Source organism: Macrobrachium rosenbergii, chromosome 47 (assembly GCF_040412425.1).
Source record: "Macrobrachium rosenbergii isolate ZJJX-2024 chromosome 47, ASM4041242v1, whole genome shotgun sequence".
Classification (NCBI taxonomy): Eukaryota; Metazoa; Arthropoda; class Malacostraca; order Decapoda; family Palaemonidae; genus Macrobrachium; species Macrobrachium rosenbergii.
In genome coordinates, this window is record NC_089787.1 from 37,947,272 (window position 1) to 38,019,360 (window position 72,089).

Below are 72,089 nucleotides of genomic sequence, written 5' to 3' on the forward strand. Positions count from 1 at the left end.
TTTAATTAGCCTTCTAATAAATATCCAAGTGTTTCGATAAAAATTTCACCGCAACGGGTGAAAATTCGACCAGCATGTTTTGAGGTGGTCTGGTCATGTGGAAAGAATGGGGGACGATGGGCTGATGGGTTTATAATAATTCAAATGTGTTACGATGAAGACCTAGTAAGTGCTAGACTGATGAAGTACAAAGAGGTACTAGATGGGAAGAGCCTCCTATATACTAGTAGCGAGTCTGTTTTTGCATGGGGAAAAAATTGCGCAGTGCAAAGGGTTTCTGTTCACTGACGTTGGGACCTTGCGTAAGAGCATGAAGCAGCTAATGCTGTAGAAGTTTCTGCATCGTAGTTCATCGTCGTTCCTGCAATGAGGATAAGAATGGGGCAGTGTCGACCGTTTTGTTTGTTTTTTTACCATCCTTTATTAAAAACACGTAAAAAATGCGCCGAAGCTTCTTCGGTGCAATCGAGTTTTCTGTACAGTGTATAATGCTGTTTGAGCCGCGGCCCATCAAACTTTCATCCACGGACCGCTGGGGCCTGTCCTATAGCGTTGCCAGATGCACTATCATGGTAACTTTAACCTTAAATAAAATAAAAAGAGGCTAGAGGGCTGCAATTTGTTCATTTTGATGATTGGAAGGTGGATGATCAACATACCAATTTGCAGCCCTCTAGCCTTAGTAGTTTTTAAGATCTGAGGGCTGACAGAAAAGGTGCAGAAGGAAAGACAAAGCCATCTCAATAGTTGTCTTTCACAGAAAACTTAAAAAAAGGGCGTATGTATCCAGAAAGCAAATTTATCTTCATTATTCACACTCACTGTAATAGAAATGTTTTTCATCCCACAAGAAGCTGTGAATTTGGTAAGTTCACCTTAAAGAAAACAAATAGAATTTTTCATCCCACAACAAGCTGTGAATTTGGTAAGTTTACCTCAAAGAAAACAAATAGAATTAAGTGAAACTTTTCTCTTATGAAAGAAACTACCCAATTCCTCTAGGGGGTCAGTCAGAGACATACATAACTTCCACCACTCCAGTAGAAAAGCAACAAAATGCTTTCACATGCACTTGAAAACTTAACTCTGCAAGGTCAAGTTTTTGAAAGGATGGGCATAAGGGTTACATTCGCAACCCTAGCACGTGATACTCGGAGCTCAGTCAGTACAGTAAGAATCATGTCTACGAAACTTGTCTACGATAATAAAACACTTCTGCGCCCTGAGGAAACATTCAAAACATTAACTGATTTTTGAACCTGGAGCAAAATGTCAACAGTCGAGAATAATGAACCAAGGCTCCTTTAAAAAAAAAATTAAATTACTGAACTCACGTGTGAACTCTTGTGTTTTGTCTTTTCAGACGAAATACCTAAAATAAACAGCAAAGCTTCGTACTGATTTTTGTGATTTTCTTTCCCTTCACCTAAATAAATGTCATTCTCCTTCGGCTTTAGCCTGCTCCAATTTTCAACTTTCTAGATACTAGGCACAAATCCCTTAAGTCATTCCAACGGGTCTTGAAATACCCGAGGCCGCTGATTAAACTACTTCCAAGTTACATAAGTATGTGCCCCGTAGAAAGGTAGTGCCGTCCATGTACTTCACGTGGTACACTGTACAGTAGGCATTACTTAATGTTCTCTGCAGCGTCCCTTCGGCCCCTAGCTGCAATCTCTTTCATTACTTTTACTGTACCTCAGCTATCTTTCTTCCATCTGACTTTCCACCAACTTCTAACAATTGTTTCATAGTGCAACTGCGAGGTTTTCCTCCCGTTGCACCTTTAAAACCTTTTTACTCTTAATTTCCCTTTCAGTGCTGAATGACCTCATAGGTCACAGTGCTTGGCCTTTTGGCCAAAATTTTATATTCCATCTTATTCCATACGTGTGTCGCTTCATAACAACGAGTAAAATGAGTAGTTACTGGTAAGGTTTTGCAATAGCGAACATCGCAGAAAGAATAACTTTCTAAGGACAGTCATGAAATTTCCAAACTTGAAGGTCAAGGCCACGTAGAGCACCGTCCCCAACCATGTTAGTCTTTGAGCTATTCTTGGAATTCTTGTCATTATAGAAAATAATTTCGTTGCTTGCAAGCTGACACTGCTCCCAGCTTTAATCACAATTCGTGTTTACAATCACCTTCTGTAAATAACTGGAAAATATCGGTGGGGTCTTAATTCTGTTGTCGCTACGCAATAACACATCCAAGCTGTGATTTTCCAAACTCTTTTTATTTATTGTGATAAGAGTTTCATTAAGTAAATAAAGAAACCAGGAATAAGGGATCAAGCACTTTAAAGTTGTCTTCGTATATCATTCCTACTTGAAATCTGATACTTAGTAAATTATTATTTGATTCAGCGATGAATGAACTGTGAATGCCCTTATACCGTCAAGAACCATATTCCAAGGTTCAAATTTCTCAGTGCATTTGAAAATTGTTTCAGCAAACACAACGAGAAGACAGTGGTAACTTTCTTTTAAAAGAAAGAAACATAGTTTTAATGTACCCAGCTTTATTTCACTAACTCGTGTTTACGTGACATACTACACACAAATATTGTACTTACACGGGGCCAAGTTGGATGGCGGGAAGTCCCAACCCTGAAGGGGTGTTACGTATCGTCTCGAAACTCGGACCTAGGGAAGTGGTTCAATCGATGTTAAACATGAATATATATATATATTCTTAAATAATTTGCTAACTTGGACGTTTGTGAAAATAATTTTTTTCAAAGAAACAGGAGCACTCTAAATTGAATAAACTTGACTAGAAAATTACAGAATAAGCGTGCAGTGTTTGCTGAATTATCAAGTGGTGTTGAAATAATTGTTAAATAATTAGAGAGAAATGAAACAATACAATTCTCTACGATAACTGGGTATATGAGAAATATAAAACGAGTTAAAACACGATGTTTATAGGTATAACATGCACATAAATGAATTATGTATGACGACAAGCGGTGCATTAATTACTCATAAGTAATTAAACACGTAATTGTTTTAAGATGCTTAATAATTTCCATTCTCATGTAAAGATTGAAGTAGACGAAGGGCTGTAGATTTACGTTTTTTGACACTGTTGTCTAAGTGTATTGGTTCTTTTCTCTACTTAAGCTAAGTAATCAGATTTTGAGTTTGTTGACGGATTAAGGAAATATTAAGTGAAAAATTTGATGCTATGTAAACAAACATTTATCTTATAACAACAAAACGCAATACTGTATACAGTATGTATGTATGTATGTATGTATGTATATATAGATTACTTTGTGTTAACATCAATTAACCACTTCCCTTAGTCCGAGCTATCTTAAACACACACGTGTGTATGTATGTATGTATGTATGTATGTATGTATATGTATGTATGTATGTATATATATATATATATATATATATATATATATATATATATATATAAATATATATATATATATATATATATATATATATATATATATATATATTATTGTTTTATGTTATTATAAGATAAAGTTATTCTCAAGGTATAGTGAATTGGATATAAAACTATATGGCCTTTCATATATATATACGTGTATATATATATATATATATATATATATATATATATATATATATATATATATATATGTATATATATACACATATATAAACACAATATAATATATATATATATATATATATATATATATATATATATATATATATATATATATATATATAGAACACTTTCATACTAGTGTACTGGCTTAGCCATGTATGTTATTGAACCCAGGAACATGCAGGGCAATGATGACGGAGAAGGAATACTGTATTCTTGCTGTTCATGACTCCTGAAGTTTTCATGACAGAGGTGATGCTCTCTGATGTTGCTTCAAAACATCAAGGATAATGCCAATGCATAATGGAACATATTCCACACACCTGAAGCGACCGGAGAAGAAAAACAGGTTGAATAAGTGTTTTGGCATCCACTGTATGTTTTCCCTGAACTCGGGTGTTCTATTTACGTCTCGTCTCTCTCTCTCTCTCTCTCTCTCTCTCTCTCTCTGTATATTATCTTGTTGTCATGAGTACTTTTTTCTTCAGGCAAAGCTCTATCTTTGTAGTTATTGTACTACGACGTTCCTTTCTTATGCATTATGTCAGGTTGGACATCCACGTATATTCAAAGTATCGTTGTACGCACCCAAAAGTATATCCATAAACCCATACTTACGCATAATTTTTCACATTTCAATATATATGACGCATTATTGACCCCCACCGATCGTTCTTGAGTAATAAAATTTTGATATTTTTGTTATAAATGAGCTGCAAGGGCCAATCATTTCTATATCCTTTAGTGTGATTTCTAATTCCTTTTCTTTTCAGCCTTTGAATAGTTCGTAATTCTCATTGCTTCCGTAAAAAATAAGTGGTCACTATTTTTCATCTAAAAAATAAGTAACAATCGCAAATGTTGAATAAAACGCTTATCTTCCGAACAGTACAGCTATAGCAACTGGTTCTGGTTTCCAAAAGGATGGGTGGTCGAGACATGAATGCCACACCCCTTGACGAAAGCTCCCGTTGGCATGTTGGGGCTAAGAAACTTGGCTACTGGCTATGGATCACAACAAGGCTTGAACAGTGGCTTCTTGATCGTGCTTTAACAACATCCTTACTGTTTTTTTTTTTTTATTTACTTATGTCAGAGAAGCCTTCTACCGTCCTTTCACTTAGTTATCTCAAGGTTCGTTCATTCAAAGAAGCTTACAAGAGTACTACAGTTATTCTTTTGTTCTTTTTCATGCATTTTTCTGCATGCGTTTAATCTTGGCAACTTATGTTTTTATTATTATCATTTTAAAGTTTTTTTATTATTATTTTGAATACTGCTTTAGATGTTATTATATTAGTGATTCTTCCCCACTGTTTCTAATATATTTACCCCCACCAAATAAAGATCATTATCTCGTTACCTTAATTTTAGCAGGATTGCAAGAAAAAAATTACTAAAAGTCAGGCTTCTTCACGGGCATAAGTAAATAAATTTTGGGGCAACATTTACTTACATGCAGAACCATTTATTCTCCCTAAAGTTTCTGGTTACCTTCCCCCTCTATTGTTATTACTTGCTTTCTTTCTCTTTCGCTCATTTTTCGCAACTCTTTCCATCTTCCAGTGCAGCTGACTACTCAATCTATCCTTCTGTGCACCAGCACTTGATCTTTTCTCCTCTCCATTCCGTCAAGAATTAGGGCACCCGTCCGTAAAACATCAGCCAAAACAAATTATGAAACAAGCTGTTCAGTGGGTGCTAGAAACATCTGGAAAAGGTTCATCAAAAGTAGCGACACCGACTAAGGATTAAGCTGAGAAGAAGAATAAATTAATAAGTTCCTTTTTCCTTCACTAAACCTTTCCAGTTCATCATCTCATTTCTTACGATTTTTATTCCCTCTTCCGGCCCTTTTATACACAAACTCGTCCCATTATCCTCATATCTATCTATTTTTTCCAACATACTGCCAGATTCCCTACGAATAATGTTAGAGGCCCCACACCCTTTTTCTTGACTCAGCAGATGGATGGACTTCAGAGTAGTCTGGGAACAAACTCAGTCCCAACAATCATGAGCCCGAGTGCAGTAACACATGCCTTTTCGCCCATGTTCCACTGGAATGTATACATGCATATGGACAGAATTTGTGCGTGAACTGTTAGGTGCTTGTTAGTTAACATCCATTTCACTGAAATGTAATGAATGAGTCGGTGATCAGTTGCAGTTTCCAATTTTTAAAAATTAAGCTCAAACATCTACACGTCTATACTGCAGAACCTAGAAGCTAACATTGGTGAAATATTTGACCAAAACAGGTAACGGAAACCATGAATGATTGAAAAAGCACACGCAAAATTAAGTGGTAACCCCAAACACTTTTCATAACTATAATTAGCTGGAATTCTCATATGCTCAAACCTTTCTTAATGTTATCGCTAGCGGCATATCAGGTAGCAATAAAGACAACTTAAAGCTACCTTAAAAAAACAGGCTGGGTGAGTATATATGCTAAAGTGAATAAATAAAGGCTCTGGAATTACAGCAATCACCCCTCCCATGAACTGGTGGTGGAGAAACGCGTCTTCAAGTTAGAAAAAAACAAAATATTTCTAAAGCTTTATTTCCTCTAATCTCTGAACTCTAAAGCTTTCCTGCTATCATGCTTTTAGACCGAGAAAACAAAAGAAATATTTTACAGTAAAAATTAGAACATATAAATATGCCAACTGACAGCAATAAAAGGAATCTCAAGTAGTGACCATATTTTAGGACAAATGCAACTGGAATGGCAACCATGATTTATTGGTTTTTGTAGACTGGAGAACCAGAGAGAGAGAAAGGTGAGGTTAAACACAGAAAGAGCTGGCAAACCAGGCTCTTGAGGGAGGGAGTTTATAAGTCACGTCAAATAAAAGCAAGAGGAGAATCTTAAACGCTGACAATAGATCAGTGATTCTTAAACTGGGGGGCGCGCCCCCTAAGGGATAGCCAGAAGCTAACAGGGGGGGGCGCAAGCAGGGTTGCCAGATGGTGCCTATTTTTTTTTATTTGTGATATTAATTGCAAAATTGCCAAAAACATTACCACTGCTTCCATCTGTTTTCTAATTATTATCTCAAAACATGCCAAAAATTCAAAATATAAGTCAATTTTCATTTCAAGTCTTATTTATGAGTTGAAATATAGAACAGTGCATACTTATAAAAAATTTAACACCAATAGAACAAAAATCTATCATTCATCCATATACTGCATTCATATAAGCAAATAGGCAACATATTGTTTACAGTTGGCAAAAATTTCAGGGGTGGGGGGGCCCGTGGGATCTATACATAATGCAGAGGGGGGCGCAAGGCAAAAAAGTTTAGGAACCACTGCAATAGATGGAGAGAAATAGTAGGTGAACCCTGATCTCCGAAGATTAAATATGCGAAGAGGTGGCCTGACACTGTTACAAGGCTCGTGTATATTTGTCTTTTGCACAAGAATTCTTCTATAAGGGTCATTTATTAAAGAAAACAGTTATACAGGAGAAAAGAGGGAACCTAGCGGAATACATTCCATTACTGCTGCATGCAGGATGTTGCAATACGTTATTTTATTTACCTACTAATGATGGCCTGAGGATAATTTTTTATTTCTTCGACCATGGAAAATGCCACGGGAAAGTTGGTGTGAGATAATTGCCAGTCTTTAATTTGGTAAGGATTCAATTCCAAAATCAATAAAACAGAACCTTATGCCACTGGACTTAGCCAAGTGACCACTTCGCTCATAGGTTTCATGAAAATTAACAACAAAATAAAGGTCAATTAGTTCATTCTAGTAGAAAATCAGTATCTTATGCAGCTACCCCAGTGTAAAAATGGACCCATGACCGCTTGGAATGACTAAATGTAATAACTCTGGTGCCATAGCACCAAAAGTCTTCTGATTTTGCTGCGAGAATTTCCACAGCAGAAAACAGACTGCTCAGTTCTGCAGTACTGATACATATTTGAGGGTAGAATTCTTTCACTTTGTTTCTAATCAGTTTCCCGGTTCTACTAACCTACACAGTGCAGTGTAGATTCATTCATAGCTAGTGTTTTATTTGCCCCTTCAATACTCCAGTCTTGAATTCAAGAGAAAGCACTGGAAATAGTAGAAGTGTTGGGAGCCTTATCTGCACTAGCACTTGATGAAAATGAAAGAAAACTTGAGACAGAAAGGCATGGACTTCCTGGATGGTCATGGAGAAGCTACTTCACTGAGTAGAGAAGGAAACTACAGCAGCACTTTCTTGCAGAAGAGAGTACTGTTAATTCTTCTATAACCTTAACCTGACAGACGTCCTAGTGATGGATGAATAATATTGCCACCTTTAGAGAATCCAAGGAAGGTGGGCCCAGGAGGGGTAAAAGCCTCTCAATATAAACAATGTTGGGCACGGGTAGCCATCCTTGTAATGTAATGAGAAACCCCTACAACCTCACAGGATCCAAGAATCTGGGACCACTCTAGTTTGCACAATTAAACACAGAGGCAAGTAAGCCTCTCGATATGAACTGCACTGGACTGTCTGGAGCCGGAGAAGCATCCTGGCCTGTGTAATTTATCTTCAGTTCTCAGAGCTGGGAAATTTGTTAAATTTTCATTCTGGATTCTTGTTTTTAGACTACGTTCACACAGGGAGTTTTTAACTGCGCAGTGAGATACGCCCAGTCAATTGTTCGATGTTAGCTTATGGAATCGTTCACTCATAACCACGGTGTATCACAGCAGTTTCCAATACGCCATGGCAGCGAGATTCCCCTCGCCAATGCGCGATAGCCGGGCATGTCGAGACACATACAAGTCAATGACAACGTTCACAACAGGTGCCATCATTGGCTGTGTGTCAGCCAATGAGAAAAGAGATTATGCATTACCATAGCAACCCTGGCCACCACACCTGGTCCCCGTGATCAGAGTCACACACACTATTGCATAGCTGTCACTGTCAACTGTTAACTACGGAGAGGGATCATTTTGATACCGATTTATTCATAAATGAAATTGAAAATCAAAAATTTTTTCTTCATGCTCTCTTAAAGATGGGTACAAATGTTACAAATAAACCAAAGGTATGTCTCTCATGTAAAACTGGGTGTACCCAATGCCGTCTTTGGCACTGTTTGTGCCGATTCAGTCTGTGATTCAACAGCCAAATGCAAGCTATTTCTTCCATGTCCATTCTGACACACACACACACGCACACACACACACACACACACACACACACATATATATATATATATATATATATATATATATATATATATATATATATATATACATACAGGGTGTTTCGAAATTAGAGTCCCCGCCTCTACAGCATAAACTAAAATTGATATGGACAAAAACAAAAGTAATTCAGAACAGGTATTTATTTACGTTTCTCTCTGAGTATTTAATATTTCGTGTGGCCTCCATCTGCCTGTACCAAAGCCTGCATTCTTGAGGGGTATGATTTCAGCAAATTGTCAAAAAGCTGAGAATCAAACTCCATTTCCCTGAGCACTTCGGTCACCTCTCTTCACAGGTCGTCGAGGCTTGGTATACCATCATAGTTCACTGTGCGCGCTTCAACAAGATCCTTTAAGATACTACCAATGTTTTCACACACATTAAGGTCAGGGGAACTACCTGAAAATTCACTTGACAAGAAGAAATCGTTACCAATGTTTCGAAGCAGCTCCTGCGTCTGAAGAACCTCGAAACATGGTGCCTTATCATGCAAAAATGTGACTTCTTCAACAGATAACACATTTTCAGGATCTTTGAGGAAAGGAAATACTCCACCAGTATGCACAGTTTCTCTGAAGTATTCGCCATTCCATGAATGTCCTTTTTCTTTGATGATCCACATTAACCGTTTGGCTGTGAAACAGAAAAATTCCCAACATTCAGGAAATTTCACAACTTGGCGATAGCGCACGTCATCGCTGATATCATCCAACTTTGCAGCCCAAATGATGTCATTTTTATGATTTGGCTTCCTGATTGTGTAAATGAAGAATTCATCTGATGCGGCAACATGGAGAAAGTCAGCTTCATCCCAATCTTAAGAAATGAACCACAAAACCATGCACGGTCTTCTCTCTGTTGCCGAGCGATGTTGGGCTTGCTGATAACATGAAATGGCTTGATACCAGATTTTTTCAACTCACGATATACAGCACTATAACTTCTCTTCTTTCCCTTTTTGTTTCTAGTTCAAGCGCCAATTTACATAAAGACTTTCTTGGTCTACCCACTGCCTCAGCTATGATGTCTTTTGACTCCTGAGAAAGGACTTCAGGCCTTCCAAGATTCTCACTCTTTTTGCGATGAGTCATATGAATTTTTGTTCCAGTTTCTTTTAACAAAGGATTCATCTCTTTTAATGTATTTAGCTATCCAGGAACATGAAATGAAGGATGCGTCAGCATCCCTGGCCTCTCTGAAGGTTATAGCCCGGATTCGGTCAATCCATCTGATTTCCACCGAGTTGTTAGCCATGGCTGTATCTAACCCCGTCACTCAGTCTGAACATACAAGAAATGTAAAATGAAAAATAAATCTGGAAACTGTGGCCTCGCGATTTAGCTTATCAGGATTACTCAGCACCTCGTCAGAAGTTAATGCCAGCCATATCTATAACCCCGCCTTCAATAGGCGTTCATAGAAACTTAAAATAATGTACTTGGAGATAGGCTATAGCAGAAAACTTCATAACTTTCCATTTGTTCTGTGGAGGGGGGCTCTAATTTCGAAACATCCGGTATATATATTAAGAAGCATTACCGCGCGGTGGCTGCCGCGGTCAAAAACGCTTCGTGTGAACGATTACAGCGTTAAACGAGCGGTGGCCGCCGCGGTTAAAAATGCCCTGTGTGAACACAGCCTTAATCAACTTTCTGGCTGTGCTCGCCAACAAAATTGGAATGCAGATCCACTGTAGATCTAGTACAGCCCAAAAAATAGCAAGAGTTAACAGACGAAACCGCTGCCAGCCTAAGGATAAATTTATTGCTTGTCTACCCAAAAATTCAGCCTTGAAAATAAGATGAAGTACCGGTAATTTAAACCGTAGAGATGTTGCCAGAGTTTTGATGCCACATAAGCATAAGCACTTGAAATAAATAAGACTGTGCCAGAAAAACATAAATAAAAGTGGGAAGGCACGGACATACTGGATGGAGGTACAAAACCACTTTACTGCAAACAGGACACCCCAGCTACGAGAGATTACAGCGAAGAAAATCACTGTCTGACACACAAAGTCCAAAAATGTGACCTGCATGGTTTAAAAATCTGGATTCACAACGGGCTTGAAAGCCTCTCGATATGGATTATGTTGGACGCTGCTGGCTGCTGCCACTGTAATGGGAAACATCACCACTCCTAGGGATACAAGGAATCAGGGACCAGCATTGTTTACACATTTAAATTCACAGGAGACGTGCAAGCTTCTTGATAGGAACTGGGCTGGGCATAAAATGGACACAGGGCACTGCGACTCTGGAGTTACGATGATTCATGGAGAAGCATTTGGGCTCTGAAATTTTATTAATATTCGTTATTCTGAACTATAAAATGTATTAGATTTTCACTCTGATTCTTGTTTTTAATTTATTATCTGGCTATGTGTACCTATGTACTGGAGTGTAGTTCCAAGGTAGATCCAGTGTGCGTATGTGTGTATCTTTGCATATATGTGTATTTACAAATATCAAAAGGATAGCATGCTTTCCCAGCCCATAATGAGGTGGAATGATTGAATGAGTTCCTGAAGAATTCACTCCTTTAGTGCACTAGCAATATATTGATAACATATTAATATTTGATCTACTGACACTATGCTCCATTATTTTTAAGAGTACTTGAATTCTAAGCAAAACAAAATTCAATTCACTTCTGAAACCGAGATCGATGAGAAGTGGCCGTTTCTTGATATATTTACTAGCCATATGAGAATAATTCCAATACACACACACACAAATATATATATATATATATATATATATATATATATATATATATATATATATATATATATATATATATATATATATATATATATATATATATATATATATATATATATATATATATATATATATGAGACAAAGATACTCCAACAAATACAGAAACAAAATCTGAAAAGAACAAAAGGGAATACATCTGCAACAATATAAACAACAAATATACCCAGCCTTAAGATTCTTTACGCCGTCCCTAAGGAATAAAATGAGGAGGGCTGAGTGTAATGCTAACCAAAGTCTTCACAGTCCTTAATGTTAAAAACTTACCACGTCATCAAAAAGCATACTGAAACTTCCAACAAACCTTAGCAGTATTGTGCAGTGGCAATACGTCACAATGGAGTCGGGAAACTAAAAAAAAGTGGGAGTAACTGATGTCACATTTAACAAAACGCAACGGTACGTGCGCTGCAATATTTTCCGTGGACTAAGACTGTACCCACGCAGTATGGTCCACGTGCTTGGGAAATTCTTTGGCACATTCTCTATACATCAGGTTCAGGAAGGGCAATGACGTCCATTTTCAAACCTTATTTCCTTGTTTACATAATCCTTTAGTTTAGAAATACTGACTGGTCAGATTATTATTATTCCATGTGAGAGAACCTTCAATGGAACAAGCTTTAAACTCTTAAAAGACCATTAATCTAGCAACAAACACACTATCTCAGTATAAATATATATCTACATATGTGTGTGTGTGTGTGTGTAATATTCCCCTGTAGAAAGCTTCAGATATATAAAATTAAATGCAACTGAAAGCAGAAATTTCAATATTTCAATATTTCAATATGTAATTGGTGGGTGCACAGCAAACTTTCTGGAAACCATCGATTCACTTAATCAGAGCTTAAATACATAAACATTAAACTATGTGAAATATATTAAATAATATAAGCCTTTTCCTTCTCTCCTCGTACATATTTCAAATATTCATGAAAAGTATTTCAAATATGCATGAACCCAAAATCTGGGGTGGCAAGGTGTCCCATCCTTGCCGCTGTTGTGTAATTTCGGCATGGCGTTTGTGGAACAGATCACTTTAAACTCATGCCTGTTTAATTTTCAGCAAATTCGCTTTGTGCTACATTGAAGATGTTTTTATCCTTTTCACTCTTGACGGTGATGGTGCTTTCAAAGAACGGCTAAAAATTTGTCAGCAGTCAAACGCAACATATTCAGTTGATGTACCGTACGAACTTCTATTTTATGCTGTTTCACAATGAAGTTTACATTTTCTGCATATAGAAAGCCGACAGATGCTGAGTTATGTCTGTCTTTACTCTTATCATAGCACTGAGATTAACAGAAATATTATTGTCAACATGGCTGTCAGAGCTCTAAAAGTGTTGTCACCCACATTACCTAAAGGAAGGGAATAACCATTTTCGAAAAGAAACTTTTATTACAATATGTTATAAATCTTATTTTTGAGAAGACTCTGTCTAAAGCTACAAGAAAGTTTTACAACACAACAAATAAGTATAAGCCACAGCAATAAAGGTATAACACTTCCTTATCATGAAAAATTAAGTATAGCACCTTGGTTCATCAACAAGTCAGGCCATGGTGAGGAAATCCACAGAGATGTAAGTGAAATATATATTAGAAATATATATACAAACTTTTTATATATATTTCTAATGTATATTAACACTTACACCACTGTGGATTTCTTCGGCATTTTAGTGACTCACGCTATTATGAGATTTTCATGATGTCAGGCAATGCTAAAGTAGCTTTCACATATGATAATTCAGTCAAATTAATATCTGCTAAATCTATGGATAGTTGTAGCAATGGTAGTGATATTGGCAACAGGGCGGAAATAGTATATGTCATTACACGTAAACTTTGCAATCTATTTTGAGGGGACAGGTAGAGGCATGGACGTGCGATTGCCAAAACATGAAAATCTGTCAGGGAATTTGCTCTAGCCAGTGCCGTCGCGAAACATTATTGGGAGAATTATCACATCAACAACTGAGAGGCAGTAAACACAACATACAAGAGAATAATACGCATAAGAGGGTATTTACTAGCAATACCATAAATGGTAATACAAGAATAATATGCGTAAGAGGGTATTTATTTGCAATACCATAGATGGTAATACAGCTTTTACCCAAGAAAACAGGCATACCAACAAGCTGGTCTGCAATTTCATGAACAAAGATTTGAACCTGTTTCCTATGGGCCTAGTTCCTAATACCGTGTAATCCTCGTCTCTCCCCATAGGTTGCCGAAAGGGCAGTTGTCATAGAAAACAGGAACCAACGGAGGGTCATTTACCAATATCCAAATCACCTAATCCCCAAAAACGAACAAATAGTAAAAAGGCAGCAATTTTGAGGACCTAAACGTCGTTTGGCAAGCAGATACGAGGGAACAGCCATCACAATGCAGGAATTTTCATCCCATTTATTTTTTTTTTTAAACTTGCTCACATTCATCATCAGTTGAGTGAAGAGGACCGTAGGACAAAAAGTCGAAAGCTCCCATTTTACTTTAGGCTTGTGTTCTCTCTAAATACACTACTCAATCATAAACATTATTATGGATAATTTTTTTGTACGGGCAAAATAAAAAAAAAAATTAACATGCCACGCATTATAACAAAGAAACTTTGTTAAGACCAAGAATAAACAAGTATAAAATGCACCGAAATCGAGTTTTCTGTACAGCGTACAATGTTGTATGAAACTCAGCCATGGCCCATGAAACTCAGCCGCGACCCATGAAACTTTCAGCCACGGCCCAGTGGTGGCCTGTGTTGTTGGCACCTATCGCGGTGACAGATGCACGATCATAGCTAACTTTAACCTTAAGTAAAATAATAACTACTGAGGCTAGAGGGCTGCAATATGGAATGTTTGTTGATTGGAGGGTGAATGATCAACATACCAATTTGCAGCCCTCTAGCCTCAGTAGTTTTAAGATCTGAAGGAGAACAGAAAAGGTGCAGGTGGACACACAAATAACCATCTCAATAGTTTTTTTTTTTTCAGAAAACTAAAATGAAATTAGGAAGGAAGCAACGACAGATTTTTCAGGGTGGTTAAAAGGCGAAACAGCGAGACAGGAACTATCTATTAGGTAATACGCGAGAGAAAAGGAAATTGAATGCTTGAGATTGGGGGAATAGTATTTCATTTTCAGCAACCGGCTAAAATGTAAAAAATTGTTATTTCATGAATAAGATAGAATTACAAAATCAGATTATATATATATATATATATATGTGTGTGTGTGTGTGTATATATAAATATATATATACATACACATCCATTTGTGTATTTCATATATATACGTATATATACACACTCATAAATGGATGCATGTGTTTGTATATTCCAGCATAACTCTGAAATGCATGAAGCAATTTCAACCAAACTTGGTATACACATGACTTACTATCTGGGAAAGAATACTGTGGGGCTAAGACACCACTAGCACCAAAGGGCACCAAAGGGGGTGGGGTGGGAAGGGCTTCCCTGAAACAGGGCTGGTTCTGCCCGTAAACTTAGTAACTAAATACACTTTACAGGTTTATCATACCTCAATTCGGTACACATATGACTCACTATCTGGAAAAGAATACTGTTGGGGTAACGCATCACTGGCACCAAAGGGGTGGGGGTGGAAAGGGGGTGACATGTAAAAATAAACGAAAATGACAGATATTGCATCTAATCCATAGTTTTCGAGGTCACTGAGATGAATAGTGACATTCCCGATGCCCTTTAAGTCCAAGTTCAGCCCCAACAGGAAGGGTGGTTAAGAAGGGGTGAAATATAAAATGTCAAAAATGTTGGGCAATGTAACTGAAGCAACTATCTTAACAGGAAAGGGAGGGTGGAACAGCTTTTATCCCACATATACACTCATTCCAACAGATCTCCCTTTTAACTTTAAGAGAGATTGCAATTTTCAGTGACACTTGCATTCTCGATCACGATCAACAAGGCACAGGGACAGTCTTTTAAGTGCTGTGGAGTAGATTTGAGATCATCATGTTTTTCCCCACATATAACTTTTGCTTGCTCAAGGGTGGGTTCACCCAAAAATTTATTTATTCTTGCTCCTGATGGTGAAACTGAAAATGTTGTTTATAATCAAGTTTTGTGTTAAAGTAGTATTATAGTGATTTGTGAGATTTTGCTTTATAATTTGTATACTGTATTTATATTTTTAAAAACCTTTGAATACAAATTCTTTGTTATTACACTATAGATAGATTTGATTCCTTTTCCTGTCTAACAGAAGGGTGGGATAAATAAATATCCAGGTGTGTTCTACGCTTTGGGTGTATTGTACGGTCTGGGTGTGTTCTATACTTTGGGTGTATTCTATGGTCTGGGTGTGCTCTAAGCTTTGAGTTTTTACCATGCAACACAGGGTACGTCAGCTAGTGTATATAAAAATTTTTGTAGGTAAATTCGAGAATCATCTTTTATGGAATTCGTTTGTGGTTTTATTTACACAACTTACAGCAAAAGCAGAGAAAAGTAAATACACGAAGGAATATAATTTTTCAGACTATCAAGAAGGCGAAGTAAAGCAATGAACTGCTATCCTTCTTTGAAGGAGAGCAATTGTTCTCGTAGAACATGAAAATGTGAGAAGGCATCCTAAACTCAAATATTTCTGAGAACTAAAGATCTGTATTCAAACCATGAAAACTTCCACAGCAGCAGAGATAAGTTGTAATTAAATGAAATAATGTGATAAAAAAACATTTAATTATTGAAACATTGTTCATTACCGTATATACCTGAAAAACAACTTCTTTCATTACGCACCCATAATGAAAATACGTTTATTACCATAGGTGGGTTAAATTAAAATTAGTCTAGAGGCTGTTAAAGGTTTTACTCTCAAAATGTGCAGTGACCTGCAATGATCATCTCAATTATGACATCAAAGGAAACTCTGCAAACTAGAACGGACAGACATTGGGGGAACTAGTCCTCCACACAACTGTACTGGACTGAGCCAGATTTGAAGATAAGTGGCGCTTTGACTCAAGCATTTAATTCTATAAATCCACTTCACTCGAATAAATACACATACTCTAAAAGATAATATTAAAATTACGATTAGATATTGATAACTTCGAGCTTTTCCGTAGTGACTATGATGAAAGATCTTCCGAATATGACGTGAAGATTTTTAGTATCGTCAAGCAGTGTTAAACCTGCAAAAGGAAAAATATATATAAAAATCGTACTGATGAGCATCACCAGATCGTCAAAAGCAAAGGCAGATTAAAAACCTTGATAACATCAGGGTTCGCTGGTCACTTTCAATGTAGATAAATCAGCTCTGATGCTGATAACTTCCACTAAGCCATCTCCCTTGAGAGTGGGTGGCTCTAAGAGTCTAGACGGACATTGTAACAGCCAATACCAACCTCAGTAATGAACTGCAGACTAAAGGGCGAATTCCCGTGCAGAAAAACGTCTACATCCGATGATCATTTACCTGCACAAAAGCCTTCCACATGAACACAACGTTATACGACTTCCTCTCATCCTACCTCCCAAGTTTTCTGAATTAATTTTTACTCGATTTACAATCCCAAGTGCGTGAGCGTAGATCACTAATCTTTTCCACTCAGAGGGGATGCCGCCGTATGGGCTCGCCTTCCTGTTCTGAACAAGTCTTTTGGAATGAAGTTTCAAGCCCCAAAGCACTTTCTTGACTCTCAGGTGACGATGGTATCCATTCACAGTTGGGTTTCTTGGCGAGTGCAGGGCAGGATCGAACAAAGGACCTTGTAGTTGCATGGCCGATGCTCTACCACTAAGGTATGCCACACACACACACAATAATTATATATTGATATATATATATATATATATATATACACACACATATATATATATATATATATATATATATATATATATATATATATATATATATATATATATATATATATATATATATATATATATATATATATATAATTACTAACAGCACCTCATTAAAACTGGATGGTATCAAGCGGATATATTTATTCAAGAAAAGTTACAAGCTCTCTAGGACTAACAGTTCTCACTGTCAAGTATCCGTAGAATGGCCAGACGCGTAGTCCAGCCGTATTTATATGTGTGGGGGAGTGGATTAAAGACCTTGTTTGTACCATTCCATATGAGGACTTCTTTGATCTGTTGATTACCCTCCTCCTGTGTGGCCCCACCCTCGTTACCTTGGCCTTTCTCTGCCAGCAGCTTCTTCCAGGTGTGCATGGTCTCTTGTGCTTTTGCATTTCTTTTCTATTATAGAGTGTACGATTTTTCTTGATAGGCTGTCTTCAAATCCATTTCCAGTTTTGCCTGTTATTATATTTGCGCAAGTTATGAAGCCATTCTTCACAATCAGTATGGCCGTTTTGTTAGTGTTCCTTTACAAAAAATTCATATTCTCCCAGTATATTTTGTGGTCTTTTTCCCAACAGTGCTTGGCAACTGTCGACGTCTGATTGCAGTGCCTTATATTTTGTGTATGTTGTTTTCCTCGTTCTTTGCAGGATTTGCCGCTTTCGCCAAAGTAACGTTCTTCACAATCTAGACACACGCCGCCATGTATAACCCCCTATTACCTCTACCCCCTCTACCAACTTTTTGTTTCTATTTTATTCCTAATGGTGTTTTTATAACTCCCTATCAATTTGAAATTATCTAGCTTCCTGTTAGTGGGTGTAATAGTGTTGTTCGGGACTGTGATTATTTTCTTCCCTTTCAAATGTTCCTTTTCTATCCCTTCCCTCTCTCCAAAATAGTTTTTTCTTGCCTTAATGTGTGCCCGTTCCCACCAGTACTTAGGGTATCCTAATCTCCTGAAACTCTACCTCAGGCATTCCAGCTCTTCATCTAAGAATTCGGGACTGCAAACCCTATTAGACTTGTGTAAGTGATAAAATTAATTTATCTGACCTCGAGATGGATTGTTCAGGAGATTTAAAAGAACTTATGGAGGGAGAGCCATGCTGGAACTAAGAACTTATGAGAAAGTGAGAAGAAGGATAGCGGTGACACACAGCATTATACGGTTCCTTAAGAAATGCATACCAGGCAGTGTGGCACCGGAATCGCTGGATAAGATACGAGAGAGAGACACTGATGAACATCCGTTTCCTGTTTTTGTAGAAGAGATTTTGAAGGAAGACATAAGGAATAAAAAGGTCGAACTGGAAGAATTAAGGATGACGAACAGAAAAATCAGAAGAGAACTAACGGAGAAATACCGAGGCACCAGCTTACACAATGTTTTGAAAGGAATTGAAGGTTATGTAAAGGTATTTGCACACCGCACTTCACAGCTACACGAGAATAGACTCGTTGCCATTTTCAACTGGATGGGGTGGGTAAAAAAAAGGGACTCCGATTTAGTCCAAAACATTTCTAAGAGAATTATAAGTAGGGATGAAGTGCTAGTGTTAGGATACGGTCTTAATTTTTGCATGGGGAACAATAATCACGATTTCATTGAAAAGTGTAGAGGCTTAAGGGAATTAGATAAGAATAAAAATGGGGATGAATCAGCTTTCTGTAGGGGGGGCCATGTGGGCGGGGTTTAGGATGAACAGATTCGTCTTTCCGGAGAGGTTAGGTAAGGCCTTTATAGACTAGGCAAATACAAGGACATAAAAATTTGCAAGGCAGACAAAGTAGTGGATGCCATAGATTACGAAAACAAGTTAGAAAAATTGTTAAATGATGAAAACACATATCAGGCTTGCAATAAAAAGCCGAACGTAATGAGGGCACAATGCAATTTTAATAGAAAAGTAAAGGAAGTTTGACTAAAATCCAGGATAAAACGAAAAGAAAAGAATTAGAACATAGAATAAAATCAGGGGAAAGCCCAGAGATCCCATATATTTATGGTAGTCCGAAGATCCATAAGGAAGGGTGCCCATTAAGATCGCGGCATCGACGAGATCAATGCAGAGGAGGCTGGAGAAATTTCTTTCCAACATAATGGGCAAATGGGTGGGTTTAGTATTTGAAGGGCATCTAAAACCATGAACCTTATAGATGAATTATCTAAATTTAACGTAAAAGACTGTAAATTTGCAAGTTCGGATGTAACTTCCCTGTTTACCAACGTACTAGTCAAGAAGACGACGGAAGTAATAAAAAAAAATATGGAAGAAGGTATTTAAACATATAACTTAGATCATGAAGTTTTGATAAAATTGTTGATAGCACCCCTAGGTGTCAATGTGTTTAAGTGGGGCGAAAACCATTACATACAAAAAATGGCGTGGCCATGGGTTCGAGTCTGTCGCCGATCTTAGCTAACATTTTCATGGAATGGTTTGAAATGGAAGAGGTGAGTAAATTAAATAAAGGGAACTTAAAACATCATCAAATGGGTAAGATACGTGGATGACATCCTGATTATTTATAAGGGAGAAAGGGAAGAATTGCACAAGTTCCTACAAAACATAAATAAACTAAATGAACAAATCAAGTTTACAACAGAAGAAGAGAAGGAGGCAGAAACTCTTTTCTTGGATGTACTGGTAAAGAGGGAAGGGGGAAATTTAAAATTCACAAGGTACACAGAAAGAAGATACACATCAACTTATATATACATATGGGAGTAATGACAGGGTTGGCCATCAGGGCTTATAGGATTTGCAGTCCCGAATTCTTAGACGAAGAGCTGCTGGAATACCTGAGGGAGAGTTTTGGGAGATTAGGATACCCTAAGTACTGGTGGGAACGGCCATACATTAAAGCAAGAAAAAACTATTTTGGGGAGAGGAAAGGGAGAGAAAAGGAACATTTAAAAGGAAGAAAATAATTACAGTCCCGAACAACAACACTAATACACCCATCAACAGGAAGCCAGATAATTTCAAATTGATGAGCAGTTATAAAAACACCATTAGGAATAAAATAGTTAGAAACAAAAAGTCGGTAGAGGGGGAAGAAGGGGGCGGGGTATACATGGCAGCGTGTCTAGATTATGAAGAGAGTTACTTCGGCGAAAGCGGCAAATCCTGTAAAGAACGAGGAAAACAACATACACAAAACATAAGGCACTGCAATCAGGCGTCGACAGTCGCCAAGCACTGTTGGGAAAAAGACCACAAAATCGACTGGGAGATTATGAGTTTTTGTACAGTATAGGAACGCTAACAAAACGGCCAGACTGATTGTAGAGAATGCCTTAATAACATAAGCAAACAATGTAACGGTAGGCATTACTGGAAATGGATTTGAAGACAGCATATCAAGAAAAATCGTACACTCCATAACAGAAAAGAAATGCAAAAGCACAAGAGACCTTGCACACCTGGAAGAAGCTGCAGGCAGAGAAAGGCCAAGGTCACGAGGGCAGGGCCACACAGGAGAAGGAGGATAATCAAAAGATAAAAGAAGCCAACATACGGAATTGGACAAACAAGGTCTTTAATCCACTCCCCCACACATATAAATGCAGTTGGACTACACGTCCGGCTATTCTATGGATACTTGACAATGAGGGGTGTTTGTCCTAGAAAGCTTGTAACTTTTCTCGAATAAATATTTCTGCTAGATAAAATCCAGTTTTAATGAGGTTCTGTTAGTTATTATATTAATTCACAGAACAATTGTATAAGTGATAAAGTTAATATATATATTATATATATATATATATATATATATATATATATATATATATATATATATATATATATATATATATATGTATATATATGTGTGTGTGTGTTTGTATAAGAAATATTTGTACATACACACATATATATATACATAGAATATATATTATACATATACACATATATACTGTATATATATATATATATATATATATATATATATATATTACATATATATATATATATATATATATATATATTATATATATAATATATATATATATATATATATATTCATCAAGAAATGCTAAATGATGTAGGAAGACAAACTTCGTCTCTTTTTATACGCTGTAGGACTTGTTTCATTGAAGAGACGTCCTACAAGGGACGGTTGGCTTTCTGCCTGGTTACTTAAGCCGCAACTGCTCACATCACATTCCAAGACCACCGGTGCAAACAGGACTGCAGATTATGTTGTTTTCGTTTCTGAAGAATACTTGAAAGTTTGTACTCGTGTTCCCGTGATCTTGAAACCTCAAGCAGTGCCCTTAAGTGAATTCCGGGGAGCAAAACAGCTCCACGAGCGGGAAATGCACCTGAACGCGAAGTGTTAAAATTAGTGATTTTCTGATCATACTTTACCATCCGCAAATTAAAGATCAACAAGGCCCATTTAAGTGGAGAACATTAATTTTCTGTTTGATGACACCAGCACGGAGTTTAAAATATCCCGTCCTGATGAATGAACTTTAATTCGGTTTCATTTCAACCAGACATCGCATAATCTTTTCCTTCACATAAAATACAATTATTAAAAAGCTTACAGCATGTGACCACTACCATTAGAGTTGAGAAGCGTTTCCATTTAGTAAACGCATTAATAAGTTTTTCGAGCTATTATTTGAAACAGATGATGGCAAAAGAACGATGTACTTACACTGGTACCGTCGAATTCCATTAGTCATGCAATGTATGCAATGATTACTTATGTAGCACTCAATAAAATTTGTTATAAATTGCAAGTTGTCATCTTTTGCATAATAGTCATATTTCCTACTTTAGAGAAAAAGATAGATATAACTGAATTAAAGTGCGTAATTACATTGTTATTTCCACAAAGATCGAAGTCTGAACATAATTACTAAGTTTTTAAAAGAGAGGGGTCGAGTAAGGGCTTAAGCATACATATAAATGCAATTCTCTTATTTGAGTTATTTTTTAACACTGGGAAAAAGAAAAAAGCCACCGAGACTCTGAGACTACACGCTAAATTTCAATTCTTAGTAATATTTATGACTTACGACTCTATAACTACTCCTCAAGACATATTCGACATAGACAATTACTCTCACGAAGGAAATTTGCTTGGTACACTACAACTGATATCCAATGGACTGTTTTCCAGAAACTGTGAACACACACACACACACACACACACACACACACACACACACACACACACACATATATATATATATATATATATATATATATATATATATATATATATATATATATATATATATATATATATATATATGACTTTTTTTATCACATCACCGTGATTCATATTCAATCAGTAAGCTACAAACGTCCTTTAATATCCAATTCGCTCTACCTCGGAAATAATATATTTTCATATATGTTACCGAAGGGGAATTTTTTGGTTGATAATAAGTTCGTCGTCTCGTGGGCTCGAACCAGCGAAGACAAGAACTCAGGACTACAGTGGACGCATTTTAACCCAAGCGGCCAGTACGTAAACTAGTATACAGTTCTGGTTTCAGTCAAGCTCCGTAAATAAATGGAACCTCCTCATAATAATTTATCGTAAGTCAATATTACCTAGGACCTGACAGCACAGTTACGGGAGAGTTATAATGAAAAAACTATTACATGTATGTAACACATTCAACTTCGCTCTCCGAGATGTTAAAGGTAACACTTAAAACTATTTTTAAGGCGATTTTTTTTTTTATGAAATTGGTTGCCCCCAACTGCATAAAAAATCTAACAACGTGTGGGTCGTCCTGTCGTCGCTGGGTGGAGAGAGGCATGATGAAAGGCAGCCACGGGTACACCGAAAAAAAGCACGCATCTCCGATATCTCCGCGTAGAACTAAATGCTACACATACCGTACTTACGAACAGGTATATTCACGGCTAAAACTAGTCAGAACTGGTCCAGGACGAACTAGGTTAAGGGGGGACTAGCAACCATGACTGCCGAAGATACAACTAGACACGTTGTAAAAAAAAAAATGTTGGGGAGGGGGCAAGAGGTGTGTTGTTTGTGCGGGGGAGTGGATAATGCGGGAGAGAATGCCGGAGAAGTAGGAACCAGTTGGTCACCGGAGTTGAATGAGAGGGGTTGGAGCGAGTAAACTGCCTTCGTAGCGCTAGTAGATAACCTACGTTTGCGGAGGGAGGAGGCAGTCGTTTTGGTACCAAGCGTCTGGCTGGCACTGTGCGTTCAAACATCTCCAAGTTGACGTTGCGGTAATTTCCTTCAGTTGTCCCAGTTCCGTCCCTTATAATAATTTTCTTGTTTTCTATTTCTTCCAGTTGTGAGAGGACACCGAGCTGATAAATTTACTAGCTACATTTCTGCGTATTAATCAACTTGTTGCTTACTCTTCATTACATCCGTATGAGAATTTCAGCTCATTATATTTGTTCTTTGCACTTCCAGTTCAAGGGTTTTTTTTCATATTAATGTTTGCTGCCAGGTCAGGAAAGTTATACACAAAGGCTGAGGTGAATTTGTTGTCTCATGGCAGTCAAGAACCTCTAGGTTCACCATACGAGTGGCTTTACATAGTGCAAACGTACACACACACACACACACATACACTGCAGTGCTGCATTTGTGAATATTTACGAAAGCTTACACGAGTGAATTGGGAAATCAAATAGAACTAAAAAGAAATCAGCAAATGCCACTGATATCAATGAGAAACCGAACCAAATTCAGAACACGTGATATTTTCTGCGGGATATTCTAACGTTAATAAATGTATCAACGTTGACAATAAAATTAAGGACATTTTCATATGTCGGAAACTGCAATTCTCTATTTATTCCAAGAAAGAAGGAATTGGCTGAGTTTACAGGTCGTTCAACAATTATCATTTTTCCCTGTCATTCATCTAAAATTAGTGAGGTAACTACAGAAAGATAAGCTTCACTTGGATTTCTGTACATCCAAGATAAACTGTAAAAAGATGAAAGTATAGAATCAATCTGCCAAAGATATCTGAACTGCTGTAATTCACTTGGTGGTAAACACCTTCATGAACAAGCAAAGGGCAAATCCATTCATCGGAAATTTATTTTGGTCAGAAGGTAGAAACGAGCGAGAATCTTTCACACGGCTAAATCTCAAGTGACCATCTTGGCAGCGCTTACGCTCTAAGCCTCAACAAATGCCGCCCACAAATAGAAGCGTAAAATCTGCCCGCCGCTTACTCAATCTACAATTCAAGCCAAATTACCTTGGGAAAAACAAGATTACATATCCTTGGCGGTGACTGGCTCTGACCAATACTTGTCCTCTTGTCATTTTATTATTAATTTCATTCTCTAAATTTCACGAGAAATGAAAGGAAGAGGAAAATCTGCGTGGATTTTGTCGTCAAAATAAAATCGTTAATTGAGAACTTTCAAGTCTGCTCGAGTCTCACTATCAGTCTCATAATGTGATTGATTGTGAAAGCTAAACTGACTCTCAAAATATCTCTATGTATTTTTACGTATTTCAACAGCAAACCAGTTGTGAACTTCATTCTTACATTATTATGATTCATTAGTCCAGCAATACCTTCCTGATCAAGCTGCCACAAAATAGACGGCTCTTTTGTGAAAATCGAGGAAATAAGAGAGCAGAAGGTAAACATATAACCATAAACTTTTTAAATAAACGAGTCAAACACTTACAAACATCAAACAAAGACTAACAAGAGACAGATGCAATATCCAATGACATCTCTCGCCCTGCTTCATACCAAAGATTTATAAACAAAGTGAGGATCCCTCAAACGATCGCAGTCTCTGTTTCTAAATCAAAGAGATGGAGTTTTCTGCAATAACGACGATACTTGTTTCTACAATGACCAACTGGGAGATTCCGTATCAAAAATAACATGGTAGACTTTTCTAGGACAGAAATGAGATATTGTGCTCATAAAATGACGATATGGAACTACTACTCGTATCTGTGTATGACACGACTACAGTCTGTCAAACAACAAGATCGCTTTGGTGTGGCCAGGCAGGAGAAAGTATCATAGCCATATCTACTTGGTCATTTAAATCTTTCCTTTACCGTTAATCCCTTCTGAAGATGGAAAGAGAAACCCACAAGATTCCTGTGTATAACTTGTTTACTTGTAAATATTTACATATTACTTGAATCTCGAGTACTTTCAGGTCCTAACTGTGACCCTTTTTCAAGAGTCACAGTTAGGACCTGAAAGTACTCGAGATTCAAGTAATATGTAAATATTTACAAGTAAACAAATTGTACACAGGAATCTTCTGGGTTTCTCTTTCCATCTCCAGAAGAAGACTGAAAGAAGTTTTTGTTTGGTTAATCCCTTCCTTATGGTTTAGACAGAGACCTGTCATTTACTGTAGTTTCCGCTTTGGCTCTCAATCCTGTCTGATCACCATGACAGCTTGAGCGCGACTGTCCTCTAAACAGATATTTGGTTTCAGATTAAACCAGTAGAGTGACTGCTGACCTTCTCAATGTCCTATGTCGAGACCACCTGCCGCGGAAACTGGGGTTTGGTAGCGCAGATCAAAAATTATGCCACATCTTTTTAGTTTTATGAAAAAAATTAGGTTTCCAGTGAAAATATCTCAAGTGAAATGTGCTTTTAAATGTCACTTTTAAACTCGCGGATATACTTTAGAAAACTTCAACTTGAGCAGGCTCTTCTAAGGCCACACTTTTCTCATAATAACCAGCCATCTGTCAATAAGGAAATTCATTACTCGTAGCACTCTAGATGGGAGATTTTTGTGAAATGGTATAATGCAATACTCTTGTTAAAATAACTAGATGGTAATTTTTTCGTAAAGTAACGAGATGGGATATTGCTTGTAAAATAACAAGAGGAGAATATTTTGCATAACAATAGCGACTGTTTTTAAAATACAAGATTATCTTTCTAAAATAACTAGACGGGAGAAGTTTCTAAAATGGCGAAACGGTAGATCTTTGTCGAAATAAAGTGATGAAAAATTTTAGTCTAAAACGAAAGTGGTTCGTACAACGGAACAACTGACAAACAACGGAATGACAGCTTAAAACTGTGCAATGAAAGATATCCGACTGAAAAAAAAATGTGTTACTATTTAGACATCAAACGACAATGAAAGATATCCAACCGAAAAAAAAATGTTAGTATTTAGACATCAAACGACAATCATTTTATGAACTGTACGGACCTCCAGAAAATCTCTTCACTTTTTTCTCACACCAATTCCGTAAAATTAGAAAAAAAAATCTTATACGAGCTTAATTCAAAATTCATTCCCAGAACCGATTCTAAAATGGAGTCTATGATTCCTAACCAGGTTAAATCTTCGGCATATTAATGCCTTTCTTTATAACACGCTTGAAAATTTTTTGACATTTGGGACTGGCTACAACTTGAATGTACCAGACCTTCGGTCACCAACCAGACAGAAGGTAATCAAGACTAATCGCAACTTTGTTGTAAAACTACATTACTAATAAAAGGATAGAAATCTTTTCAGATATTTCCACATTTTACAACGGCAGCATTTGCTATCCCATGTCTGTAAGGCTTTACCCAACTACTAAGGGATTCAGAACCGATAAACACGGTTTTTCAGCAACAACTTTTATAAAGCATCGGATAAAGCTGAAAGTTGGCAAGTGTATATTTTATAACCCTACCTAATTTTTGCAAGTATTATTTAGAGCCTAAGTTCGATAGTTTTGATATTTATAGAGTAAAATGAAGTCATGCCGGGACCGAGAAAATCACAGACAAGGATCCTAAAACACGTAAACATTTGACGTCATAATCCACCAGGTAGGCGGTGAATGGATATGCCTTTAGAATTTAGTTCTTCGATAATGGCCAGCAGGATATGGAATTGTCCCCGTGGTTGCAAGACTGCATTTGTGCTACTGCTTACCACTTTGTATTGAAGCGAGAAGACCTGCAAGATTTACTCAAATAGGTAATATTTCTATGGTGGGTAATGGTTACTTGGCCGCCCCAAAAGTGCGGGCAGGAGCTGTTAGACAACACGTCATTTTGAGGAAGAGTACTTGAAATCGGACATTATCCATGAGAGCGTGGGACCAGTCATTATTGATCTCGCTAGCGCCGATGAAAACGTGGATGATGACCTCCTCCTCGAGAGTGACGACGACGAAGACATTTTGTAAATTAATTATGATAGTGTTAGATGTTTTATTTGTAAAAACATATTATTAAAACACAGTGATTATAACAATAAAAACTGATTTCAATATATTTTCATCAATATAAATCCATTTGATTGATATTGAAAGGTAAATAATGCTTGAACTTGCAAAATCTTGATTTACCTTTTATTTGCAGCGAGTATACAAGCGCTGTTTAGGTGTTATAAAAAATAAAAACCAAGAAAAATAACAATGGGTTACATTAACTGAAATAAAACAATGGCGTTGACTTTACAACTCTAACAATTGAGGAAATGAGGCATCATTGCTTTCATTTAAATTCTACTTCTAGTGACCGATTAACATGCTGCAAACAGAAGGCATAGTGTCGAAACCTGAGATAAACAAAATGATTATCTTTTTGTATTCCCGCCCTGAATAGATGTAGATCTAACAAATGAGCTATAGACTGGTTCTTATGTGGATGAACAATTACATTACAAGGGATCACTAGTCTATGATATCAATAATAATAATAATAATAAAATTATTGAATACAAGGGACGATGACAAATCTTTCAAAATGGTTTTTCAAATAAACAGTAAATGCAAAAGGAAGTGACAAAGCAATGGGATATTTGGGGGAAAGTGAGCCTTCCCTTTCTCTTGGCATTGGGTGCTAATATCAATTAGTGAATATGCCATCGCCAAGTGGGTTGAAGAGACGTTTTCCCCATATGTAAACTTCTCTTCACTGTGGGTGGAGCAACGTCATAGGTTAACGATGAAAACCTTACCTGTTTTGAACAGAACTATTGAACTTAGGTAAAATAACACTTGAGTTTACAATAATACCTGAAAACCGTGTTTCATGAATCAGTAGGTAACTTTTAAAAGTTTTTTACAGCAACAAAGGGTAACTGATAAACCACATCAAGCTCCAACTGCCACACAGAAAAAAAAGTGCATCCTTTGGCAAATATTTCACCCTGAAAAAAAAAACCAGAGAGATACAATATTTTTCATAAACAAGGATATCACCTCAGCTATTGATATGATCTTACTGTGCGAGATTGATTAATAAGACTCGACGGAAACTTGATAAACAGAAGCTATGAAAATGACAGACAATAGAAACAGGGAATTATTTCAGAATACCGGCCTTTCAAAATGGTTTTTCAAATAAACAGTAAATAAATGAATAAAGCCCCATCTCCGTCTGGGTTGTTGTGCAACGGGCTGAGTAACTAAACTCTCACGTTTTGTAACTCTCTCAGAAACTCTCTCCTTAGGAAACTCTCTCTCTCTCTCTCTCTCTCTCTCTCTCTCTCTCATACTTGTTACTCAAAGTTTCATAAATTTAGTTCTATTTTAAAAGTGGTCACTATTCCTGACAAGATTTCCCTAATAATAATAATAATAATAATAATAATAATAATAATAATAATAAATAATAACAAAAACCAAGAGAGTTGACCAACATGTGGTCTGTTGCATCTGAAACCATGAGATCCTTGTCTCAACTTTCCCCATTCTATTCTAAAACTCATAAGAAATATTCTAAATCACCTTCAAAGAATGGAATAGCATATACAGTATATAATTCAGAAATGAAAATAATTATATATAAGCAGTATGGCCATTGTGTAAGGATTTACCAATATGATTACTACTCAGTATAAGAGCAGATGCAAAAAGGAAAAGCATCAAAACCCATTAATATGCATAGCAAGATTCCGCGCAAATGCCGTAAGTGATATAAAAGAGAATACTAAGAGAAGAAAATAGCACATTAATAACGGGTTAAATCAATAAACAAATATATATATATATATATATATATATATATATATATATATATATATATATATATATATATATATAAATTACTGGTGGATTTCAAGGTCACATCGAGAAGTAACAAACCTCCATAATGAACAGGTGCAGATTCAAAAGCACAATGCCCACTGAAGGTTATATACAGTGATAGTGCTCCTTGTGAAATATCTTTATGGCTTTGATGGTTCATGGAGGTTATGCTATCGGTTCACCAGTCAGGCCACTTTATATGTTGTTTACAGTTTCTAATTTTCTTGAATAACTTTTTATTATTTTTTTTCTACTATTCTTGAGTAGATATTTCTTTGATTTCTCCTTGAGTACCTCCAGTGGTCTTTCTCGAAGACTGCATTAGTCCAAAAGTGATTTGTGTTCATTAGTCCAAAAGTGATTTGTGTATCTTCAAAAGAAGCTCAACCGTTAAGATATATTTAAGAGAACAAAACGCATATTGTAGACTGAATACACAATCATACTTGCTCGGTGCATTCTTTTTTTTTTATCTATCCTTCGCCCTTAACAATCGAGTGATTTCTACGGTGAAGGCACGTGGTCTTTAATATCAAGCTCCTAGATGGGACTGGAGCATGAAACTTGGCCAAAAAATGCCAAGCACTCGTGCACCAGAGATATTCGGAGTTTTTAGTTAGACATTTTTAGATCCCATAAACATGTCTACAATTTTTTTTTTTTTAACCTGAAACTTTTCTCAATCTCTGATCAAAACGAGTGTCAAAGTTCTACTTCTTTTAAGAAGTGCATTCTTCTCTCTATTGGGCTAAATTCCCCCAGAAATGTATCATGAACCTGCCCAGCAAAGACTTAAGACATTCACTCATGGTTAAAACGGGTATATTCTGTTAAAATGTGCTGCACTGTTCCATTTTTCCGACAAATATCACTGTATGGCATCCTCCTTACCCCACCAGTTTGCGTAATCAAGCTATGCTCAAAATATGTGTGGACCAGGCGCATTCGAGCTCTTAAAGAGAAATCGAACTCGTGAAAAATTACACCTTACAGGATACTTCATTATCAAAAGGAACTTTCTAACACATACACAAGTATGTATGTATATATATATAAATATATAAATATATATATATATATATATATATATATATATATATATATATATATATATATATATATATATATACATAATACTATATATATTATATTATATATATATATATAACGTTTGTATAATATTACATATTCACTGGTAATATTAACCAGACTAATTTATCATTTCTCAGTGTTTCTAGATACGTATTATACTGAAAACCTTTAATCTAAATTAGGATATGAAATGAATAAATTCATCATCATCGCCAAGGAAATAAATGGTCCTGCACTCACTCCCTAGTCGCATCTTTCGTAATACACAAGCATACATTTGCGTGTGGTATACATGTGTGTGTGTGTGATTAATCCAGAAAAACAAACATGGGTACTGGAGAGGATGCAGCATCCTTACGGGGGTTAAATCACACCGCATGCAAAGCCAGTGTCAACAACCGGCCGAGCCAGGAAGTGATGCATATCATCATCTGAACCCAGAGTGCCCCCGTCAATTCCCTGTCATGAGACCCCGTTAAAGCTCATAATAAACCATGAAGGATCAATCAGGCCCTTGCACAAAAGCATGCAGGTGCGTTCCTGCATGAGCGCTCTCGCACGTTAGCGCACACTGGCAAGCACAGACACCACTCCTCACTTTGTTTAGTGTGTCCGATGGTTCAATGTGGTATAATATTTGAAAACCGCCTTCATTAGTATTTATTACTATTAAAGCGATTTTCAAAATTCGACATCATGAAGCCATGAAATTCCAAGTGACTCAACTTGAGATTTCATGCCTTCATGAAACTCACCAAACTAACACCACCTGCGGCATTTACACGAGGCAAGAAAACCACTTCATCAGGCTGCTGTCCGCGAAAATCAGGCAACTGCAAAATTACGCCAGGAGGAGTATCAAGGTCCAGAGAGCAAAACTAATCTCCAGACCTCGATCAATACGAATTTGGTATAATCCTGCCGGTCGTAAAACTTCCCCAACTCGTGTTATCATGACGGGACTGATTTCATACATTTAAGCATGAAGGCATTTTTAGTTCAGGTTCTCTCGTTATTAATTCAATGGCTTAGGATATTTTAGTATTGGATCTCGTGCCATCAACTCCCAAGTCTTAAAGAGTATTTTAGAAGCAATTCTCATGCCATCATTTTAGTTCAGGATTTTTTTAATAGCTGATCTCATGTCACTGACTCTCAGTCTTCGGATGCTTCAAATTATGAAGTTAAAAAAAACTTAAAGGAATTTTTGAGGAAAATGAAATAAACAAATAACCTAATATAACATAACATGGTTATTACTGTTTAAACAAAGTGCAAGAACTTAAATTTTAACGTGAAATGCGTCATTTGGCAAGCAAATCGCTAAAATTAATTATCTAAGTACAAAAAAAAAACACCCAATTGGAGCCACAGTAAAGTTTTACCTTGACCACAATCCGTAGAGAGTTACCTCGACCACAAGAGGTCTTGGCATCCATTCAAACTAGCAGGTTTGAAGGTCTGTATGACCCATGCTTCAGGTGACATTCTGCTGCAGAATTCACTTATTTTACAAAATTGAAAAAAAATACACTTGTAATATGTGTGGGTGCATTACGTAAATAATATCTATACAGCGTATGTAATTTCTAAAGTTTAACAAAAAAAAGTAGCTACAGATTTCATGCCTTCAATGATGACTACCGGTACATTATATATAGCCTTCATACTAACATTGTACCAGGCATTAATTTTTTTTTTCTTTTTCAAGGTGGACCAAATTTCTGACAAAATAACTGAGTTCCATTTGTATGTTACATTGTTCACAGGGGTGTTTTGCTGCGAATCTTTCCGTTCAACTGTTTAAGTAGCCTGCAAGCAAACGCACACATTATTACAGTTATGCTTTTGTTTACTCACAGGTCGAGAAGTATATTTAACAAGTTTTCTGTACAGGGTATAATGCTGTATGAAACTCAGCCACGGCCCACGAAACTCTCAGCCGCGGCCCATTAAACTTTCATCCACGGCCCGGTGGTGGCATGTGTTGTTGACACCTACAGTATAGTGTTGCCAGACGCACGATCATGGTTAACTTTACCCTTAAATAAAATAAAAATTACTGAGGCTAGAGGGCTACAGTTTGGTATGTTTGATGACTAGAGGATGGATGATTACCATACCAATTTGCAACCCTCTAGCCTCCGTAGTTTTTAAGATCTGAGGGCGGACAGAAAAAGTGCGGGCGGACACACAAATAGCCATCTCAACAGTTTTCTTTTACAGAAAACTAAAAACTCAGCCTCCGTAGTTTTTAAGATCTGAGGGTGGACAGAAAAAGTGCGGGCGGACACACACATAGCCATCTCAACAGTTTTCTTTTACAGAAAACTAGAAACTCAGAAGTATGTCCTTAAAAATTTCACGCTAAAAACAGTACCTCTTTCCATCGACGAGAGAGAGAGAGAGAGAGAGAGAGAGAGAGAGAGAGAGAGAGAGAGAGAGAGAGAGAGAGAGAGCTGTAAGGTTAAACGCTGTGTAATGTACCATAATTGATACCAGGAAAAAAAAAAGTAAAAATACTAGATAAACGGACATATTTTGAGGATTCGGATTACCGAAGCTTTGCGTGTAGGCTAAGATTAACATACAATAAACTAAATACACACGCACAATGAGGCGGGGCAAAAAGTAAGTGTATACTTGACCATGTAATATGCGATGTGGCTCCTTTATCAGGGACCACACACCATTACGATAAAAGTAATAAATACAAGCCATCTCCCTGACCTTAAATACTTAAGTTCTGGTGCATAAAAAAAATATATATTTGATAGCATGGCACCTTCGATCACAAAAGTTAAGACTTGGATTGCTGAAGTGTGGAAAATTTTGCCACGACAAAAATATAGATAAGATATGGTCAGAGATAAGTAAGCATCATAGGTAATTACAAGATTTTTTTGAACTCTTTATTACAACACGGTTACAAATGGTAGCAGCAGTTCACGTGTTCATAGCTCATACTAACAGACGTCAATTACCCATCTATCAGTCATTTATCGGAAAGGAATGTTTCGCCACACTTCGACGTAATTACATTACAATACATATTTGATGCACACAAAGTTGAGTTATGCTATATCTATGTATCGTGTATACATTTCTAAGTATTATGTATACATGTTAATTTTTACACGGATAACAAGCATACAACCTTGTCTTGCTGAATCTATGACTACGAGTTAAGAAAATATCACAATTCCCTATCAGGATGTACGTGAATGACAATGATTTTGCAACTGATTTTATAAGAAAAATAAATGAGTAAGAAAAATAAATGAGAGTAAAATGAATTCACTATTCTCACGCAGCAGGTATTGCTACTGTCGGCCAGGCCTCCTAACCTTAGCCAGAAAGCGCAAACGTAACCTTTAATCTTAATTTGTGCATAGCATCGTCCCTGAATATCCTTCCCCAATTAACACAGTAACTGTAATACTGTATTCTACTAATGCTACTACTACTATGGCTCAATAGAGAATTACTGCTCTTTTCTACTAGTCTTGCGATGCACATTCCATTCAATGACATGACTAATATTTTAAACATGCGCTCTTTCTTATTACAGCTCACCAGGCAGCAACTCTTGAAGGAAGATATTTTAGCGGTTCCCAAGGAAGACAAAATGGAGGACGAAAAGAACTGCCTCGATGAAAAGCTGAAAGACAAAATGGAGGACGAAAAGAACTGCCTCGATGAAAAGCTGAAAGACAAAATGGAGGACGAAAAGAACTGCCTCGATGAAAAGCTGAAAGACAAAATGGAGGACGAAAAGAACTGCCTCGATGAAAAGCTGAAAGACAAAATGAAAGAAGCCGAGCGCCTTCACGATGATCCGTTATATTCACATGAAGATTATAAACTACAACTGCAGTTAGACGAAAAACATGGAAACCAGGTTAGACGCACATTTTATTTTTATTTTTCATACTATAACATCGCTCTATCAAATTCCATTTTCTCTTCCCATGACAACCCGTAATAATGGGCGAACGATTAGTAATAATGATTCAGTTCGTCATAAACCATAATGAAACTATGAACAGACATACAAACAGAATCAAGTAACTATTTTGGCACAGGAGATATTAAATACTGAATTTTTATGTCAGTCATTACTGCAATTCAAAACGACTTAAAGTTTACATGGAACCACCTTGGAAAAAAAATTAACTTACGAAGGAAACTTTCAACGATTAGAAAACACGTGGAAAAAAGGAAAAAACAGAGAACACTACGAAATTAATACAAATAAACCAGCAAAGATAAAAATCCATATAAGAAGATCAGAGTAAAGCAAAGAATTTGGGGGTCTTTCATTGATGAAACACATGACTTTTTGTCGTGCTGCCTACGATATAGAGATAATTTTACGACATGAAATAATGCTATGCGTCAGACCTTCTGGAGTTAGTTCAAGCCAGGAAAGACCTGGGAATAAAAAGACGAAATGGTAGAGAGCCTATTTTTAAAGTGCCACCTACAACAGCCATCACTAACGGCTCCGCGATTTGTCAGTGGTGCCAAACTTAAATTACCTTCAGTGAGTTACCTTTCTACGGTCCTTTTGTAAGGCAACTATCAGACTTCACTTATTATCAACTTTCCATAATCAGAGTCATCTCATAACCACGAGCTTTCAGTTCCATACCTATAATTATTAATCAGGCCACGATAATACCCAGTCTCAGTTATCTACCTTCCATATCTTCTACGTCCCATAATCACCAATCTCTTATAAGTATAAAGTTCCTCGTTGGAAGAGTCGGCAGAGTTCTCGGCTAGCACTCTGCTAGGCCCGAGTTCGAGTCTCCGGCCAGCCAATGAAGAATTAGAGGAATTCATTTCTGGTGACAGAAATTCGTTTCTCGGTACAATGTGGTTCGGATTCCACAATAAGCTGTGGGTCCCGTTGCTAGGTAACCAATTGGTTCTTAGCCACGTAAAATAAGTCTAATCCTTCGGGCCAGCCCTAGGAGAGCTGTTATATCAGCTCAGTGGTCTGGTTAAACTAAGGTATACTTAACTTTTTTCTTACAAGTATATTACACCTCACGAGGTGACGACAAGGGCAAACCAGTAGGTCATGAAATTTTTATACACACGAACAGAGTCTGAACAATGTTTCAAAATATACCCAACTAACAAAACGACTCGAAAAGAATACCTATTTACGCTTGTAAAAGTAAATAACCTGGCTAATGATAAAGATAAAAAAACCTGAGTAATGAAGGACAAGTCAACTTTATAACAGGATAAACGAAAGCTACTAAATAGATATGTCGAGCAAAATACGATAAAAGCAGCTTTTCAATTTCTAAAGAAAAATTGACATTAAATCATAATAAACGAAATTGCATTTGACTGACATGTCTCATACGATATATTTGAACGGTATTGCGTTTATGCAATTTGGTGCGGCAACAACTTTGGTCAGTTCCGAAGTTGCTCAGTAAAAAGAAGTCACCGACTTAACTTACCGCAGCTGTTTATTCTGAAAAGAAACCGGTGCGGACAACGTTAAAATGATAATGAACATCAAATGTACGCTTCTAAAACAGGCATTCCATAATTCTTACTCTCAATGTCATCCCACTAGCTCGCAAAACTCATTGTACCCCATTGCTACTAGCACCGCGGTCTCTACGTGTTTCTGATTAGCGCCCTCTTAACCTATTTATGAGGGTCTTTCATGTCCGATGTATTATAATCTCCGAGATCTACCCACTCGTCAGTAATTACACTTACAATTCAAGGAGCTTTCAAAGACACTTCCCTGTTTAAACTGCCGCAGGTAATGGACGTCTTCAGTAAAGAACCACGACTATTCGACGAATGTCTTCAAATAATCACAGCAGCCTAGGAAACTTGTATTGGGGGAAAAAAATCCGATACAGCAGCAAACTTAAAATGAATAATGTCTTCGTATTTCCACAGAAAATGCCTTCATCTTTTCCTTTAGTCACAGACAAAGTACATTTTCAAATGCAAAGGTTTTCGACCTCAGCCGGTCACTTACAGCCCTGATAAGCCGGTTAAAATCCATTTACCTGCTGATAACACAAGTTGATCCATTTACTTACGCAGGAGACCTTCCATGATAACAAATCACACAGACAAAGGAACAGAATAAGAATTACAATATCTGCCCAATGCCAGACTAGGTTCTTCTGATAAATAGCTTATTACTACCTACAACAGCGTAGCAGAACAAGAACCCATAGCATTGCCAACAAATAAAGAAACAAAAACATGGAAGTGGTGCCAATGATGTGCCAAGGGGACTTACATAAAGAAAAGTATTCCCGTAGTCTCAAAGTGCTGTGCTGACTCAGCCCTATCGCAGTTTTTGTTATATATTTATTTTCAATTATATGGGAACTACGTGATGGAAAAAGAGTGCCGTGACTATATACGTTTGCAAGGTGCTTGCCTCATCATTCCTGCACTGGATTTCCATAGATCAATTATTTTGTGGTTATGGTCCCATAACTTAGGACTGGGGGGAGGAAAGGAGTAGTATGGATGGATGGATTATGAAATTTTGGGGCAAGCCCAAGCACTGGGACCTATTTTGGTCATTCAGCGCCGTAGTGAAATGAAATAAATAACTTAGTGATTAATGAAATGTAAATAAAGGTGATGATAACATACAGGGAGTGGCAACGTAAAAACCACATTTTATAATATAATATATATATATATATTTATAATATATATATATATATATATATATATATATATATATATATATATATATATATATATATATATATATATATAATGTGTGTGTAAAAAAATAAAAATTTAAAATACAAATAAAATTATAAGTGCATACGCTTGAATGCATTAGGTAATTGGTAGAATTAGATCTTAGTAAAACAAGTCAAATGTTAGAATATACATCAATCTCTTTTAAGAATTTTACAAGGTTGTCGATATCAACATCGTCTCCTAAAATATATGCCAGTCGTTTCCCTGAAGGGCCAGATTCGTTTATTATTTTTCATAATGTGACCACATGATAAAGAAAAACAGGAGGTAAAGATGTCATCTGCAATGAAGATATCTCGCAAAACATCAAAACATCCAACACTAATAACCCATGAAACGTCTATTCATAAGTAATGGTGTGTCACAGAGTTCTGACTGAAACAGGGACCATTAGATCTTCGTTTGTCTACATCTTTCCTTACATATCCCTTTTCTTCATATTTCTGTTAAAGATTTGTCTTATTTTCCGTTAGCCATAACTGATGTCCAACTACTTACTGATTCTATTCATTTACTTGTTAAACAGACCACTTTTTCATTTGTCAGAGATAGTTTTTTTTTTTTTAATAACTCGTTCACTGTCTTAACTGACTTTCATAAATGGCCTTAGTTTTTTCTTGAATACCTCCTCGCTAAAATAAACGAATGCGTGCCAAAACATCTAGGCTAACAGAAAGAGGTCTGCAAGATCACAGCGTACTCCAAATACTGAAAATGTAAACAATTACTGCTTTATTTACTAAAATAATGATCAACATTTTCCTACTCAAAACCCAAAGGTTTTAGTTCTTGTTCTTCACTATATCGCCAAGTGGAAGGCGACTAAGCTCTCAACGAGGGAAATGTAAAATGTAAAATTCGAGGAAACTTTGTAATAAATAAATGGAAACAAATTATCACGGCGGTGATAATAAAAGCATTCATACTCCTCTGTATCTTTATCAGGAAGCACAAGGAGGTTTCGACGAGGCACTGGAACTTGCCGGTTCCTGGGATCGTTATCAGAAATGGGTGTTTTTCATCGCCTACGCTTCCCAGATATTCTGCGGAATGCACGCTGTGTCTGCAGGTAGGTCACGCTGCTGCCTGTTATCCGGTCATTACTGAGATAAGAATATTACTGAGATAAGAAAAATCTCTGCCATACAAACGCGCATTTATAAAGTATTTGGTTTCCTCAGTTTTACTTAATGGGTAATCTTGACACCATCAATAGTTTTTTTTTTTCCAACTGTCATGTAAAAACGGTCGGGCTTAAACAAGTACATCTTCACCCAGACGGGTTTGGACCAACATCTTTTCCTCTCCATTACCATATAATAAAAAGGGGTAAGTCCTTGACGAGGTAATACAATTACCCGGACGAGGAGCTATTCTCTTCTCTCTCTCTCTCTCCCCCTTTCAATGCGCGCAAATTCCACAAAAAACAAAAATAGGTGCCTTGTATCAATTCTGACACTCACTTGAAAAATCATATTTCAACAGCCTTCTTGGGTGCAACACCTGAACACTGGTGCCAAGTCCCCGGCGTACCAGAAGGAACTGATGAAGATCCATCGTTATTACGCAACTTCACCATCCCTTGGTTAGTGGCGGTTTCTGTTTTATCCATATTTTTATCCAAACTGTTATTAACTACAGCTTATAATCTCATGGCCGAAGAATCTTAGTTTAAACGAATGACCTACGAAATACAAGTACAGCCTAAAATAAGAACTCTGTGAGCTTTAAATTAAATGCTTTCGATGATCTCAAAATAGCAGGAGGGTCTGCCCAGTTCCTACAAATCCCATACTTGCGTTTAATCGTCCCATTCTAAAATCCGTCCTCCTCCTCCTCTCCAACACCAGCACTAATGATAAAACACTCTTGTGGTCTGTGTTGTATTACTACCTTTAATATGTCCACAAATGAAGCCCTCAATTTTCAAACGAACTAAACTTCAAGCTTCCGTGATTTTTTTCTTAACAAGTGGGCTCTCTTCTTTCTGTATTTCGCTTTGCTTCCTCTTACTTCTTCCTAATGAACACAATATTCTTTGGAAGTTTGAATTTCAAGTCAATGCCCCGTGTGGGCTTGTTCCATATGAATAGGGTCATCTACCGAATAATAATAATAATAATAATAATAATAATAATAATAATAATAATAATAATAATAATAATAACCGAAGAAAAAATCATGACTTCTGTAGGTCGTTTATCCTTGATTCAAAAGTATGCTGTAAGATATCACGGTGTAAAGTAAGCTTCCACAGATCAAACTGCTGCATATGACAAAAGAAAACAAGTAAGGCACATGTTGGGTTGCACTTGCCATTTTCTCTCAGATGCAGCAACATCTCTTTACTACTAATTTCAGGCTGATTTTCTGGGCTATGCAGCATCCTCCTGCTTATATAAAGATTTGAAAAGCTGAATATGGCCCACATTTAGAAAAGATATGTGTTTAATTAAAACAAGTCATTACGACGAGAACGAATACGTTGTTGCTGTCATGGTAACAATGGTCATGGTAAAATGATTAATAAATCAAGTATCGAAAACATTCCTTTATTCAAGCCAAGTTAAAATTCTTTTGGCCTTGATTCAAGCAACGTCCGTCAAGAACCTAACGGAATCAACGAAATGATAAGACTTATCTGTGAATCAATAAAATTAAGAAAGAACCGTCTCAACCCCAATCACGCTGGTTATAACTTGTTATAGCCAGACACTAATCGGATTCTCAACCCGTTTGTACACACAGGTCATCGGACGAAGGCTATTCCAGATGTGAATATTATGACATTAAAGATTACAACCGCACATTGGCCGAGTTCAAACAGAATAGGCTGGAGGTCAGATCGCAGGACACTCTTCGATGTTCGTCTTGGGTGTTTGATGATTCGGTGTTTCCCAGCACACTTGTGTCTGATGTAAGTAGTGAAATCATTCTAAAGTGAGAAAGCATTAAAAGTAATTTACAATCTTTCTCGGAAGCATCCTTATTCGATGTGTGTGTGTATATGTATGTATGTGTGTATGTATATATATATATATATATATATATATATATATATATATATATATATATATATATATATATATATATATATATATATATAATATATATATATATAAATATATATATATTTCATATATATAAAATATGATGAAAATCGACTTAGACTTAGACTAGTGGTAAGACTGAACTTGAAACTTTGCTATTCTTTGAAGGAAACCAGAGAGAGAGAGAGAGAGAGAGAGAGAGAGAGAGAGAGAGAGAGAGAGAGAGAGAGAGAGAGAGAGACTTCGACTGCAGAATCTGAAGCTTTCCCAGGATGAAAAAAGACATTGCAAGCATAAGGCAGCTTAGTCTTTTGATCAAAAACAATTTATTTGTAACATTTCTTGGAAAATAAAAATCATAATTTCCCCCGTATATTTCTTGCGCACACTAAAAAACAGGGTTTTTTTTTTGTCTCTTAAGAGTGTCCTATAAATAATAAGCATACACAGCAGAAATGCATTAGTTTAAGAGTAATTCTTATGACTGATAACGCTCAATCATTGCGCAAGAACAGTAAGCATTCAAGGTAAGGTTACCACTAGTTTAAAAGAATAATTCAAAAACCTAATTATCCCCAAAAACTGCACATAACTAAAACATAATGCAAAGTTTACTTTAATTAAATAGTATAATTAATAAAACTGAGAATTTCCAAAACTATAAACATAGCAAAGTTCCCTTAGATGAAAAAGACATTCACAAACCTGATAAGTTTCAAGTAATGCGCATAAACACTGAGCACGTCTGGTAGAATCTGCATTTCAGCAAGAACCTAGCCTACATCTCTGTCCTAATTAGAAATACACACATATTCATGTAAATGCGTTAATTCTTTTAAATCATAAAATTCTTTATTTACAGTTTTCACTGGTCTGCGGAAGACTCTGGCTGAAGGCAGCTGTCCAAGCAAGTTACATGAGCGGATTACTCATAGGATCCTTAACCATGGGTCAGCTGTCGGACAGGTAAGCAAAGGACTTTTTTTCACCCTGCCAATAGTTATACAAGACCTTTTTCACCCACCCAATATTTAAACAAATAGTTATACAAGACCTTTTTCACCCACCCAATATTTAAACAAGACTTTTTTTCACCCACCCAATAGGTAAACATAAGGCTTTTTTCACCCACCCAACAGGCAAGCAAAGGACTTTTTTCACCCACTCAAAAGGTAAACAAAAGACTTTTTCACCCACCCCATAGGTAAACAAAATACTTGTTTCACCCAGCCAATAGGTAAGCAAAAGACTTTTTTCACCCATCCAAGAGGTAAACTACAGACTTTTCAACCACCACCAATAGGTAAAAAGACTTGTTTCACCCGCCCAACAGATAAACCAAAGACTTGTTTCACCCACCCAATTGGTAAACAAAAGACTTTTTTCACCCACCCAAAAGGTAAACAGAAGATTTTCACTCACCAATAGGTACACAAAAGACTTCTTTCACGCACCCATTAGGTAAAAAAAAATTTTCACCCACCCCATCGGTAAACAAAAGACTTATTTCACCTACCCAATATAGGTAAACAAAACTTTTTCATCGACCTAAAAAGTAAAGAAGACTTTTTAATCTATCCAAATGATAAAATGTAAAAGTAAGAGTTCACCTGTGGGCACGTAAATAAAGGACTTTTACCCCGAAGATCAGGTATATAAAAGACGTTTATTTCAAACGATCAGGTAAATAAAGGACTTTTACTCCTAGCCATAGGGTAAACAAAGGACTTATTCTCCTGTAAACAAGTAAATGAAGACCTTTTTCACCTATCGGGCCAGCAGATAAAAGTGCTTTCGCCTATCAAGCATGTAATTATAGGTCTTTTTCACCTGTCTTAGAAGCTGAATAACCTACTCCTTACATCTTATCGCTAGATAAAATAAGACTTGAGTATGATGCAACCTAACGGACAATCTAAAGAGGAAAAGAAAAACGAAGGTTACTAGGCCACGTTATCGGACACTGAATGAGTGAGTGAAATTTGAAGAGATACTGTCAATGACTTTCAGGGTAAAAGAGATAAAATCTATTGGTCGTTGAGATATATGTCATCAATGAAGATTAGAGATATAAATTTAAGATACAGGTACATCTGACAAGATGAACGAGCGCAAACGCACTAGAAAGAGAGAGAGAGAGAGAGAGAGAAATGAAACAGTTTCACCACACCTCGAAATACACAGAAAAGGCTGTGTTCTTAAATCTGAGAGCAGACAGTAATGCAAGAATTTTAATAGAAATGTGTCGTGTTTTTCAGACTATATAAACATGTTCTTGCAATTTACCGATCAAGGATTTAACGTGGGACAAGTAAAATAAAGCAAGAGATATCACAACACTTGAGAGAATCTGATTACATGAGTAAATACATGTGAAAATACTGAAATACAAATACTTCCTCACTCGAAATAGACTGAAATACACTGATCTTCAGCACTCTTTTCAGTCTTGAAATATTAATTTACGAGACCTTTTGCTTTTAAACTTCTGCACACTTTTTTGGATATACACATAAACCACAGCAAGCCTGGAATCCTAAGGGAACATAAATGAAATCGAATCACACATGGCGGAAAATTTCTGTGTATATATGTACAGTATGTATGTATGTATATATATATATATATATATATATATATATATATATATATATATATATATATATATATATATTTATTTATACATATATAATTATATAAGGATATATATAGTGTATATATATTTATTTATTTATAATTATATACATAGATATACTGATATATATAAATATATGATATATAAACTGTATATATATATATATATATATATATATATATATATATATATATACATATATATATATATATATATATATATATATATATATATATATAATTTCAATAAGATAACAATGAGGTCAGCAGATACCAAAATTGTTAGGATTTCTTTCACTTCCGAGAAGTTATTGTGCTGGCAAACCCTGCAACACGAATCCCACTCATTAAATGACTGCCAATCAACAAATGAAATCTATAATTACCCTATCTTCAAAATAAATCCAAATCAATCATTGCTATCGATCAAACTTACATAATGACTAATCGCCACACAAAAATGAATGCTTGTCATTGGTCATACTTATACATGAATCAATATCGGCAACTGCCCTTCAATCACATGCACGAGATTAGGAATTACCATCAATCATCCAACGGCTACCGATCAATGTATACACTAACTAAAACAATAATTATCATCGATCAACTTACAATTCAAATCAGTTATTCCCATTGATCAACTTTCAATCATCAGTAATTACCCCAGGTCAGCTTACAGACAAAATCAGCAGCTCCTACTGATCACCTTGCATATGAAACCAGAAATTGCCATAGATCACTGTACAAAGAAACAAGTAATTGCCATCGATCAATGTACACACGAAATAAAACAAGTAAAAAATGCGCCGAAGTTTCTTAAGCGCAATCGAGTTTTCTGTACAGCCGCTACAGCGCATAATCAAGGCCGCCGAAAATAGATCTATCTTTCGGTGGTCTCGGTATGATGCTGTATGAGCCGCGGCCCATGAAACTTTAACCACGGCCCGGTGGTGGACTATCCTATATCACTGCCAGAAGCACGATTATGGTTAACTTTAACCTTAAATAAAAATCAAAACTACTGAGGCTAGAGGGCTACAATTTGGTATGTCTGATGACTGGAGGGTGGATGATCAACATACCAATTTGCAGCCCTCTAGCCTTATTAGTTTTTAAGAAAAACTAAAACGGCCATCGAAGAACTTATAAAATCAGTAATTACCACTGATCAAGCGGAAAAAAAAAAAAAAAAAAAAAAAAAAACTCTTCACTCAAGAGCGTCGATATGAAACTAAATTCAAAATGCATGACGTCGATTTCTTGCCCTTTCAGATACGGACGCCGGACGATGACCATGATCAGCACCTTTCTCGCCATTATCGTTGGCACCCTGGCTAGCTTCGCCTATTCGTTCCCCTTCTTTCTCCTCCTGAGGTTCTTCTTGGCTTTCCTCAACGCAGGACCCATGGTCATATGCTTCGTGTTAGGTAAGGTTATGTTTCAATGAGGCCGTTTTGCAATTTGGCATATTGTTTAAAGGAATACCGACAGCCAACAACCTTAACTGCATGTCGATCCTACCTTAAAATAAGACACTGCACTATTTGGGAAATATAAGCAGTCCGTCTGATCCACCAATTGCATAATTTCTAAAATACTAATAAATACATACTCTACTTAACCGATTGTTATATGATGCATTTTCATTTCTTTTTAGCAACGACCCTTCTTGTTTTTGCCTTACGTTTTGGAAGTGACTGCCAAATAAAAATATACAATAACACCATTTCAAAATATTAGCATCTTCTCACCTATGGAACTTGACTTAAAGCGTGCATAGCTTTGTACAACTTAACGTACAGGGAACTCCAAACCTCCACCTGGCATTTACATTTCACGTAATGGGAAATAGAAACTTCCCTTTTGTAATTAGTTTACGTGCACTGGGGACTCCAAACTTTCTCACTGATTTCCCCATCGGTAATTGGACGGCGTTGTCACTAACTGGTGATTCGTCTCATATTGCAGTGATGGAGCTGGTGAAACCAGGCGTCAGGACCTTCACGGGCATGATGTACGCTTTCTTCTTCGGCAGCGGCATAATGATCCTTCCTGGTATCGCCTACTTCATCAGAGATTGGCGACATTTACAGCTGGCTATTAGCTTACTTAATGGAATCCTTTTTTCCTATTACTGGTGGGTATTTCAGATATTATTTAACAACTTGTAAATCAATAAGTACTGAAGTAACTATGTTAAAAAGCAGCGCTTACTGCATTCTGTTTAAAGTAAATCTTTCTCAGTCAGATATTGCAAATAACTTCGTCCTCACAATTTGGCAAGGTACAGTCTAATGTTATTCCTTCTATTAAGTGTTCTCACCAACAATGACCAAATATCCCCACTTCCAGGATTCTACCTGAAAGCCCTCGTTGGCTGGCATCTCAGGGACGTATCGAAGAGGCCTTGAACATTATGAAGAAAATTGCCAAGACCAACAGACGTGACCTGCCCCCAGACCACTATATGGTCAAGCTCATGACTACAAGCAACATCAAACTAAAGGTATAAAATGAGATAAACTGAAAAATTATAAATGGGGATTTCCTCTCACATGAAAACCCATTATTTCGGGATTTTTGAACTGTTGAATGTCTGTTTCCACATTCAATTAAAACCTTCCTGATCAAAGATGACGATATCCATAAGCCTTATATCTTATTTAGACGACATAAATAGGATTCCCAAGTCGAAAATGCTCAGATGTAGAAAAAAACCACGAGTATGTGTATATATATATATATATATATATATAATATATATATATATATATATATATATATATATATATATGTGTGTGTGTGTGTGTGTGTGTATGTATGTATGTGTGTACGTATGTATGTATATGTATATACATATATATATATATATATATATATATATATATATATATATATATATATATATAAAAGCATAAAAGAAAAAGAAAGAAGTATATATATATATATATATATATATATAAATATATAACCACTCTTCCTATACAAAATTTCCTTTGAACTCTTCAAAGGTCGGTGACGACACGGAGAAGCCGAGAGGCTGCTGCTCGGGAGTCATCAAAATGTTCAGCCGACAGATCGACCTCATAAGGACGCCCGTCATGCGCCGCCGTTGCGTCATCGGCTTCTACGTGTGGTTCGTCTCCGCCAGCGCCTACTACGGCCTCATCTTCTCAGGCGGAAACATCAGGGCGAATCTCTTCCTTATGATTTTCGTTTCGGGAATCGTCGAGATTCCGTCAGTCTTCGTTTCCATCTTCATTATGAACAGGTATCTCTTAGCATTTTGTACACAACCGGAATTCTACTTATGCATTCTTACTACTTTATGGATACGCGTGCTACAGAATACAATGCATATGCTTTTATTCTGGTATTTGTATATTAACTACACATCTGTTCAGTTTAAACTTTCGTAAGTGCTTATGAAATTCCCACCGAAAATTTATGAGATATTCACTAAGCTTCGAATTCTCTTCAACCTACAGATTTGGGCGTCGCTTAACAATGGTTGGTCTCTTTGTAGCTACAGCCGCATGCTGCTTGCTCATTCTAGCTGTACCGAAAGGTATGTTTCTTCATAACGCAATACTGAAGGGTAACACTGCCTCGGTCGTACGAGTTGTATTAGAACTGACATACAGGACAAACAAAACTATAAATGAAAATATTTTATGACACAGATTATAAGTACGGCAGCTAAGCTAAGACTTAAGACTGATTTCATAGGAAATAATCACACATGCATTTGTCATGAAGTGGCTGAAGGAAAGATTTACCCAACGAAAGACTGACTGATTCAGTTATCATAAACTGGCGTCACACCAACTACAGTCATCCACGATGAAGCACTGAAGACAATACAGTCTTCTTCGTAGACATATAAACATCCAAAACATTAGCAACCACATATAGCTGATAGAAGATTACAATTTAAAACGAAAGTTGTTCTATGTTTTGCTCATGCTTTTCCCGTGTAACCCACAGAGCTCGTCTACGTCAATTTCTGCCTCGTCAATTTGGGCAAGTTCTTCACTACGGCTGTTTTTGCCCTCTGCTTCCTCTACACGTCAGAACTAGTGCCAACCGTCGTTCGCAACATTGCCGTTGGGACGTCGTCCATGTTCGCCAGAGTCGGATGTATTATCACCCCATTTGTCATCGAACTTTTGGTAAATAAAGATATATATATATATATATATATATATATATATATATATATATATATATATATATATATATATGTGTGTGTGTGTGTGTGTGTGTATGAGAGAGAGAGTTGAATTGAAATGAATACAGAATTTAAGCCAAGGGCCAAGCACTGGGACCAATGAGGTCATTCAGCACTGAAACGGAAATTGGCAGTGAAAGTTTAAACGATGTACCAGGAGGAAAACCTCGCAATTGCACTATGAATCAATTGTTAGAAGAGGGTGGAAAGTAAGATGGAAGAAGGAATATGAAAGGAGGTACAGTAAAAAGAACGAAAGGGGTTGCAGCTGAGGGCCGAAGGCACGCTGCAAAGAACCTCAATAATTGCCTACAATGATGGCACTACCCCCTTACGGGGGGAGAGAGAGAGAGAGAGAGAGAGAGAGGAAATGTACCCAAACATGAATGTCTATCTATGCATATGTTTACATATCCACTTGAGGCCTTGCTTGTACACAAGATAAAGAAATAGATTGTCTAAAAATTCAGGTTGTGTGAACGACAATATTTCCCACACATCTTTTACCGGTATCTTCTAATCCCACAATAAACACAACTCACGCTTACTCAAGCCGAATAATAAGATTTTTTTCTTTCTTTCTCAGGGAGAAATTCACTACGCCCTGCCCTCAACTTTATTTGGAATCTTATCTCTCATCGCTGCATCTTTCACGTTCCTTTTGCCCGAGACTAATAACAAGAAACTTACCGAAACTGTGGAGGAAGTAGAGGAAATGGATAAATGAGAGAAAAATTGCGGATGAATAACGCAAAGACTTAAGAAACGGTGATTCTAAAGTCCTGGACCCTTCTTAGTCTTGACTTAGGAAGCTACTACTTGAATGCGGTTTCGTTAGATCAAGATTTTCCTATGCAAGATTAATTTCATCCAGCCTGCACTAAGCAAGCCTTGGAAAACCTATGGGACATACTGGCAAAAATCACCGACCCAGCCAACTTAAGGAAATATGGAAAACTGTCGACCTCTTTGAATGTGTAGTGTAAAAAGCAAAATCAATTTTAGAAATTCAGATGAACTGTACAGTATAAACATTAGAAAATTACCATCAAAGACTTCAGCGAATAAGGAGAAAATGCTTATTCAAATATTATCTAGTAATATACTGTAATATATTAAAAGAGATAAATAGTTAATAAGTTACAAATGAGCAATTGTACCATATAAAGAAGAAAAAATGTTAAAATATTACTGATCAACCGTACAAAAAAAAAAAAAAAAAAAATTAGTGAACTGTACAGCATAAGAATATAAAGAACAGTCTAAGAATGGAAAAGACCACACTATTTAACAACGGTACATTAAGAGAATTCTGTTTCAGTTCAAACTTCCACTTTGGGACCAGTTTGTGCTCTGCTCCGGCAAAGGTCTGGGAAGTGTAACCCTGATTTCATATTACGTTCCTACTCTTTGAAATGCTAAGGCCTCGCTTCAAGAGCATGAGAATTACTTATAAAGTCACTAATATTTAGTGAAATCTTTCTTAAGGTTTGTACAGATATGCAATTCCGTGCAAAAGCGCTGGCACTACTTTAACTAGTTCGCAAACTGACTTAAATGTTCACATTCGTTAACAGATATTCAGGTATTGTATTTCATTTGATTTCCTTGCCGTCGTTTGCTATATATGAAATGAAATGTATACTTCACACGGAAGATCCTGGGAAGGGGTCACCTCATGCAAATTGAAAGGTCAACGTTTATTCATCAGGTCCTCATCGTTGTCATTTTCAGCAACGGTGCCTTTTTACGGGGTAGAATCGTTAACCTCATCCGAACTTCTGTCGAAACCCTTCCCACATCATCCCCAAAAGAAGATCAGCCTTTCCTCTTTTCACGAATCAGATCTCTAAATGAGTATATCTTAAAGAACTATGAAGTCGAGTGCCACAGCTTTTGTACTAAGGGCAGCTAATAATGGAATTTTTTCGTTGTTATTTTTATCATAATTCAAATTTATTAAGACAAGCCTTGCTAGAGAAATGTCTAATATACATCCATTTTCGGTATCTAATTATTAAAAAGTAATGTATATAAAGTACTGAAAATAATTCTTAGCACCCATTTCCAATAAAAAAATGGGGGGGGAGGAAAACAGGGGACCTTTTACTCAGAATTTCAACAAATTGATGGTGTGCGCTACTTTATCAATTTCCTCAAGTCTTTAAAAACAGCACCCTGATTATTAAATGAATATACTGTTTAAAGGAACAAAGGTTTCAAATGAAAATCTAAAAAACTCATTTCCTCTTGAATTTCAAATGGATGGTATCCAAAAAGTTATACAATTATTTAATGCATGACTGAAAAAGCTAACGTTTTGAATAAAAAGAAATCTGTCCTTATATAAGCCTGTCCGTTTCAGTTATTTATACAATAAAACCTCTTTCGTTTACATTATAAGTCTTTTACGTTTGTTTAATCGTGTTTTAATTCCTAGATGTTAATATACTTCTATCGTTTTGTACACAGATTCAGTCTTTCATGAAATAAAAATTTATACTGAAATTGATGAGTCTTAAAACCTTCCACATACACTGGAACAAAAAGAGAGATTTACGGTGAACACAGTCAACGGAATCTTGAACCGACTTAACAGAATCCGGCGCCCTGCTGAGTAAGATATGAACACAACCTTGTGATTTACGAAGATAAAGAGAAAAAGCGAAATAAAATGTGAGATATAAATAAAAAAGGGAAGACCCACTCACTATATTCACGACTTTATGCATTTTTCTGTCTTGCAGTTTACAGAAATAAATAAAACATTATTACATTCAGGGACTGGAATGCTCCCACATGAACTTCAAACGAATGCAAAAATGATAATTACAGTGCATATGTAATTTCATGACGATCATAACGCTAACTTGTCTTCTTAGAATTTAGACTAACACCAAGCAGAATATATCTCTTTTAGTCGCACCGAACCATATGAAGATGTGTGTACGTATGTATTTATATATGTATGTATGTATGTATGTATGTATATGTATATATTTATATTTCTTTATATATATTTATATATATATCATATATGTACAGTATATATTTATACTATATATACATATATGTATGTATATTATATATAGTATGTATGTATATATTATATATATATATATATATATATATATATATATATATATATATATATATATATATATATATACAATATATATATATATACATATAACCATGTGATTACTAATATATACATATATACATGTGTAATATATAATATGCGATTTAGTAATACATATATACATGGTAACATATACGTTTACATCTTAACCAGTGATTACATCCGATGAATCAATCGATCCGCAAGACATACACGAGTACCCACAATTCGTGAAAGCTCTACCAAATATATCGTTAAAAACGAATTAAAGGTCGTCATCATTCAAATATGATAAAATTAATGCTACTACATGAACTTAAATAGTCGACTTCTAACAAGTTTTACACAAAGTCACCATCTCGTCACCTTTTTGTACCTTTTACATTGAATTAAATTAAATGTCTACCTTTTACGCTGAATTAAATTAAATGTCTTAAACACTGTCAAAATTCTGGTTAAAAGATCTCAAAATTTCCTTGGCTCTCAATGATCCACTGACATAGGTTCAACCGGATCACAGAGGCAACAAGATACGTAACCCACTTGATTCACCATCATAGCCGTGTTTGCAAAATCACGACGGTACGGCAGGAGGAGTAATATTAACAACAATGGTAAGGCAGCAGTAGGCTATCAGCTCTGCAAATGCTCATAAAAGTATGGCAGATGCATTACGTCCAACAAGAAGTAAAGCGAATTAAACGGCACTAAGGTTGAAGAGAGAGGAACCGAGTCGCCTCGTGAAGGGGCCACGAAGGAGGTTCCATTCATGAAACGAGTACCTATATATATAATAACTGATAAACCTGAATAAATGGGGTAAAATCATTTAATAAATAAAAACAAGAGAAAATGGTAAATGTGTTTAACAGTATATTTAGTAAAAATGCGTAAAATATGAGGATATGGTAAATGCGTAAGAACATTCAATAAAAAATCGTAAAATAAGAGAATTTGGTAAATGTGTAAGAATATTCAGTAAAAATGTGTAAAATAAGAGGATTTGGAAAATGTGTAAGAATACTGGGTAAAAATGCGTAAAATAAGAAGATTTGGAAAATGTGTAAGAATACTGGGTAAAAATGCGTAAAATAAGAGGGTTTGGTAAATGTGCAAGAACATTTAATAAAAATTCGTAAAATAAGAGAATTTGGTATATGTTTAAGAATATTTAGTAAAAATACGTAAAAAAGTAAATTCGCGTCGAAACATTAGATAAATCTGTTCAAAACGTTTAGTAACTCTCCGGAAAAGCGTTTGGTAAACTTTTGAAAAGATGGTTTAATAAAAACGAAACTTGTATATGAACGTTAAAAAAGTTTTAAATTGTAAAAACGTTTAATGGCGAGTGTGTAAAATGTTTAGTAATACATACATACAATATATTTATATATATATATATATATATATATATATATATATATATATATATATATATATATATATATATGTGTGTGTGTGTGTGTGTGTGTGTATAGATATATATATTACACAAAATATTTTTCAAATATGCTCCAGATAATTTAGGGAATGTGAGTAAAGACGCTATGCAAAAACTCTGGTAACTAAGCAAGGGAACATTTGGCAAATGTACGTTAAACATTAATACGTTATACCAGCGTTAGTATGGCCGCGTAAAAAAATAGTAACTATGCGCATAACAATTTGGTATATGTGCGGAAAAAACGTTCAGTAAATTAAGTTAAAACGGTCGATCTTGAAAATGAAACGGATGTTCACGTAAAGAAATGGACATTACAGTCCAATTACGAAATTCAAAATAAAATGTACAGACAAGAAATGAAGTAGAAAAAATTAATAATAAATCTCCATACCTTCGTGCGATCCATAATAGATGATCCTGAAGACGCTAACGAGGCTACCCAGAGTGATATTAGCCTTAAAACTGGTTATGGACATAAACATCTGGATGCAGATATTTATTAAAAATTATATATTCAATACAACGACTAATCAATACTTTAATACCTTGGAAATGCAAAAATCTTTGGTCAACTTTACTGACTACAAAGAACAATTTCGTTAAAGCTACTGTTAAAACTCCAAAAGATTAAACGACACGTTAACTTAATGAAATAATCAGACAAAATATTTTCAAAGACACTGCTTCAAGTTAAGTGTAATTTACTGACTATCAATTGCTGGAAATATCCAATTCCTTCAAAGTAAATTTGAAGTAAACTTATGTAAAATGGAGAACTGAGTATCTTTACGAGGTATGTCCCTTAAGTTACTTCTATTATAAAATGACACCATTTATTTTTAACTTAATTTCAACTGGGTGTGTCAGTATGTTTGCAGGGGCTGGGGAGTAAAAGTCACTATAATTAAATGGTCAAGTTCCGGGGTTTTCAGGTGCTGACAAGAAATTTTATTTAGACTATGAATAGGCAGAAATAAAATAGGCATACGCTTCACAGATTTATTCAAAGTTAAGTTTACGTTCTAAGGGCCATACAAAATACTTGAGTTTATGTTCACTGCTTTTGCCCTTTAAACGCAATCTATACACAAAATATAAACGAGTGGAACAGTTACGGAGAGAAAACATTAAGTGTTACCAAAATGACCCAAATATGCAAGGTATTCCCGTGCAACATCAAAGACGACGATGTATTGAATAAATATGATGTTTACACAAGAATGGTATACTGCTCTCTCAACGTGTCATCTCGGTTATCAGTCTGGGTAGCCTTTGATTTATACCACATTTCCTGATGGAGTCAAAACGTTCTAAACAAATACAATTATAATATCAATTATATTGCTAATAAGATCCAAAAGTATAAATAGAAAGGTTGTTTCAAAACGTGCAAGTAAACACAAACAATCATGTTATGATACTAAACATGTCAATACACACAACAATGAAGATATATTGAAACCCAAATTCATTTAAATAAACATACAGAGGAATAATGCTATCATTGAAAAGAATAACGCATAACAGACTTAACTCAGTACTACACGTCCCTAAAAAATGTAACATAACCTGTAAAGTATAAAGCAAGATAAATCTTTAAGTATGTCCAAAGCTTATTATAACAGAAAACGAAGAAAATCCTACCTTTTCGCGTGCTATTAAATCTAAGAAAGCAATTTCTGACGCCTACACCAAATGAAAATCATTAAATCAGAACTTTCTGAGTCTTAATGGAATAAATGAATACTGTACTTTTCATTTATATCTAACCTTCAGAAAACTTAACACAAAGACACTGACTCCAACAGTACCGTGGTATAAATCAACTTACCTGTCCATGGGATTATCTGAAATGAGAAAAACAATTCTTTTAAGTCGCTGAACTACGAAAAAAAATTCATGAGACACGGAAGACAAGATGAGGTAATTAAGAGATGCTACACATACGTTATTTAATTATTTTTCCAAAAACCATAAAAATACAAGGTAAATTTATTTTTCAACTAACTTCATTTACTTTTTCATCACCGAAAATCGTGAAGTAATGCTCAGTATCTTTCTTTAGGGAAAAGTTATCTGGATGTACACAAATAAACTCAAACCAATAGACATATCAGTTAAATTTCCCCAAAATTATCACAATACGGCCAAAAAATAATTATGCAGGCTATCCACGAAAGCATACTGCCGTAGGAAAAATCAATAGACAAGTTCCGAAAGATTCATCACTGATTTGCAGTATGATTTCAAAATAATGGTCATCTGATAGCTTTAACGAAATGAGATCTTGCTCCGATATCTAACTTAGGAAACAACTGCAACAATTACTCAATTTAAAAACAAACCTTAATCGATCTACGTTAGTAAAAACCGCTGCCTATTTACATTCCAAAAGTCAATAACTGCTCTCTCGTGGGCACTTTTACACTTCAGTGTAACAGGTGTTTTGTGAGAGCTATGTGGTCATTTTAACTTTGTTACCCATGTGAGCCAGTAAGGGATCACCATTTCTGTCTTCCTTACCGGACACACGGTAGACATTAATAAAGGGTATTTGCAGCGTTCCTTTGGACCCCAGTTGCTTTGGTCTCTTCCAATTCTGCTAACCTTGCATTGCTTCAGTTTTCAACTTCAAATATATTTGGCCCTAAGCAGTCAAGGTATGTGACCCAGTGGTCTCTTTTCACTACTTTATATTAATGTAATTGTAACTCCAGCAGACCTATTGAAATACACCTTCATCTTCAACTTCCATTCCATGACCGTTGAGTGACACCACTGAAGAATAACTACGGTATTGCAAAAACTCAATTATAACTTGAAGAGTTCACTGAAAAAAAAAAGGGGGGGTGGGGGCTGAAAGCATTCTCGTTTTCGGTTGGAACACAGGGGCTAATGGGATCAGGATTACAATGTATACCTGTGGTCCCCATGAAATACAGTCGTTCTCTCAGAGCTGTATCCTCAATGTTCCTTGAAAATGCAATATCTGCTTTTGTATATTACGACCAATCATAACGCTAGGATCTCATGAATATGATTTTACATACAAATACATACGTAATCCTATAGAAAATCCGATAAAATGTTGACTCATGCTCACACGTTACCTTCACAAAAGTGTTTTCCTACCAGGAGTAACGTGAAAATTCTACATTATTGTTTACTGATTGTGAATTATAGCGGCGTGTGCCTACTGGTGTATATGTCATGGTAACTTGCGAGACCAACTTCAAGTTTTATCATGAAAATTATTCTAAACGAGTTCTGTTACAGTATCCACCAGGAAGCTTGACAATGACAGGTGATGTAGGAATAAATTCTTCATTCCTGAAAGCGATTATTACTTTTCACAAGTGAGTGTCATTTGTCTAGTCAAGAGTCCCTTAAAACACGCCTCATTCTCTATCACCGAAGCTTAAACACATCCAAGAGAAAACCTAAATTTTTCAATGGGGGTAACTAAACTCAATCCAGTTACACGGTTTACTCTAATACTGCTACTACTAATAATGACGATAATAATAATTGTATTAGAATTTAAACCTTCAGCTGTATGGAGTCAGGAATTCGTCTGAAGACGGATACCGGATTTATCTAGCCATTCAAATCTACTGGCCCACGTTAAAACTTAACAATAATACGAAATCCTAAACTAGCACAGAATACCAGGCTACTACTTTCCTTTCATGAACTTTCTTCTTTCTCTACATCTTTTCCACTTCTATATGGGGTCGATGTTTTTGACAGCTTTCCTACACCTGGTTCGGTCAAACACATCGTTCTCTGACAATTGTTTGTCTCTCAGATCTTCTTTAACTACATTTATCAACCTTCGCTCCGGTCTTCCTCTCTGTCTCCAATCAGGGACCTCCATCTGCATCATTCTACCCCCGACCCCCACCACGTCTCATCCCTTCTCATCATATGGCCATACCACTGCAGTCATCTTTTTTGGACCTTCTTTGACAGCTCTATGACTGCCAAATAATTCTGCCAATTTTGCAGAATAGTCGTTGGCTTTTTTCCTTCTCTTTAATAATCTTAAACATCAAATTAGAAAACCCTGCATGAAATTCAATTGAGTAAAATTTCGAAATCACAAAATAATTCCACATTTTTGACTGAATAATATCATGTCTTTAAGTTAAACGCTGGTAATTGAAGTTTATCTCACTCTTGGTAGCCAGGTGGTCCAAGAGTCTGTCTATCGCAGTTTCTAAACCAAGCCATGGTTCGAATCCTAGCCGGTGCAGAAGCACCCATCAAATATAATTCCCCTTGAGTGTAAGTTATTCCCAAGGTATAGTGAATTATAAATCAAGGCGTATTCGCGGCTTAATATTTGTGAACACAAGCAGCCATCCACGAATAAGTAATATACATAATTTTATATATATATTAACTTTATCACATACACAATTGTTCTGTGCATTAGTAGAATTATTAAAAGGACCTCATTCCAACTGGATGGTATCTAATGGAGTTTTTATTCAAAAAGTTACAAGATTTCTTGGACAAACAGTCCACATTATCAAGTATCCGTACAGGAGGAGCTAGGCGATTATAGGATTAAAAGTACCCAGCACACAGATATAAATACAGCTGGACTACGCGTCTGCTCATTGTACGGATACTTGATAATGTGGACTGTTTGTCCAAGAAAGCTTGTAACTTTTTGAATAAAAACTCCATTAGATACCATCCAGTTTGAATGAGGTCCTTTTAGTAATATAAATGTAAATATATATATATATATATATATATATATATATATATATATATATATATATATATATATATATATATATATACACATACACACACACACACACACACACATACACATTCAGGCAGGAGAAGGGTGAAAAGAAATTATTTGAACCAAGTACTTTCCTCTACCTCTACACATCATCAGGGTTCAGGTACTAGTGCCAAGGAAACAAATACAGAGTCACACGAAGACTTTGCGGCGAGACAAACAGTGCTAGAGAGGCTAACATTTGCCGGTAATGCCTAATAACCTACTTGTTTTAAAATACCCTTGCCTGTACTACTGAAATGTTGTCTTCACTCTTGCCTCTGAGAGTGGACCCCTTGCAAGTACATAGTACTTAATGCCATGAACCAAGCAAAAAATCATCTCATCTGGGTCACCATCAACAATGTCTAGTAGGAGAGAGATCAAGAAGCTCATACATCTTAGACACAAAGAAAACATGACAGATCCCCCGACCCTCTGATGTCAAATGAATTCAGACAGTCCAAGTGACTCCGTAACCCTTTTCACCAATGTAAAAGCTGAGATCTCTGTCCAAGACTTTTGTGACAAAGGCTCAGTAGAAGCCCTGGTAAGGCTATGGAGAACAAGTAGGGCAACCCATTTGTAGGCCTTAACTCACAGGGAGGACTAGACTATTCAAAACGTCTCACTTAAGTGTTGACATCCAGCACCTTCACGCAAGGCTGGGCAATAGCCAATCATGGCAGACTGAGAGGAGCTTGTCTTAGCAAAGGTAGATGAGGAAGACTGTCATCCAATCAACAGACTCCCTGACTGGAGAGACACTCCTTTTATGATGCTACTCATAGAAGATATGCCACTTTCCTTGGTACACGCTCCCAGAGGTACAACGAAGGTACCCAGACACCTCTAATGCAGCCCTGCAAGTACAGCCTTCACATGTGAAGCTGCAGGGAGTACACTGCTTAGTGGTACACTCAAATGTGCAGCTGACACAGGAGTGTTAGCTGATCACAGTACCACTCAGCCTGTGGCCGTTCAGGAGTTGTAAGTTTCATCCTGAGACCAGGGATGATGAATGTTCTGTTATTAATCTGCAAAGGAAGCTGAAAGGTGGAAATGCATATATATCCAGGTTGTCCTACAGTTGTTGGAAGGCATCCTCCATCACTAACCAGGGATACAGAACTAGGGAATAGAAGACTGGAAGTTTTCTGATTAACCTGGTCTTGAAGTGATCAAACATCGGCACACCCCAAAGCTCAAATAGCCTGGCTGCTATTCGAGGGTGTTGAGACCACTCCATCCCGACCACCTGATCCTGACAAATGAGTTTATCCACCAAGACATCCCCCCCGTCAGGAACGTGCCAGACTGATAACTCAACAGCTCGCGAACCACCCACTCGTGTATGTGCTGTGCTAATGTCAACAAATGGGGGGAGTGTGCCCACCTTCGCTGACACAGCTGTGGTGTCACTCATCAAAATTAGCAATTGACCAACCAACTGCTCTTGAAATGTTTGCAGTGCTAACCATGCTGCCTACATCCCAGAATGCTGATGTGCAGACAAGGTGTCTCCTTCAACCACACACCTAAAATGAACTTGCCCCCAATCCTTCTCTAGTGTGTCTGAGATCAGAAGCATTCCAGGAGGAGGAGAGTTCAATTCCCACCAAAAGGTTCCTGTTGTCTCTACTCTGGAGCATGAGTTGAGGAGAATCCTGACTAGCTAACCAATAAAGATTCAATTACCACTGATGCAAGCATAGGTGACCCCACCTGAATGGCACAAGCTTCTCAAAAGACCACCTGTCAAAACTGAGTTGGTTGTTCCTGTCAGGCAAGGAACTGCACTGTAACCTCTCTGAACTTGGTCACTAAAGAATCTGATGGAAAGACTTTCACCACTGCTGAATCTATGAGTATGCCCAGATACTTCGCCTGCAGCTTGGAAGCAAGTTCCAACCTCTCCCAATTCATCAAAATCCCCAACTCGTGGCAAAAGGAGAGGGTGGTCTCTATCCTGGAGCAACCGCATTTCTGTGGACACCAGGACTAGCCAATCATCCAGATAATGCAACAAATGTTACACCCCCTGAAGGGGCCTAAGCCAAAACCAAGGTGAACAACTGTGGGGCCATCATCAATCTGAAACATACTATCTTGAACTTGTATACAGAACCATTGCACAAAGAGTGGAAGAACTTACAAGAACCCTGATGAATGGGTACTTGACAGTGCACATCCTTCAGGTCTAACAAAAGCATGAAGCTGCCCTCCCTGATGGATTCCAACACCAAGCAGGTTGTTTTCATCTTGAAACAAGTCTGTAGCACATGCTAATTCCACGGGGAGAGAATGATCACTGGACTCCCACCAGACTGGTGAGCACAGAGGATATGGTCAGAAAGGCATTGTTACTCGTGAGAGGAGAGGATGATGGTCCTTGAATGCAATCCTGATACTACCCATGTTCCTCCAGCGAATACTCGATTCTTCGTCTGGCTTTAGGAGGAGCAGGCTTCCCTGACTCACCAGACAATGAAGATTCAGCTACATCACAGGGTTTAGCTCTGGGTGCATCTGCCTCCACAACAGGTTTGAAAGACCACATGGCTGATGAGACCCAGGAATACAAGCTTTTCAACTCAACTGCTGCCTTTACGCTACTCTTTGGAAACAGTAATGATGAGCCCAGCACCAAACTGTTCCTCAGTGAGAGGCTGTTGTCATAAGAAACCTTTTGGGATAAGAGTAGGGCAACCATGTCTCTTTTAAGAACCATGTTAGCCAATTTGCTGCCTCTTTAGTGAATAATAAAAGTCAGTACCTTCCTTTCCAACACCAGCAACCTCCTAAAGCTTGCCCTTTCATCACAAAACAAGATATGTCACTGCAAAGTCTGTCAACATGTCTGACCATAGGTCATGCCATGAGATAACCTGGAGAGATGCCATGGAAACAGGCTCCATGGTGTTTATTTCTGCAGCAGAGAAAGAGCCACCTTCCTGACAAAGTCTCTCTAGTGGGAAGTCATTCATTGGTCTGTCAAGTAATGAGTCCAACAACAAAATAGCTACCTTCACATCCTCAAGTGCATAATAACTCCTCTGACATGTAAGCGGTGGGGAGGAGGAGCTTCCAAAATCTACTGGATGCCAAAGAAATTCCCAACCCACAGATCTGAGCATTCACCTCATCCAAAACACCATGGGCAAGTAAGAAACCCAAGTGATCTCCCTGAGGTCACAAAAATGCTGCTTCAACTTGGCCTGCAGGGGTCCCACACAAGCATGACCATGCTTGATCCCGAGATTGTGTATGTTTACATTGGGGGTTCACATGATCAAGGATTCACATAACTGCATGCAAGCTGACCAATGCGATACCATATAAAATTGTACAGCAGTGACTTTCCGCACTTGAACTGCACACCCACAATCCAGGATTATAAAGGTGCCATGCAAAAAGGAAGCATTAACTTTTCTTTTCATACCTCAGCAGAGGTATGAACAGGAAGAATCTGAGACAGTCCTTTTGTATCAAAAGTAAATGGGGAGACACTGGCTCATTAGCATGCTCAGGGTACCCTGTATCAATTTTGCCTATAGCAGACATCCCACCTGCGAGCGAATGCTGTTGTCAACATCCATACAAGGAATGTGTTAACTCAAAGTCTGAAAAAATGAGAAAGATTACATCAAACCACAAAAAACTTGTATATGTACAATGGGTCACAAGGAGCCCAGAAATCCAGTAAAGTATTGCTATGATGATTTGAAACAGAAGTTCTGAATCTTCTCGTCTACATGTTCAAATGAGTGATAAAAAGCAAAACCTAAAAAATTTTTACCATAACAAAACAAGAAAAAGTGAAAGTAAAAGGTGAGCAGTGTCATCCAGACTGAAACAACCTTTAAAAATTATGAAACGGGTACAAAGGCAGCAAGGATTTACTCAGATAATGCAAAAGCTTGGGGAGGAAATAATACAGCAGCTGCTGAGCCTGAGAATATGGGGGATACAGCAGTCTGACAATTGTTTAAATGTGTGAATAACCTGAAAGTGAATAACATTTTGTCCAGAAATAACCTGCTTCCTACAAACTATCACAGCATTGTCAGACTGAATTTAGGCTAAAAAATTAAACATTCCCTCAATTATCCACATATGCACTATCCGCTACTCTGCATTATCCGCATGCAGCCGCAGTCCCCAAAACTTTCTGTGGATATCCATATATATATAAATAAATAACAATTAATATAGAGCCTTCCATTTAGTTTGCAATGCTGCACAGATGGATAAACACAATGGTAACACTGACCAGATTATATAGCACAATAAAAAGAGCTACTGCAGTGGGAGAGAGTGGGATAACTGCATTTTGGGGGAAGGGGTGGGAGCAGCATGGGGAGGGATAGGAGGCCCTCATCTGCTTGGGAGTTTTTGCAACTGTTACTGGCTCAAACCCCATACATCATTTTGTTTATTGCCTTTTGAGTGGCTGACTGAGATGCGTCTTGAATACGTCATAGCAGTGTCACTATCTCATTGGCCGCTTGTGTGTGTGTGTGTGTGTGTGTGTGTGTGTGTGTGTGTGTAGAATAATCAATTTGTTGGTATATACAACATTGATTACTGTAATTTTTAACTGCATTTATCTTAGAAATACTTTAATGTGTTTTCAGGTTCTATGATTTTAATATCAAATAAGCTTTTCTAAAGTTGAAATACCAGTGAACTGAAAAACTTCAACAATTTACAAAGTAATGTACACAGTATAAACTGTCCAGCAGTGTCTCGGTCTGCATATTTGTGCATGCATATATAGCATGTACATATGTGTATGAGTGCATGTACACATTACACTGAGGTAAACTACAGCATGAGCTTCTTGTCATTTGCTTGCCTTTCACTTTCTCTGGGTTATTCTTTATTGCTGTATTTATATGGTATAGCATAAAAAAAATTAACAAATCCTCACATCATCAAATATAGATCATAGTTAAATTTAAGTTAGGCAATCATAAATCATTAGTTGAAATCTTGGGTAAACAGCTAATGCAATTTATTCACTGATAAACCATTATATAAATCGCATTTCATTAAGGGATATAAACTTGTTCTGTAATAAAGTAATCATGACGTAAATCTTTACAACGTAAATTAATTGCACTGTAGGCCACAAGATAAACCTGTGATTAATGTAACAGTGCTAATCAGTAAATTATACATAGTAGTGCATTCCATATTTACAATGTTTCCACAAATAATATACAATATCCAAGTCCTAGCAGATTATGACGAGCTTCAGATGGTGTAAAGCTTTCATAAATTTTTGTATGCCATACAAAAATAACAATATTGCTGAAAGAATTCTACAAAAAGCCCTACACATACAGATTTGAATGAAATATATATTACATTTTTAATGTGGAGTACCAAAAAGCAATACAAAATGGTAGCTACTTTTTCAGTATAAAATCAGCATACATACAAGTACAAGCATGTGTAAACATACAAATATGAATTGCACTGAGGTAAACTACAGTACACTCTTGCTGAGCTTTTGCTTGCTCTCTGGGTTAGGCGTATTCTTTATTGACAACGAGATTTTTCAAATACTGCCCACATATGCAATTTCCACAATGCTCTCACTTATTTCATTAGCAAACAAGTACATTTAGAGATAGTGGACCCCCACCCTTAAATCCTGCAATTAGGAGGACCACACCACAATGGGGAAAGCAGGGTTGTCAGGTGGGGGAAAACAAAATTAGCAAAATACAACAAACGATTTAAACTAACCTAACCTTGGAGCCAGAATCCCTACCTAGTCAGCAGAGCGCTGCCCCCTTGGACACCCCAAATAACCTAGGATGCCATGTCCTTACCTACTGTAGGCCTAGACCCATTACCTAAACTAACCTTAGGGGCCATTACTCTTTTTCTGTTTGGGATCCCTTATCTCAAAACGTATTAATTTACTGAGAAAATTCATATCAGAAATGTTTGAAGCAAACACTGAAACAGGAACATATTTTCAGATCCCAAATGTGATAATTGAACCGAACACAGAATTTGGGACAAAGGCCAAGCACAGGGGCCTTTGAGGTCATTCAGCGCTGAAACAGAAATTGACAGTAAAAGGTTACAAGGTGTAACAGGAGGAAAACCTCGCAGTTGCACTAGGAATCAACTGCTAGGAGAGGGTGGATGGTAAGATGGAAGACAGAGAATATGAAAGGAGGTACAATAAAAGGAACAAAATGGGTTGCAGCTAGGGGCCGAAGGCACGCTGCAAAGAACCTTAAGTAATGCCCACAGGGTGCTGCACGAGGTGCACTGACGGCAATAACCCCCAACGAAGGCAAATGCGATAATGGTTTAGAGTAAAATAACACCTCTCCATCTTCCAAGTGTGTCTTGATTAGGCCTCAAAGATCAATATTAGCCTACCTCTTCAATACCATTGGGGCATTAATGTTAGATCCAGGGCTTACCTGGGTTAAGCCTTAAGTAAAAACCTTCAGGTCTTAGCCATTTTCGTACTTTTGAAAACCAAGGTCAAAATAGGCCTAGGCCTAGCCCCTATGGGTCTTGCGTTGAAGTCGAAAACGAGAACAAAGGAAAATCAAGAAAAATTTAATGGTGTGCAATAGCGTAGGCTTCCAGCATTTCGTAAAAGGCCGGTGAATCTGGAAAACATTCGAACTTCTAGAAAACTAAGCCACTGCAACTTACTTTTACCCAATTAGCATCAGAAATTTCCCCATTTCCAACGAGCACAAAGCTTGGAAGCTCTGTATCTCCTTCAAGATGCACCCGTTGGTTAATTAAACACACAAATGGAATGACGTACAATTCACCACTCACAAAAAGACACGGTCACCCTTCCGCACAAGTTTTGACAAACGTTCATGCGAGGATCGAGCATCGAGTGATCGACGTGAATCTCTGATTCTCCCGCCTTTTTTGTCGAGGTGGCAACTCTTCAACAGCAAACTAATGAGCTATATTATTTGTAACGAAGCCTTTAAAAAACTGACATTTTTCCTTAATAAATGGTCATATAAATACTTACTGAATAATACCATACGTGCTTACGATAGACAAAGGAAAATATACAAATCATTTAAAAATATTGATGAAAAGACTGCCTCCTTCACATCCCACATCCATGAAAGTTGGACGATCGTCTGCAACAGTAAGTCAATATTCACGTTCGCAACCAGGGAAGACTTGAGTGACTGTTGCAGAGAGTAAAGTATTCTTCTCGTCATTCAGTTTTATTCTGTGCCTACCACTTTCCATGCAAAGACGAAGTAACACTAGCCCTCACAACAGAGTGACTGGCTTGTTCCCTGTCTCTACAGACCTTCCCCTGATTTAGGCTGTACGACTTGGGCATAGTTACAAGTTGCTACGGGAGCCCGTGCTGGCAAAAGGCCAATTTACTTATTAAGAACAACAATTCTGGTACAGCTTCCCACATCTTTTGGTTCTTGCCTCTCTTAAAAACATCTTGTTAAGACCCCCCCCCCCAGCAGAAAGATGCTCGTATGGTAGGCTTACGTCCTATTACAATCAGGATTGACAGGATTGTTTTTTTTTCAGAAAAAAAATCTGTTTCTTACTTTTGCAACGGCAAATATGTCACTTTAGCACTGTGGGAGCTTAATTAGTCTTGGATATGAAAGCTTATTTTATGATATACTGAAGAAACAAATGTTGTCTGTAAATTAGAAGGAAAACTAAAAATCTATGTAGGTCGATAACTTCAAGCTTTAAAAACAAATTTATATAGGTTAACAAGTAAGTACTTTTAAAAGTACAAGATTTGAGTCAATAAAAATATTTGCCACCAGTGTAGTACCAAGTAAACGCATCATACATACCCTTCTGTCTTTAAGCTAGAAAGCACCTACGGCACTTCAGTGATCATGGCTACATAGGAATCTTTTGTGCCGTAATCGATGACGAAATAATGGAAGCTAGGCAGGACTCGCACTACTATATCAACTTTTGTTGATTTTCACGTTCTGTTCCGTCACAGACTATAGCCTACTTACCGTTGGACTCTACTGTTGTTGATAATGGATTCCACGTTCATGAGTCTTTTTTAACATTGTTAGGCTTACTATGCATTTATCAGCATTAAAAAATTTTAAAAAAGCATATAAATTGGTACCGTTAATCAAGGAAAAGGCAAATCATCGCTGTCTTATGCATAAGTTTCAACGTTATAACCATTTTCTCGCCCAGCGAAAGATAACACAGATGTTGATGTCTGAAATCGCCAATAGCCTATACTTGGAAATCATCTCAAACCCTTAAGCGCATTGTGGAGTAGCCTGGGCTGTTTCAACCCAGCCATTTTTTCTGAGTAATATTTATCTCCCATTTTGTTGAAGAAGTACAGTTGTCATGCACACAACCTGGGGAATGTTATGTATGGATATGGGACTGCTTACCCCAACCCCTAAAATTTAGGCAAGCAGATCAAATTGAATTCTGAAAATCATAAACGTAAAGAAATTTAACGTTTGTATTACAATCTTCAACACATAAAAAAGTTGAAGTACGTGATCTGTAATTAACAACCGGTGACAAACTACTGGCAATGGTTTATTAAAAAAGAAAAATTACAAAATTTACGCGAAGATAATTTCTTATCGCCAACCCCCACCCAGACTGAAATCCTAGCTGCGTCCATGAATACAACACAAGCATTTGTGCTTTTTCAAGTTCATTACACTATCTGTATGTACAGCTGCTTCCTGTTGCTCTCCGGTAGCCTACTTACGTTACTAGATGCAGATACTGTTTGCTTTATCCAAAGGCCGGTAGGACGGGTATTCTAAATCCCTTGCCTAGGCAAAGCCTGGTTGAAAAAGAAAAAATAGTAAAATAATGCGCCGAAGTTTCTTCGGCATGATCGAGTTTCCTGTACAGCCGCTACAGCGTATAATCAAGGCCACCGAAACTAGATCTATCTTTCGGTGATCTCGGTATAATGCTGTATGAGCCGCGGCCCGTGAAACTTTAACCACTGTCCAGTGGTGGCCTGGCCTATATCATTGTCAGATGCACGATTATGGCTAACTTTAACCTTAGATAAAATTTTTAAAAACTACTGAGGCTAGAGGGCTGCAATTCGGTATGTTTGATGACTGGAGGGTGGATGATCAACATACCAATTTGCAGCCCTCTAGCCTCAGTAGGTGGCGGACAGAAAAAGTGTGGACAGAATAAAGTGCGGACGGACAGACAAAGCCGGAACAATAGTTTTCTTTTACAGAAAACTAATAAATGAGGCTTAAAGTCCCCTCCTTTTTGAAAGATGGAAAGGTGTCGAAAGATAGTCAACATGTGACATCCCTCTGTTGCTGTTAATGCAATGCTCGAAATTCCAAGGCCAAATAAAAGAAGGGGAATGTGAGCATGTCTGGAGCTCATGTTTCTTAAAAACAGTGTAACTGAAACTTGCAGAAGAGGCGTTATGTCTGTGGTATGAGCGGCACTGAGGCACCTTGAGGCCTGAGACACCAACAGAGTGGGTGTTTTTCTTAAGCTTTCTATTTTCCAGCATTGTTTCTGGTAGAGTATTTTAGAAAATAATATGAATACTGTTAACATTATTTAACTAGGTAGTAGTAATCTCGAAAAAAATTAAATCACAACTTAGGTAAAAAAAATTAATTTTTTGATACTTCGGCTAAACACTCTGAGACATCATTAAATTGACAGGATGCCTGGAAAAAAAGGTTACTCTATAATCAGTACAAAAAAATAGATTTCATATTATTCCCCAAGCAGATACTACGCCATTGTACGCCAGAGTAGTACATGTACACTCACAGAGAAGAAACTGCAGGCAATTACACCACTGTACGTTGTTCAGTGTAATTAGAAACCACTTACGGCAATCAGCGATGCTTAGTTATCATCTATTAACAACTACCAATTTGCCAGTTGCTACGTCATGACACCTTTCGAAACTAGCTTCAGGTATCGTAAGAGAAAAGTTACGACAGGCTTCGCAAATAGTGTACGTCAATAAGAAGAAAAACACATAGGGAATGATAACCGCGAATGGGAATGTCTGAAAGAATGAATTAAATCAAAGCACTGAAAATGAGGAAAAGTCAAATCAGCTTCCATCAACCCTTAGACATCTTAGATACGGACAGATACAGCGTTATTATTATTATTATTATTATTATTATTATTATTATTATTATTATTATTATTATTATTATTACCAGCTCGTTGGCGTACTCTACGCGCGCTGGAAACCGGGGCTGGTGTCTCCCCTAACTCCCGATCCCCTACCTACCCCTCCCCCACCCGGGCCGGACAAACCGGTTTGTAGGGTGTGGGTGCCTGCTATGTCTCCCCAACTGTCACCCGGCGGAGGACAAACAAGATCAGATCATCTCGGATTTTATTATTATTATTATTATTATTATTATTATTATTATTATTATTATTATTATTATATTATTATTATTATTATTAGGAAAAAGTCCTTCTTTAATACAGGCTGTTGAAACTGCCAGTTTGTTTAACAAAACCTGTTGTTATTATTATTATTATTATTATTATTATTATTATTATTATTATTATGAAAAAGCCCTTTATTAATACAGGCTGTTGAAACTGCCATTTTGTTTAACAAAACCTATTATTATTATTATTATTATTATTATTATTATTATTATTATTATTATTATTATTATTATTGGGTCCAAAAAAGTTTAAGAAGCTGGATAGCCAGGTAGGAAGAGACCAGTGGGAACGGATGGTATGTAAAAGACAGAGAACATTGTAGTTGTGGACTGAAGAAATACTATAAACGAAAAAAATGAGTGATGCCTAAATCGAAGGAAAAATATGATGTATCCCTCAGCATCATCATTTATTCATATGGAAGATGCCGGGAAAGGCAATCAGCTCCCTAAGCTAGATCCGAAATACGGAGTACCCACACGTGAAAAAGGGAAGAATGGATATAAGAAAGGCTCATCAACATATAGATTATTATGAGTAAGTAAGAAAAGAAGAAAAATCAACAGTTTATAATTTCATGCAGAATAGTTGTCAAATTTATTCAGAAGATAGAAGGAAATTTATGATTTGAGTTAAAACGGAAGTTTTTGCTTTGTTACTTGTCTTGCTACACTAAATTCAACACTATAATATAGATCGTAAGGATACTGATGACAACAAATGTACTTGTTTGGAATAAACGAGTTCAATACGATAACTGAGCCAAGTGATTAACTTAACTATCTTATCTAAACTAAAGCAGGATACCAGTCCTGTTATCTTTTGGGTGAGTAACAAGCTTTCCCCTGTGCTATCGCACTTCATGTAGAGGTCTTATACTCTGGGTAAGGGTGCTGTTCAGACTTCACCTTCACAGAATTATATGGTAACAACCATTGTGCATCCTCTAAACTAATTGTCCTCCGTTCCTCATGTAGGAAAAAGCCACTGGCATACGATAAAATCGTTGGCGTTTGTTTAGGGGGATGCATCAGAGTGAGCCATCTGGTGTGCTTCAGAGGAAGCCCCCTTTTCCCCCCAACCAGTACAGCCCTTTGCTTAAGAAACGGAACTACCCTTTCCTTCATGGTTAAGCTCCACCCTGCTTCCTACTTTTTCATTTTCTTTTCTTCGCATTGGGCTGACTGTTCCATTGGGCCCGGGAAAGCTTAAACAGGTCTGAAAAAAAAAATCGTGGTGTGAAAAACTCAACATTTAGAAAACTAGGCTGTGATGCAGATAATGCTAGATTTATTTAATTAGAGAGAAACAATGGGCCGCTACTGTAAATATCTAGGTAGTCAAATTGTGTGACAAATGACATATATTCATGAATGATGAAAAACTTCTTAGCATATTTGTTCAATTAATTTAAGATTCCTGTGTCCTAGATCTTCTCTAGTAATGCTTTAGAGAAACAAAGGATTCACCAGACGCGACTGAAGGACAATGTACTGTAGTTGATTGGGTTGAGTCAAACATGGAGGAGCAGGTCTCAAAATATCATGCTTTACAGCTCGCGGCGAGTTTGAAACGAACATCAGTTGCATCTTTAGAAGTTCATAAATGACAATCACTTCCAATTGACTGGTACTATTTCTGTCAGGAGGGGTGATTATTGCTTAAAATATTCCAATTGAATTCTTAAGACAGAAACAGTTGTTTTGCCCTAAAGCTAAAGCCCAGTTAAGGGAACATTATCAAAATAACGCAAATTTTACCCCAAGATTGCTTTGAAAACCTGCTCGGACGAGAAACGGCGTTTGCAAAAGTAATGTGGGCATTCAAGAGCCTGTGCACTTAAGCTGGCACGACAATACCGAACTGCTTAAGCAGGCTTATGCCCGCACACGATATGTGGGCAGAAATGCAGTTTCGATGATGGAGGCATTAACTTCCCCTGCTAGAGGTTGCCTATGGCCATCGACGCCAAAGTTAACAAAAAAGAACCAACACAAATTACGTAAGAATGCTTCAAAAGATAATAAATACTAGGATGAAGTGAATCGAGCATGGCGTTTAAGAAAAAAAGCTCATTCTTTCCATGAAGCAAATCAGTTATCCGTCATCCTGTCTTCTGTATTCGGAGTCCACTGGGTAAAACAACAAGTGGCATTTTATCACTCGTATTTAGAGGTTACATAACTTATGTCATTCTTTTTGGATGGCTCACTTATTCGATTTCCTTCTTGTTCAGTTTTGATTTCCACACGACAATATGACTGACAAGATTATATTTTCATAGGTTGGTGTATACTGATCTGGAAGCTTTGTTGCAGGGGAACTAAATCTGTCATTTTAGTGTGATTATCTTGCTGACAAGAAGCAAGACAACAAGAGGGAGAGGGCTATGACTTCTGATGAATAACTAGATCATACAGATTTGTATGGACTTGAGAACACAATAATGCGTCTATCAAGTTCTTACTTTGTGTATTATTAATGTTAAGGTTTGAATGCACTAATTACACACACGATGTCATTGGTAGCACCCGCGAATGCTTCAGTTTAAATGAAAATTTACCGTCTATGCACAATTCTGAATTATAATATAACAACAACGTTCCATCTTTTTTGGGTAACATTTTAAGGTATATAGTTTGTAATCCAGTAGCATACATAGCCTAACCATGTTATTTCCACAAAACACTGCTTTCAGCGATTATTTACTACGGTACAAGATTTCTAGTTTATTTGCTTTTAAATAGTCATTGGCGATTGTAAATACTGTTGCTTTTAACTATTAGTATTTATCCACCAGGAATCTAAAACGTCATGAAGCAACTAATTCTAAAAGTCTCGCTTCTTAATTCAATATTCATCATAGCTCATGATGACTTGATTATTCTTGTCTCCTGGTCGTACCGCGTACCTTATACTAATATATTAAACGTCCCAGTTGCAAAGAGGATATTGTCAGAGTTGTACACTTAGATTCAATACGATTGACGTTACCATTAAAACAGACTTGATTCTAGCCGAGTTGTCCCAAAGATTTAACAAAAATCAGAAACTTGGGCCACAGGTCATTGCCGTATGTGTTATGGAGAAGGAAATATGGTAAAAACATGTTTTTGTAATTTGCGAGAGGTCACCGTTTGCAATTTGACCCTACAAATCTCACGTGTTTGTTCAATGTACATAACACAGCAAAGAACACATCCTATCCCGGTGTCACTTTGCTAGATGAAGAATCGAAAAACTGCGAGTCTGAGAGATGAGAATGAACGTGACACGCAAGTATACCGTAGTTGTCATGCATCGGATTAACCGTACTATTGTACTCTAGTTTTATGTCTCTTAATTTGTATTTTGTATCAGATAATGATACGTTTATTATATTTTATTAGTATTCTGACTACGTTTCCAGGTAAATTATTGCTCAATGAGAATATAAATTGATGGACGGTGGTGGGGTTGCAAGAAGTTGCTAGAGGATTTAATACAGAATCTGAAGCAAGTCGCCATATGACAGATTCTTGTTTACACATCGGACCCCAGTACGACCTCGACTTGGAGCTGTGTTTCTGGAGAAGTCCAGCTGTCAAAGCATCATTTTGTTTGTATTTTGAGTTAAGATATAGGATACTCGTGTCCAGGGGCAAGAGATGAACTCAGCAGCGGTGCCCACGCCCGTAGAAGATGTCCAGGGGGATGGAAGGTGGCTAAGTATGGTGAGGAACTGTGAATGGAATCACTTGGGCGGGGAGCCTTGATTGTTATACCTGTGTTATGGTTGTCATTCAACAAATACGTTTTATAGTATGCTTAAAATGCTTGGAAACTATCATAAAAAACGACGGAGATATTCCAGATTAAAGCATAAATTGTTAACTAGGGTTATTTGTTGCTTGGTAAAAGACGGTTGCTGTTGTCTCATTCAATAACAAACTTGATCGATGTCGCAAAAAATAATCAATAATCACCGTCATGATTAAACTTGCCCTTGGCCAGAAACAACTAATTGTGTGTGAAATATCTTACACATTAAGAATAGAATATATACGATAGATTGTAATGGTATTAGTCAGGAATATTTAAAGAATATTGGGTGCGTTTAGGTAAGCAGTTTTGTCATGCTAAACTCGGAGTGGTTCAGGATGCGCTAGACTAGGCTAGTTTAAACTGAAGTGCGATCTGCCTTGAGATTAGCTGTGTATTTTCCAAGTGTTTTTATATATCAAAGCAACAGGTTATGCCCTTGTACATTACCCTAGTTCATGGCCAGTTGTCAGCTAATGGCTTAGCTTAGCCAATTTGTAACTTAGGTTTCATAGCTGTATTTACAAATTCCTTATCCATGGCAACTGATAGACAAGGCTATTTCAGTTATTAGCTTAAGCTAGTAGTCATTACTTTTCATTGCACAGTTCAGCAGTTAAGCCTAATTTGGGCAAGCCTAGGGACTTTTAATAATTTTAGGTTAGGGAGACGAACTTTGTACCAGGTAGCAAATATTTTTCATAATTTTGTACAATCAAAGCAATGTTCATTGTAGTGGTGATTTCAGCAAGAACTTAGATAAGTTAATTTCTATTAACAGTGTAGGTCACTTTGTATTGCTAATTCTTGGGAAAGAATCAATGAATTGTTGGTTACTCGGTCCAAAATTTGAAGAGGCCAAAGATGCTAGACACCTAGTTTGTGACACCACCTTTAGTTTACTTAAAAATACCTAGATCTCTCTGATAGTGTTTGTCAGAGCTTTATTGTTATTGAATTTAGGTATGTGTATTGATAGTCATTTTGGTACATTTCTTGGCAACCACGTATTCATAAATAGAATTTGTCTGAAACACATCAACAGTTGTGAATAAAACTGATTTCACATTTATAGCCTAGATGTACTTACAGATGTGGCATTCCTTTTGCTAAAAATCTTTGCTGGATCACCCACTTCTTCATCCCCAGTAGAGTTGCTGCCTTTGCATTTCCATGGTTTTATGGCA

At 36.8% G+C, this 72,089-nt stretch overlaps 2 protein-coding genes across 2 annotated transcripts in view; both read left to right on the forward strand.

Annotated features, from left to right (window-relative positions):
• The first annotated feature begins 23,545 nt into the window (after positions 1-23,545).
• On the forward strand, positions 23,546-48,499 carry LOC136830773 (organic cation transporter protein-like). Its single transcript, XM_067090676.1, has 13 exons — positions 23,546-23,708; positions 34,151-34,480; positions 38,302-38,425; positions 38,842-38,941; positions 40,105-40,273; positions 41,269-41,372; positions 44,316-44,470; positions 45,012-45,180; positions 45,396-45,549; positions 46,055-46,314; positions 46,532-46,611; positions 47,031-47,215; positions 47,861-48,499. The coding sequence occupies exons 2-13, from the start codon at positions 34,208-34,210 to the stop codon at positions 47,999-48,001; spliced, it is 1,914 nt and encodes a 637-aa protein (XP_066946777.1). The 5' UTR covers positions 23,546-23,708; positions 34,151-34,207; the 3' UTR covers positions 48,002-48,499.
• Positions 48,500-70,515: 22,016 nt separating this feature from the next.
• Positions 70,516-72,089, forward strand: part of Paf-AHalpha (Platelet-activating factor acetylhydrolase alpha) — a 16,644-nt gene continuing 15,070 nt past the window's right edge. Inside the window, exon 1 of the mRNA XM_067090678.1 lies at positions 70,516-70,814. Coding sequence (XP_066946779.1) covers positions 70,749-70,814 — 66 coding nt within the window. The 5' untranslated portion in view covers positions 70,516-70,748. The remainder of the gene's footprint in view (positions 70,815-72,089) is intronic.

Excerpts from the sequence above, each read along its gene's own strand:
- LOC136830773 (XM_067090676.1), top strand. The coding sequence starts at position 34,208 with ATGGAGGACGAAAAGAACTGCCTCGATGAAAAGCTGAAAGACAAAATG. Across the intron at positions 38,426-38,841 it reads AATGCACGCTGTGTCTGCAG|CCTTCTTGGGTGCAACACCT; the intron begins GTAGGTCACGCT and ends ATATTTCAACAG. Across the intron at positions 46,612-47,030 it reads CATTCTAGCTGTACCGAAAG|AGCTCGTCTACGTCAATTTC; the intron begins GTATGTTTCTTC and ends TGTAACCCACAG.